Raw genomic sequence first — 70,255 nt, 5'->3', positions numbered from 1 at the left:
AAATAAAATGGGCATATATATATATGTATGTATACAGAAATGGGTCGTTCTCAATAAATGGCGAGGTCAATAGGTGTTAGTTAGGGGAGTAGATACATAGCATTATCTTGGGTCGGAGGTGGCAGCAAAGCAGCAAGCCCCCATTACTAATGTGAGAAACCGTTCACAACTGATTTTTACCCACTTGACATTTTTTGCGATATTGCCTCCCATCAACCAAAAGATAATTACACCTTCTTCAATTTTTAGGAATTGGGGAAGAAGAAGAGCAAAGAAAAATAGAATCTTAGCCTAAATTAAGATAATTCAGTAGCATTGAGGCTTATTGATAGAACAATTAATCGAGTCAATGTCTACTAAAATAGACATTTCAATGTAGTAAATTAAAATGATTTGATATATTAATTTTTATAATGGAAGCGTTAATTCATTTTCTTTGTTTTTGTAAAAGTAATTCTTAAAACTTTAGAGAATGATATGAAATAAAAATTAAATTTGAAAAAGTACCTTTCTAATTTTCATCCTAAAAAGCAGATTATATTTTAAATTTTTATAATAGAATATAATTATTTTATTAATTGAAATATTTTTATTTTTATTCATTATATTTATACTCATTTACATCCTTAATTGATCTCTCTTTTCATTATATTTTAGTATATTCTATCGAAATAATTTTATTATGGTTCCATTTCAAGTAAAATGACTTTGTTAGTAGAATCTAGTTTTTGTATTAATAAATAAAATATTTATTAAAAACCATTAAAAAATTAAAAAATAAAATAAAATATTTTTATTTTCAGATATGTAAAGTAAAAGAATATTATTGAATTATATATACTTAAAAATAAAAATTACTAAATTAGCCAAAAAAAATCTTGAAAGATAAATTAAATAATCAAATAACAAACCAAATTATATTAAAAGATTTTAATTTGGTTTGATTTATAATTTTTAATATGTCTAGTTTCTTTTAGTTTTATAAGATACTCTTAATTATTTAAATTTATATAAATCTTACGAATAAAATAAATAAAAAAATTAAAGAGTGTCCACCTTTATTTAGTGAATGATTTATCTTAGCTAGAAAGTTTAAAGAGATTACAAAATTATTTTTTTATATTTTTAATATATTTATATTTATATTTATATTAAAAAATTAATAATTTAAATATTTAATTACATAATTATGAATATTTGTAATAAAAAAGTGGTTACTACTATAATTTATGAATGACTTTAATGTTTGTTTTATTGAATTTTTAGGCATCAGTTATGTCCAGGAAAGTTGGAGAGATAATAGGTCGAGACATTGGCATTTTTCTCATTAGATATCTATTAACTAGGAAAGTTAGGCAGTAGGTAGGAAATTTTGTAGACAAAAACAAAAATCACACGGATACATTTTTCTATTCTTTTGTGGAGAAATTTATATGTTTATCAATCATTTTTCTTATTCAATTTGTTTCATTAGAAATTTATTTTCCAAAAAAAATAAAATAAAAAAAAAAACCAAATTATAACTTGTTATTATTTCTTTTACAGTACCTTCAACAGTAATTTTTTTTATACCAGAAATATAATTTTTTTCTTTTATTAATAATAAACAGGTTATTATAATAATATTTAGATTATATTGAATTTTTATCATTATGCCTATGAATAGATTTCTTTGCATGAATAGAACTTTATTTTTGTAATTCTTTACAACTATAAGTAGGTGTTACAATCAATGGGATGAAACACACAAAAATATAAACACATACATACACACATATATATATACAGAAAAATTACTTTCCTTTCTCTATTTATTTACTTTGTCCTTAATTTTTATTTTACAATATTTTTTATTCTTCTTCTTATTCTTTATTTCACAATACGTTATTAGCAAGATTGCTTAAAATAAAATTCAAGATAGAATTACTTTTTTTCTTTTTATATTTAAAAAATAAAATAAACTTATTATCCAACAGTGCTATACGAAGATAATGCTGCTTGTATTATCCAACTTAAAGGATGATATATTAAAAGAGATGGAACCAATTACATTTTTCCAAAGTTTTTTTTCACACGTGAACTTCAAAAGTAAGGAGTTTTAGATGTTCATCAAATTCGATCTATTGATAATCTGATAGATTTATTTACAAAAATGCTTCCTACAACAACATTTGAAAAGTTAGTGAATAAAATTAGCATGTGCCGAGTAAAAGATCTTTGTTAGAAGTTATGTTTTCATGAGAAGAGATATTGATGCATTGTACTTTTTTTTCTTAGCTTAGGTTTTGTCCCATTGGATTTTCCTAGTAAGGTTTTTAACGAGGCAGTGTGATGGTGCAAACTTCTAAATGAATAATGTACTCTTTTTCCTACACTAAAATTTTTCTCCATAAGATTTTTCTTAGTAAGATTTTAGTAAGGCATATTTATTATAATAAATATTCAAGAGGGAGTGTTATAATAATATTTGGATTATATTGGATATCTATCGTTATGCTATGAATATATATATTTTTTTGTATAAATAAAACTCTATCTTTGTAACCCTTTACACTTATAAATAGGTGTTACAATAAATGAAATAAAACATACAAAAATATAAACACATACATATACAAAAAAATTACTTTTCCTTGTCTCTGTATATACTTTATTCTTAATTTTTATTTTACAATACTCTTTATTCTTCTATTTATTCTTTATTTTACAGCACCCGCCATGCACGATTCTACACCGTTTCTTAATAAACCCAATACTAAGACTGTATTACTAATCTTTTGTTGTTAATTAGATAGATAGTAAAACTCCTCATACACGCAAACAAATAAATTCACATAACATATCAAGTTCATTTTCTTGTTTTTATTTCCAAAAGAAAGGAGAAAAGAAGAAACATTTCAAGTCTTAAGCAATAGTGCAGTCAAGGAAAAAAAAAGTACTATGAAATTGTGAAATACAATAGTCATAATATATTATATAATAATTAAGGTAAATCGCAATTTAAAACTCTTGAATTTTTTCAGTTTTATTTTATTGAATATATTTAATTTTTATTGTATTTCACTAAGCTTTTATATTTTTATTTTTATTTTGATTAAGAATATAATAATTTTTAGTGAAAGAAAAGGTGTAAAATAATTAAAAATCTTATGAAATGTGTATAAAAAAAAATTCTTAATTCAAACAAAAATAAATATATAAAAACTCAATAAAATAAAACAAAAATTTTAGAGATTCAATATAATGAAATTAACAAATTCAGAAATTTAATAATAAATATACCAATACTTAATATTCAATCTATGTATAATAATATAAAAATCTAGTCCTTATCAATAAGGCAGTTTAGTAGTTTTAATCATAAGAATCTAAATAACATCTAAATTTTGAATTTTCTTTTATTTATAAATGAAATATTAATTAAAACTTATCACCACCATTATGCACAGGGAGGGATAAGCGACCGTTACCTTATTATATAGCTACCGTCTAATAAAAATAATAAAAAAGAAAAAGAAAAAAGGGATTTACCATATGTTTTCTTGTCAAACCGCTAGACCTTTCCTACCATAAAATCCAAACAGATACAAACCTAACGAACTAAATTAGAAGGAAAAGAGAAAAACGGAAGAAAGAAAACGCGCGCCAGCAGCCACGCAACTAATATATTATAAATAAATAAATAAAAAAGGAAAATAGGAAATTCAACGGATGACGTAGCATTCAATAGAAGATGACGAAACACAGACCTCTGCTTTCTCTCTATATATACCTTCCATTTCTTGACTCTTTAAACCCCACCTCCACTCTCCCTCCTTCTCTCTCCTTCTTTCTTGAGTTAATTATTTCTTTTTGTTCTTAAATTTTCTTGTCTTGGACTATGGATTGCAGTGAAGCAATTGCTACCATTTCTGCTAATTCGTCTTCTCCTTCTCTTTCTAATTCTCCTACTTCTTCATCTTCTCCACCTTTGACTCCAGCCCCAGTAATTCTTAGCCCTTGTGCTGCTTGTAAAATATTGCGGCGACGGTGTGCTGATAAATGCGTCTTGGCGCCCTATTTTCCTCCTACCGAACCTGCTAAATTCACCATTGCTCATCGCGTTTTCGGTGCTAGCAATATCATTAAGTTCTTGCAGGTACGTACTCTTACCATTCGCATCATCTTTGTTACTCCTTAATATATAGTCATTATAGCATCTTAAACGAGTTATTGTTGAACTGGATTTAAATAGGGTTATATCACTAGAGTGAGTGGCCTGCATTATCCAAAAATAGGTATCAATCTTATTTGTGTTCCAAGTTTACAAAAGTAAACCTGCTAACACAGAGATATCTCGAGTCCGAACCCTTCTACTTGAAATCTAAATATTTGGACTAACTTGAGAAGAGTGACAAAAAAAAAAAAAAAAATCAAAACAGAGAAAAAAATTGGTACCCGATTTTCCTTTTGGTTTAAAGACACGGGTAGTGGAAAATTGGTTCAAAAAAGTCTGAAGGGCAGGTCAGGTTCCTGCCGTGGATAACAGGGTTAACCAAAAAGAAAATGACATTTCTAAAAATTAAATGTGTAAAGGGTTTAGCAGGGTTTTGCTCATATAGATCTCACCGCTTTTAAATTAGAAAGTCTGTCTAAATTGTGGACACACACCAAAATATACAGAATTTTCCTGAGAGAGCCTCAAAGTTTGAAAGAAAGGAAAAGAAAAGAAAAGAAAAACAAAACAGAAAATGAGGTGTCTATAGTGACTATACAGTAAAAATACAAACTTTTCTATAGTTTAAAGTAGGATTTTGGTTATGTTGACTTCTAGTATCCTTCATTTTCAAAGATTAATAACCCTAAGTGTCACTATCTATTCGGTATTTTTATATTTTCTAAATTAGATTGGTTCTAGAGTCATTTCTAAAACTTTAAGTTTCCATTTCAAACTCTAATAAGGATAGAGCGAATTAGTCAAAAATAATATTCTATACTAATCACTTAACTTTTGCTTTAGTATTCAGCGAAATTTTATTAATGAAAGAGCGATCAAAAATTTCAGGAACTACCAGAGTCACAAAGGGCTGATGCAGTGAGCAGCATGGTCTATGAAGCAAGTGCAAGAATCAGAGACCCAGTTTATGGCTGTGCAGGAGCAATTTGCCAGCTTCAGAAACAAGTTAATGAGCTACAAGCACAATTAGCAAAAGCACAAGCTGAAGTAGTCAATATGCAATGCCAGCAAGCTAATCTTATGGCCTTAATTTACATGGAAATGGCACAATCTCCTCAGCAATCATCAGAACAATCCATCGACGACTTCATCACCACTCCTCAAAGCTACCAGAGCAACCCCTGCTTCCTTGACGAGAGCAATTTAGGGACGATGTGGGAGCCTCTCTGGACATAATTTAATGATAAAATCACAGCTTAATTAGTAATTAGCAGTATCCTTAAAGGATAAAAAAAAAAAGAAATTAATGTTCCAATGAAGTTCTCCTAACCCTAAGGCAAGAAGATGGGAAGGAGAAGTCTAAGGTCATTAATTTTCTTTATTTTAATAAATTCTTAATTAACTTAATTATAATTGGATTATAGGTAATTAATAGTGTGTAATGAATCTGGGAGGGAAAAATTAAAAAATTTATGTAAGCTCTAAGATCTAATCTCTTTGTAAAAGCTGAGACAAAGCAGATTGGCCTTCTTTCTTTCTTTTTTTTTTTTTTTTTCTTTATCTTTTTCCTTCCATGTAATCTTTAATTTTATAAATTACTTAGGTAAAAAGAGATGCCTTTATTCTCAGTCTATTTGTACTGATTTACTAAATCTTAATTGAATAACTTTATGGTCACCTACTATCATTACTACTTAACATTGATATTTCAAAGAAATCCTTGTCAAAATAATCTTTTGACCATCTCTTGATTAATTATGCTTTAATATGATGACTTGGATAACTTTAAAGTTCTTCATCCAATCTTCAATATTATTAATCCATCGCTTAATAGTTGGATTAAGAGATAATTTTTCCTTTTTCTTTATTGAGTTTCAGTGGCTCCTCATCAAGTAACTAAGTTGCTAGAATTTTCTATTTCATTAACTCCACATATTCATAAAGAATTTTTGTTTGTCTTTTTTGGTAAAAGGGAAATTAGGGTTTTCCATTAAAGTGGATAACATCAAGTATAATGAAAAGTAGCAGGCAGTTGGGGGCTTTTGCTTTTACATAGAACATGGAAAATAATTATACAGTTAATCATATTGATTAAGATTTAGAATTGATCACTTAAATTAGTTAAATTGATGTAATTAGATTTATGAATGTTCGTAGTGTGGACTAGTTTGAACACCGGTTTGACCATTATAATTAAAGGCGTCAAGTATTCTGTATCAACTCCTCCACGGCAAATCTTTTTTCTTTTTTTTTTCTTTTTTACCCTAAAAAGAATCCCATAAATGGAGACATGAACGAGTGATGGGCTTCTCTCTACCAATACTAAAAAAGGCATATTCATACATTACCAGTTTCTCCGCCACCACCCACCCGACATTAATACAGAGCTTTGAGAATTGAATTCATAAGGCATGCACATCTTTTGACCAGAAGACCAAACAAGGGAAAATATCCCATCTTTGTTTTTTTTTTTTTAAATAATAAATTCTTATGAATGTTAATGAAAGGTGACAAAAACAACTCAAATTCCAGACCTTCCCAATTCTTACATCAGATTAATCTATAATAAACTTAATACTTTTTTTAAACTATCATTTTATTATTATTTTTATAAATATTTAATCAATAAAGAAGCTCGAATCCGATATTTTACTCATTATTAAAAAGTATTAAAAAGGAGAAATTAAATTACTACCAAAATGAAGTTCCCATCAAATTCTTTGGCACACAATTTCTTCCTTAGCTCCAGACAATGTGGATTTGCAACGAATTTGGCCTTTTGTTCCCTGTTAAATGTCACAAGTCCGTGGTTATATTTTACTCTTCTTTCTCCTTTTGTTTTGCACGTAAAATGACAAAACAATTGCAATGTTTTTTCATTTTCCGGGCGTAACAAGAAAACAAAAAATTGTTGTTTTATTTCTAAACATAAGAATAAACTTGCAGACAGGAATTCTAGAAATGAGATACTGAAAATATATATTGCGATCTTTACAACAATGATCGTTCAATTGACATTGCATGTGTCTGTCTAATTTCAAGTTCATATGTTTCGTTTTTGATGTAAACAAGTCGGTGATGTCTGTGTAGATATTTCTTGTACTTAGACTAGCAATACATGCATGTTTTATTTACCTCATATATTCAAACTATTGATTATGAAATTCAAATTTCACATAAATTACTCTATTCGAATATATATATCCGATGGTTTAAGTATTAAGATCTTACACTGTTTTTTCTTTTACAATTATTGACAATTCCGAATGTCTATTACACTTAGACTGAGTTATATGGTCTGAGTATAAGATTTCTAATCGAAAAATATTAAATCTTAATTTTATATCAATTTGTACAAATTCTTCTCCATTTAATTTGATATATAATATTTTTATAAAATTATTTTTTTAATAAAAAAATACTTTTAAAACATTAACGACAGTTCTATAAAAGTATTATATGGCATATAAATGGGTAAAGATTGGTATAAAACTATGTAATATACATATATATTAATTTTCAGATGGTTTAGGTTAAAATTTATTTCTTTTCGTTTTCTACTCTTTTGTTTATAATAGCTTTTTGTTTTGTCCCTTACATACTGTGCATGACTAAATGAGGTGAAGGGAAAGGGACGGGATTTTAACGAGAGGGACGGAATGAAGGGAGAATACTTTTATCTTTATTGTAGTTAGAGAATTAAATATAAACTAAAAATAGAAAAAAGAAAAACACAAATTCTCATTTTTCCAGTTTATATATATTTATGAGTTATTAACTAATAACTAATTAAGGTAAAAAAGAAAATACTCTTTACTAAATATATAGTCCAACAGTGTATAACTGAAATAATAACGATTTTTATAAATTAATTAAAATTATAAATTTAAATATTGAATATGCAATTATATTAAAATTTTTTAAAAAATAATTTTAATAATTATAAAAATTTAACCGGCACATTTTATATTAAATGTATATATACTAAAATGGTTTTCTACGTACATAATAAGAACGTAAAGATGTAAGGAATAATTACGGTTGAATTTCTATTTGTCTTAAAGATTTTAGCTGTGAAACATGAAAGAGACACTGGTTCCTTCATTCCTTCCTTCTCTAATCTCCAACCGTACACGGCTTTTGCCGGAATTACAGTTCAAAAGTCATAACGCAAGCCACGTGTTCCTAGTCGTTAACATGTTGTTACCTGTCGGCAACCGATTGATGGGTTCATTTCTTTTCTTTCTTGTTCTACTGCTTCATATTCCTCTTCTTGATTTAATATAACATTTGTCTGAATGAGACAAAAAAGATTATAAAATTTCTTGTACCAAACATGCCATTATTTTCCATGCCTAAACGGGAAGAACTCAGTATGCTTTTTATGACTCGATTGTGTTGGATTATATAGAGAAAGAGAGTCAATATATAGATGCTAATCTTGAGAGATTACAGAAAAGAATATTAGTAATACCGCCCGTTAACGGTAGCAAATCTTTGAACATGTACAAGAGAACCGATATTCTTTTCAATTAATTTGGGTATAATATTACAGCACATGTGCATTTGTATTAGTTTCTAATCATATGGAGTGATCAATGTGTCGGTATATATATATATATATATATATATATATCCAATTGATTTTGAAGCAGTTTTTTTATTTAATTACTTTATTATTTTATATTAATTGTCGTTTTTCTAATAGTCGACTCGGATTAAGAAAATATTTAATAGATTTAATTATAGAAGAAAAATAGATTAAATAATTCTTCTATAAATATTATAAAATTTATTACACATATTTTAATATAATAATAAAATAGAAATTAAAAAAAATAATGTGTCATTATATATATAAAAATGATAGATAATTGAAATTTTAAAAAATAGACAGTTAGTATGAAATAAAAAAAAAATATTTTGTTCTAGGTCTAATTTACTTAAATTTTTCTAATCGGAAGCTGGACTTTTCCTTCTTCGTTAATGTTAAATTAGTCCTAAACGACTCAACGTTGGTCTTTTTGATAACTTTTTTTAGATGATACGAGCGGTGTTTAGATCATTAAAATATTCTCTTTATTACGCGAGCTTCGTGTCAATGCAATTTCACTCTAATTTGACACTGATTGTCAACAAATTGAACCAAAAATAAAATAATTTTAGTGACTAACTTAAAAGGATATGACTTGAGTAAATGGGCCGAAATAAATTGAGGATCAAGAAGATCTTTAATATATATTTGTATTACCATAAGAATGCATGGAAAGCATGGTGAGAGATTTGAGGATCAAGGGGACCTTTAACATATACTTTAATTAATGCATGGAAAGCATAGTGATAATCTTAAGAAAAAAGATAGCGAACCTCTAATTCATAGCATGTCTGCTTTCATTTCTATTTTCTGTTTTTAGTTTTTGTTTTTCTTTAAATATTTATTTTTAAAAGCATGCCCAGTAAATCAGAAAAAACACTTTTTATAATTTTAAGAGTTGTAAAGACCCCCTTTTTTAAGAAATAGAAAATAAAAAGAATTACGTAAATGTTATAAGTTTAATATTGGAACAACCTTTCTGTCATAATTATAACTATTTACAAAGAAATTTTAATCGAAACATGAACATATTGCTTTAATTCCTTGCAGTTGTATGTTAAAACTTTCGTCAATCACAACAACAAAATTGGTCCATAACAATATTCCACAAAAGTTTAAATAAATATGGATTTTTCTCTTCTGACTCCTTATTAATTTCAATAAAAATAACTTCTTAAATACATTTCATATCTTTTTATTTTTTGATAGAATTTTGTAGAATGTAAACTTGTTTTCATAATTGAACTCATATAAAAATCAAGGGTCGATTTATAATTAAAAAATTATTAATGTATTCATGTTTAACCCAAAATCATAATATAAATGTATAATTTTTAAATTTATTATATAATTAATACATTAACTAATAAATTATTTCTTTAATTAAATAATTATTATAATCTTGAAGAATATATTTTTAATTATATTTTTAACATTATTTTAATTAATAAGTTAGTTTTTTAATTTTTTCATAATTATTAATTCCAAAAATTATATATCACATATATTTACAGTATTAATTTTATATATAATTAATAAATCAATCAATTGAAATTTTTAAAATAATTTTTGTGTTATGCATTAATAAAATCTTAAATAGTAAAAGACTTTGTTAAGGAAGATACTTAAAATATCTTAAATTATTATTATGCTATAAAATTTGATAAATAAGTATAAAATAATTAAAAATTGTTGAATATACCCATTTTACATTATAGTTTATAATTAAAATTATAATAATAGTCATCTTAATGCATGAGTAAGCGACATATTTTTAGTATTTAAATAAAAATTTATATTTATATTTATTATTTTTATTATTGATTAAAATATACTCTTATTTTTTATTAAATAAAAGAGATTCGTATTTTTAGAGAAAAACATGGGACATAAGCCCTCAACCTTAATTTATTAGTTTGCAAAAGATCATACAACATGCGAAACAAAAAAATAAATATTAAATAAAATATTACATATACATCTTCGGAATTGCACATGTTAGCACATGGGTTATTATAGAATATTGAATATATACATGCATGGATTTTTAATTTTTCTTATTATATATAAGAATTTTATTTTTTTAATTTAATAATTTATAATGTGCCGGACAATAATTTTTACGAATAGTAAAATATTAATTCAAGAGTTTTAATATAATTGCATATTTAATATTTGAATTCAAAATTTTAAATATATGGTAAAAAAATCTCATATATACATATTTGGATTAAAATCTTATCTTTTAGACTCTCGATGCTAAAGAAAAGAAAGAAGAAAGAAAAGAATTATTTTAGGCATGTGAATACCACCGTGTTTGGATGTGACATTCTGTCTATCTTTCGATACTCTAAGAGAATCAGTGTTGACCCATATGATGCATTATGTGCATGCTAACTTTATTTTTTATTTTTTGGTTTAATTATCTTCCTTGTCCTTATGACACTGATAGATAGGTTAGTTGGGTTGCAAATTGGTGAACTACCCAATTTGCCAACTCCTACTATAGAAGTTAAAAGGTAGGTAACAACTGCGATTCTGATGATCCATATGTGACTTAATTTACTTATGCAATCAAACATTTGGAAACTGCGATCCATGATATGAAATGAGAGGGCATGGATTTATTACCTCACATAATCACATGAAAGTATTTATTTATTTTTTATCTATAAAACATATGATAGATCGAAAACCATACAACAAAAAGTAATCATTTTTTTACACTTGTTATAAAAATAAAAAATTCATCTAGTGCGGACGTGATGATTTAAACTGAAGATCTTCACTTTTTAAGAGCAAAAACTCATGTCACTTAAACTAAGTGTATTTATGAAAAGGGTAATAACATTCTTTATTTATAAAGTCTTGTAACTAATTAAATTAATTTCTAAAATACTTGAAATAGAGAAAACTTCTATATATAACAACATCAAAACGACTTATGTATTGGTGATATATATTGCCAATGACATATATGATAGAGCACATGCCTATCTTGAGAAACATAAGCATGCTAGAGTATTGATGTCTTCATTATTCGTACGTACTAGATCTATCAAAATTTCACTTACTTTCTGGTTATATAGTAGTGTAAACAAAAACATTAATAAAGGAGTGCATAATTGTTGACCTATGTTAATTCGTGAAAAATTTCAATCACATTTCTTTTTTTGTTAATTTCTAATTAGTTTGCATTATCAGAAACTATGCACCGCAATCCCTGAAAAGACTTTTTAACAAAATAAAAATAAAAACTCAATTCCAGCAAATTCTTAAATCATCAAAAGATAGAGCATTCTATTTTAACAACAAATGTTTCTACCCTAAATTGAGATCTTGCTCTTCTTCTTCTTCTTCTTGTTCTTCATTATTATTATCCTGATGTTTAGTAAACAAAGATAGTTATTAATCACTCTTAATAATATATAGAATTAATTAGTTCACATATGTATGATGGTATTAGGTTGACACTTCATTATTTTAAGAGGTTACCTAACCAAAAATTAGGCGCAATAATATGAAGTATGATAGGACAATGTGTTTTGAATATATGGGAAAAGGAAATGAACAAAACAAAATTAATAAACTTTCATTTATTAATTACATTATCTTTTGAAATATATATAACCTAAGAACAACTACCCACATATATTCTTTTTCTTTTTTAAGAAAAAAAGGGTTCTAAATTTAGAATTTACTAATGGGAACCAAGACATTGTTTTTCTTTGAAAATTGTTGAGTAGAAACAGTATTAATTAATAATGAACGAGACTCCAAGTCTCCAACTACATCAACTTTTTGAATTTCTATATCTTTATATATGTCTCCTTTTGTGACCCTTTTTAAAGCTTTGTTATTACATTGGCTACTCAAATAAAACAAACATATGCATACATACGAGGGTGGCTCTGACTTTGATCTATATTTTGATGGTGCAAACAAGATTTATAAAACCATGCAAAGACCATATAATATTTTAATCTAATGCACTGTCATAACACATACGTACAAAATGAAAATTTTGATCACTTGCTCATCACTAGAGAAGGCAGCCTTAAGCCTTTATAGGGTTCTCACTTTAAAGTATACCAGATATTTTGGAGGGTAAAGTATAGAATTGACAATTCCCCTTATAAGGAAAAGTAGAATTGACATTATCATCACAAAATTATGTCAACTTGGCAAGTGGGTTCTTTTTCTTCAAAACTTAGTATTTTTATGAGCATCATTTAGCCATCAGTTTATGAGACATATCATCCAAAAAGTTGCTCATACACTTGTTCTTGTTCAACCCGGAAAATAATAATTTCTTTGTATATATATATATATGGTTGAATTTGTGATTAAAAACCATGCGACTAGCTTTGGACACTTCTCTTGTAATAAGAAGTGAGAACCCAGTTGGATTATGGTGTGTAGTGTTTCCTCTTTCATTGATGAATTGATATTTGGTAGGCCATATATACCTTTAGAACATGTCAATTTGGATAATGTATTAAATTTCTTTAGCTGCAGTGACCATTAATGCTGGTTTCCAACATCTTGTATCCATTTGGAATTTTTCTTGGAAAATATTTGAAGGTTTTACATGGAAAAAGCTCACTTTTCTTCTCTACATTTGTCATTCTTTTTCAATTATAGAATCATGAATTTTTAATTCATCGAGTAACATTTTTTCAAAAAAAGAATAAAATAATAGTAAAAGGTTATGGCTAATCTAATCCCTTTATTATACTTTCTTTTAGACTATTGAAGACATAATAATTATATAGCCTCGAATATAATTTAAAATGCTGTTAGACCACATTCACTTTGAGCTTAGATGAAACTAAATGGGTCAATCTATAGGGAGATGAAACTATAATATTTAAGATTTCTATGAAAATATAAAATTGGAAATCCATGAATTTCAAGGTGAGAATGAATTTATTCTTTTGAGTAAAAGGATAATTATTAGTTAAAAGGAATGGATCTATCTCCTACTGCCTCTTCAAGTGGGATTTTCGTAATAAAATATAAAACTTAGAAATTGCAAATGTAATTTACCTGATAATTATTACATAGGGAAAATTTCCAATCCCATTCCTTCAAATTTGATAGGTAAGCGATGGCTATTTATTTTTGTTCAGATTATTCTAATAACAATTCGTTTGATTTTGTTAATAATACCAACTTATGTAATTAACTACCCAATTCAAATTTAGGACAATCGATAGTGGACTTATGTCTTTTTTTAATTATAAATAAGTGATTTCGTTATTTATTTTTTAAATATCGACAGCTGACTATTTTCTTTCCGAATAATTTTAAAAATTTATTTTCCTATATTTATTTGATATATTTAGAAATAAATTCTTGAGGTACTCAAAAAATGATCAAACCCGTTTGATTAAGAAACATAGTACCCTCCGTTGTCCTTGATTTGTTATGCATCTTTTATTGCATATATACTTTCTTCTTGGTCTTTTACACCAGGGTCTAATACATCTAGAAGTACACTATAGGCTGTTTCTATTAGAGTCAATTTAAGGCAGTGTAATATTTCCATGGAAACAAAGTTCATTTATGAAGAAAATTAACATAAAATTATTAAAACAGGATTTGTATCAAACAAAAACAAACCCTAGTTTGTTACAATTCTAATGTTAAAGTCATAGTTGATGTTCTAGTAAAGTACTAGAGTTACTTAATAGTTTATCTCAAAGAATACAATAAAATCATGGCATTGGAGAATGGGTTGGGAATTGTGGGAGCTGGTGCATTGGAGAATGAAAATGAGATAAAGTTTAGTCATAATTTCTAGCTTTTTCCCCTCTAGGAAAAGATATCATTCTAGAAAAAAGAGAAAAAATACATGTGGGAAAACAAGATGCATGGTGATAGAAGTAATAAGAAATGTCAAAAATTAAGAGCTCATGGCATGAGAAATGTCAAAACAGTCAACTGGTCTGAACCTCTAAAGTAAAAAGCTTGCACGTGCATTTCAGAACTTGTAGTGCAAGGTCAGTTAGGCTACATGACAAAGGAACACAAGAAAATACAGCCACAAGTAAGTTGAACTGAAGCTTTGCTGCCTGCATCATTCTGATGAAAACATATAATTCTTTTCTTCTTCTTTTTTCCAACAAGTCTTATTTTATTTTTCTTGCTTCCCCCACTCTTCGAATTTGGTTTGCAATTTGTGCCGCTTTATGTATATGTATGTAATTAGCACTGAAGGATAATATATTACATATAGTAAGTTTAATTAATTTAGAACTTGTCGGGTCGGATTTTTTTTAGGGTGATTAACACTATTTCAAGTTTTAATACTGTTAATAGAATTAAAAAACTTCTTATTATTTTCTCTACACGCTTTTGGATAAAATAAAAAGAATAGTTAGTAGGATCTCATCCACAGTATAAAAAGATCCATAGTTCATAACATATTGCTCGAAATTTATTGTAGAAATCGATTTACTTCACTGGTTCGAACCCAATTCTTCACGAACTCCCCATACTTGGTGTGGAGTGGTAGATTAATATATTTTTACTATTAAAAAAAGAAATGAAATAACAATAAGAGATTATATTCTTGGGAGGAAAACAACAGAAAAAATCTGAAAAGATTTATAGAAATGTATAAAAAACAGAGCTTGCTAACTTTTATACCACTAGATTTAAAATCTTACAAAAATACGCTCATAACTAAAATAACTTACTTTTGCACAATCCATGAAAAACACGCCTACTCAACGGATCCAAAAAGTCAAAAAATTATAGTAATTTAATCTAACAAAATTACAACACCACATCTAAAAAAATCAATGAGAAATCTCGACAATAATCTGTGTTACATAACAAAAATAAGAGAACAAAAAGCTTCTTCAATATATATTCATCAAATTCGAATATAAAAACAAGTAATCCAATCTTATCCATCTATCTCTTTGATTTCTTGTTGTTTTGAAAAAAACACATTAAAAACCTTCAAAACAAATACATTATATTATTTACTTAAGAACTTAAATGTAGATCAACATGATTAAAGAATTTAAGTTCTTAAATCTAAAGATAAGTAAGTAATCAAAATTATTCTACATAAAACCAAAAAGTTTATATATACGAGTACACAGAACTATACTGCAAGTATATCTTTTGAAATTTTACAAAAATAGATTCAGACTCGCGTATTATTAATATATATTCTATAAAGTATTTATATATTGACTATTATATTGATATAAATAATAAAAATAAAGAATAAATTAATAATAAATTATAAAAAAGTTTAAGACAAAATATAAAATAAATTTTAAAAGTTACGGTAAAGAGTATATAATGAATATACAATAAATATATATTAGAAAAAAATAGTATACCATAAAAATATACTATGAGTATATAAAGGCATATAATAAGTACCTATTATAAAATTATAGAAAATTAATATTTAAATCATGTTTGATTAATATATATGTTGTATAAAATTTGTATATTAAGGATTAATGAGTATATGCAAATATATAATATATATAATAAGTATATAAAATATATTTAAAGTAAACAGTAAAAAGTATATAATGAGTATATAACTAGTATATTTTAAGTATATTATACTGTGACTATTAGTGATTTTGAAATAATCTTCAATATTTTTCTCTTATATACAAACATGGCAACAATACTTATTTTTCTTTACCACAATGGAGACTGGGAAGAAAATATCAAGTACAATGGCAATAATAAAGAAAATGAACCAAAATTCTTATGATTACTGTTTACATTACTATATAAAAGAAATGATGCTCATTGCGTATGAGTCAACAGTATATTCCGTTAGAAATGAAACACATGAAATATATCAGATGATACCAAAGAAATAGAAGTGTTTGCACCAGAAGGTAAAGTCAAATCAGGAAGACTAGAGAAAAGAAGAGCAAAGTCAGAATGAAAAAATAAGAACTAAATCAAATACGGGAGATGCAAACAAGTGAGGCACAATAAAAAGACATGCATAAATCAATCATGTATAAAAATTATAGAATATTAGAATATTTTTAGAGATTGTTAAAAAAACTTCTTTAAATATAGTACTAAAGACCATTTTAAAGATATTAGATTTTTTTTTTTTTATTTCTTAACAGTTAATAATATACTTTGAGTATATAAAGAGTATATCATGCGTATCAACTATTTGTTAAACCAATATATATTAAAGTAATAATTATTTATATTTTATGATTAAATATAATTAATAAGTGAAAAATAATTACTGTAAAAATACAACTCATATATGCATAAAAATATAGAATAAATATATAAAGGGAATGTAATAGTAAAATATATATTGTTGGGTATATTATAAGTATATAATGAGTCTATATTATTTTTTTCTCTTTTTTGAAATAATTACTTACTACTAATACGGGATATGCAGACAAGTGGGGCACGATAGAAATACATGCAGAAATCAACAATGTATAAAAATTATAGAATAATATAATATTTTTAGAGATTGTTAAAAAAAATTCTTTAAATATAGTAATAAAGACCATTTTAAATCAACAGTCCATATATATATATAAAAAAACAAAAGATTATTTTAAAAATCCGAGTTGAGAAAAAACATGAAAATCATAGTCTCATATACCTGAATTAACCTCGTTATATACTTAGTATATACTTTTCACTATATACTTAAACAATTATTTTATATTTTTTAGAAAAAATAATTATATCATATAATAATCAGTGTATAAGAATTTTATAAGTCATATATCAAGCACACATAATATAAACATAAATTTACTAAATTTTTAAAATATACACTTATGATATACCTATATATACTCGATATATAATATTCTCTGAGTTTTTTGCAAAATAGATCTAAGTACTTAGTTTTCTATAAATCTGAATTTTGAAATTCAATATTCATCTTCTATAACTTTGAACTATTTAATAAATCATGTAATGTAATAGTTTTTGAAGAATTTTAATAAAATAAAATTTAAACTAATATAAAATCAACTAAATATATGTTTGAAATTAGACTTAACTCTTATAAAATTGAAGAATTGATGAATTCATATCTTCAAAAAGTTTCTAATTTTTAGTTTTTCTGTTTGATGTGTATGTATTCGTGAATTACTAACAAGATTGTTAAAACAATCAACCAGAAGAAAAACAACCATCTTGCATGAACAACAAACCACCGATTTTCAAGAAATAGTGAAAAATTTCAGAAAAATAAGAAAAAATAAAGATTGAGAAAAAAAATCAGAATTAGAGAAAATAAAGAAAGAAAATCATAATCAAATAGAAGATTTAGTGCAAAAAATTGCTATAAGACAAAAAAGAAAACAATGAAAAGCATAAAAATAAAAATAGGAAACATAACGTGTAAAAGTAAAGAGCAAACGAAATTAACGAATGAGGTGTAATTTCCTCTAGGTTTTGTTAGTTTATAAAGAAAACTGCTTGGCAGAAGATTTAATTGAAAACATTAAGCTTGGGTTGGGCCTCAGGTAGCCCATGAATTACTAAACTGGTTGCTTGAACTTATCTGGCATCATAAAAGCCCATGACCAAGCCCAATCCTAATCAATGGCTGCATTTCTTCTGCTTATCATCAGTTTTTCACAATTCAAAAACTAGTTCAAGTACAAAACTGGGTCTGGTCTAAATCATATGGGCCTAGTCTAGATATGGGCAAGGCCCAAATTCAATGGATCCAAATAGACTTACAGTGGGTCCCGTCATAGTCATAGTTCAAGTAAAATACTTCTCAATGACGTCTCTCATCATCCCTATTCTCATGCGTTCCTTTTCTTTCAGCTATTGGTTGCGTTACATATGGCGACAACCACCACTTCAACAATAGACGATGATCTCCAGTCTCTTCTCTCCGAGCAACGTCGTGAACTCATGGCGGCGCAATCTCTTGATTCCGACTTAGACTTCGCTTTCCAACTCCAACTCCAAGAAGCCATCAACGCTTCCCTCTCCCTCCACCCTTCCTCTTCAACGTCGCGACAACCACAACAGCAACCACAATCCGCACCTTCATCCGACCAAAACGACACTGTTTCGTTACCTTCCCTCCTATCGGAAGAGATCACAAAACTTGAACAAGAAATAAACGACCGAAAACAATCCGAATTCGAAACACAAAAAATTAAAGAAGATCTCCACCGTCGGGTTCATGATCAGAAATTAGCGCGTGAGATTTTGAGAATTCCGGAGCCTGAGTGGCGCCAGTGGGGTGATAATTTTGAGAAACCTTATGGAGAGGGCAGCAGCAGCAGCAGCAGCAGCGGTGCTTCTAGAAGCGTTCAGAATAGTGATAGTGTGTTTAGATTGTATTTTAAGGGATTGATATGTGAAGAGAATGTGAGGGATAAAAAGGAGAATTTGGCTGGGATTGGAGTTGCAATTTGTGATCCTGTTGATAATTTAGTGTTTGAGATAAGGAAGCCTTTGGTTGGGAATGGAATGGGTAGACAAGTTGCTGAGACAAAGGCTTTAATTGAAGGGCTAAATGCTGCTCTTGCCTTGGAGCTTAAGAGGATTGTGATTTATTGTGATTATTATCCTCTTTATCAATTTGTAAGTTAATTTTAACTCGTAACCCCGAATTTAATTTATGCTTTGTGTAAAGTTTTGTGCCTTATTGTTTAAGGTATGCAAAAATTGATGCATAGACCACTTCAGTGAACTAATAGACACAAACTAAAAAATTGAGAATCTTTTTTCTTTCTCGTAGTGTTTGGGAAGTGCAGAATAGTAAGAATTTAGTTTAATTGAACTCTATTAGTAATTGTCTGGAAAGATCATAGTTGCTAGAATGCATTGAATTCCGTTTGATAGTAGAAGTTATGGAAGAAATGAACGCATGCCAAAAATCCCATGATTTTAAAGGAATTCAACTCTTGTATTCTTTGGTGAGAAGAATTGAGATGTTTAAGCTGGTGCAACTTGTGATAATTGATGAACAATAAGCAGCTTATTTGAAATCTTAGGATCACCATGCATATATGAGACAGTATCACTTCAATGCATATATTGATTGATGAACTATAAAAGTTTGGTTAGGATAAGCATTCAATGAGCCTCACACTCACCATGGGTAAAGGAGGTGTATGTTTTTTACTGAAACGATGCATAAACTTTTGATTCTGAATAAAATTTTAAAGTAAGTAAATTTCTTGAATGGACACCTACTTATGTTATTTCCTTTTCACACTCATAACTATAGATTCTTTGGTTATATTTTCTGTGTTTGTTGTTTTAGCTCTATACAGTCTACGAAGACCTCGTCTGGGCTCTTTAAAATTTTGAATTGTGTTCGACACTTCTCTTTTCTTTTTTTCATTTTCTTTTTCAAAAATAACCTTCAATCCTTTGCAATAGAATCATTTGAGTTTGTACCATGCCATACAGATTATTGGAAGATGGCCGCCAAAGCAGCGCAAGGTTGCAATGTTAGTCAATCAGGTGTCTTTTCTTCAAAAGAAATTCACATACTGCAGGACCACTCTTGTGCCACGTAGTAGTATCAAATATGCATTTAAACTTGCAAAAGATGCAATAGATTCTCAGGTCAGAAGGCCTGCAGATTCAAGTCGTGGCAAGACTCTTCAGGAGACTTGCGTTATTTGTTTGGAAGATACGGATGTCAAACGCATTTTTTCAGTTGATGGATGCCGGCATCGGTACTGCTTTTCGTGTATGAAACAGCACGTGGAAGTGAAGTTGCTTCATGTCATGTTGCCTAAATGTCCTCATGATGGCTGCAAGTCAGAGCTTACTGTTGACAGCTGTAGGAAATTCTTGACACCTAAGTTAATTGAGATAATGAGCCAGAGAATGAAAGAAGCTTCAATTCCTGCATCAGAGAGGATTTACTGCCCATACCCCAAGTGCTCAGCGTTAATGTCGAGAAATGAGGTTTCTGATGGTTCTGAACGTTCCGGTGCTCGGAAATGCTTGAAATGTCATGCCCTTTTCTGTATTAACTGCAAGGTCCCCTGGCACAGTAATATGACTTGTGGTATTTACAAACTGCTGAACCCTAACCCGCCTGGAGAAGATGGGAAACTGAAGTCTCTTGCTACAAAGAATCTATGGCGCCAGTGCGTGAAATGCAACCACATGATTGAGCTTGCCGAAGGTTGTTATCACATGACTTGCAGGTACCACACCCATCTTCCTTCCAACTTGATATTTCCTACAATAAGCAAATGCCCAAGTTTTGTTTGATTAATTAAGCGTTAGTTGAAGAAAAAGAAAATCTCTGTTGTGACTTCTTAATTGTTTCTTTTGATTCATGTTGGAAATGTTTTTGCAGATGTGGGTATGAGTTTTGCTATAATTGTGGAGCTGAGTGGAAGGACAAAAAGGCAACATGTTCTTGTCCAATCTGGGATGAAAACTATATATTGCATGATCAAAATGGATTAGACTCCGATGAAGAAGATGATGATCTCGAGTTTGATGATGACAATGATGATGAGTACGAGTTCTATCGCCATGATTATGACTCGGATTCTGATGATTATTTCTTGTAAATGTAAAAAATTTACACACCAACCTGCATCTTTCTCTTGTTTTGTCTGCGACAGTGTTCGTGTGTGTAAGGTCGCAATATATTTTAACTGTTTAAACACGTAGCTGGGATTCTTTGCACTTTTTAAGTGGTTGATGGACAAGGTTAGACTTGTTTTTTCTCTTTCTACTAATTCAATATTTTCCTTTTTGTTGAGACCTTTTAATAAAAAGGAGAGGAAAAAGGTGAAAAGAAACAAAATTAAGCAAGTTGAATTGGGAAAAGAAATATATATAATGCAATGAGTTTTCTTAGGCGGTCCTGCATATCTTCTGATCTACAGTCTCCTGAGATTGATGACACTCCGGGTAGAGGCAAATTGCTCTAGGACTAGTATGTATCTTAGATTTTAGCCATTGATATAAATTCTAATTTATTGACAAATTTTGTTTAACTTAATCCATTATTTAAATTGGAGAAAAATAAGAGAAAATAAAATAAAATAAGAAAATAGGAAAGGAAAGTAATTCTATATGTTTTCTCTCTATTTAAAAAAAAAATAACAAGTAAAGGATGGATTTTCTCTTTTATTTTTCATCCATTTAAATAAAAAAAATAAAAGAAAAAAATAAAATTTATTTTTTTCTTTTTAAAAAAATTTATCGTTTATCCGTGTATTGTACGGTTGTTATTATTATTTTAATTATACAATTCAATAAAATTTTTAACTTTTAATATTACTTTGTAAAATCTTTAAGAATAATAAAAAAATTAACTATTTTTAAATGTTCTTAATTTTTTTTTAAATTTTAAAATTTTGTTAATATAAAATATAAAGATTATTTATTAATTAATATTAATATTATAAATTAACATATCAATATAATTGATATTACTATTTTTTAGGATTAAAAATCTATTATATAATTAAAAATATAATATTAAAAATATAATTTAAGATGTTATTTTCTATATTAGAATTATTATCTAATTATAGAAATAGTTTATTAGTTAATATAATATTAAAATATAATTAATATATTATCTTTTAGGATAGAATACCATTATCTAATTAGAAAATTATTTATTAGTTATTATAATATTAAAATATAATTAATGTGTTACTATTTTTTAGGATAAAATTAATATTATTATTTACATAAAAAATTATTTATTAGTTAATATAATATTAAAATATAATTAATATTATATTCTTTAGGAATAAATTAATAGAGAAATTATAAAAATATACATTAGCTTAAATTTCATATTTTAAAAATAGTATACATGTCAAAATAAAATAAAAATTATGTATTAAAAATTAAGTACTTATATCAAAAATAAAGTAAAAAATTATATATATGTATATATAAACATAGGGTAAACGAATGCTAAATTGAATTATATGATATTTCAAATAAATTACATATGTAGCCAATTTGTCTCTAATTATCAGATAAAAAAAAAAAGATCGTCTCTAATTAAAAATATTAGATTTTTTTGATAATAATAATAAAAACTTTAGAGGCTTAGTGGCTCGGTTCCACTGCACTCAATAGCTAAAGCTTAGTCCCTATAACATGTAAAATACTCGATTTTCTTTTTTGTTGATCAATTCATATCCTGCTCTTATCTGTTTCTTCGCAATTCCCTATATCATAATCACACGATTCCATTTAAACAATCTGGCTAGAAAACGAAAGAGAGTCCGGCTCCCACAAGAAATCAAACAGCAAATGACGATCCTCATTCCGTCGACATTGTTCTCCCCCCAAAACGACGACGATTCTTTCGACTCCATACTTGAGGAGCAACGCCGTGAAATCGCAGAGGCCAAAACTTTACGCTCAGACATTGATTTAGCTTATAATCTACAAATGGAAGAAGCCATAACCGCTTTGTTGAAAGACAAACACAGAGAAAAGAAAGTAAAGTAGAAATGGCAACAGGAAGTAGGAAGAAAAAGAGTAACCTTTCTTCCCTAAGGAAGAAAGACCAATTCAATTTTTCCCAAAACAGAATTATACGTTGTATAAGACATGGGCAGCTTCTAGGATTGATTATTAGGGAACCGTTGCATATGTAAATATGTATAGACAACATTCTTTATCCCGTAATCTCAGAATTCATATATACAAAAATATTCATCATTAATTATTTTTCTACATGTTATTATAGCAAGTTTCAAGCCTATAACCGTCACAAACCTTCCTCTGTTTCAAAACAAATCAATCATATCTCAAAATGACATCACCAAATTAACCAATAGAGTGCTAAAAGGCAACCACAATTACTTCGAATGGTCAAGGTCTTTATATATTAGTCTAAGTGGCAGAAAAAAAATTAAAATTCATCACAGGAATCAGAAACAGACCCAGACCAATCAATCTAAAAGCCTCAATAGAGGAAGAAACAAAGAAAATCGAAGAATGGCAAGCGACAGACCATATGGTCATGCCCATGCTTACCAACACCACAGAACCCTAAATTTCCCGATTGTGCATGCTTCTTGGATCATCGAAAGCCATTTGGGAAAAAATGAAGAACCTATATGGTCATCAGCAAAATTTTGCTCACATTTTTAACCTAAAATAAGAATTATCCCAAATCAAGCAAGGCACCCGAAATAGCACAGACTATGCAACAGAAGTGCTGATCAGGCGGGAGGAATTGCAAAATTATCTCCCACCTACAACAAACCCATAAGAAACTCAAAGAAGGGCAGAACAAAACTTGGTATATACTTACCTGGAAGGATTAGACTCAAGCTATGAAGCTATGAGGTCGCAAATCCTCCTGTCCAGCAAGCTTCCGACGATCGATACTGTCATAGCTATCATTCAACAGGAAGAAACTCGACGAACCATGATGGGTACATCTTTCAGCCTCGAAACCACAAAAAATTGGGCATACTTCACCCGACACATTGACTCTCGCGAAACATCGGGAACGAGAGGATGTATCTCATAAGGTATCGTATCCAATTCAACGTTTCATCAATTATGAGTCAACATCAAGTCAATATCAAGCCTACCTAGAAAATCTCACGGCAAACAGTGAACCTACATTCTTTTATGAAGCCAACACTGATCCAAAGTGGTGCAAGGCTATAAAGGAAGAACTTCAAACCCTAAAAAATAATGATACTTGGAATACTATCCCTTTACCACCAAATGAAAAACCCGCAGAGAAGTGTTATGTGAAGATTAAGGAAAGTTCAAATTACTTGTATACAACCTATTTGCTTCTGTTGTGCTGTTCTGGGTATGCAATTGCCCGATGCCCTATCTTTAGTGAATAATTTGCTAAATGACCATGGAAATTACTATTTAACTCAATATTTTTTATAAATTTTAAATTTTTGTTTTATTTTATTTAACTTCTATATTTTTGTTTATTCTTTAATTAAGGATTCAATAATCTTTTCTGAAAGCAAAATAGAAATGGATTCAATAAAATAAATTAATATTTCATAAAATAGATGTAAGAAGTTTTTAATCTAAATATAAAATAAGAGTAAAAAGATTTAACAGAGTAAAATAAAGACTAAATAGTCTAAGAAAATTTAACTAAAAAGGTTAAGGATTTAATAATTAGTTTTGCGTTACTTTTATTTGAAGTCTAACCGCAATCAGGTTAGGAGAAAACATGTTGAATCGGATCGAAGGCCCAAACCCATTTAAGCATGGAGCAAAATCTAAAAAAAGAAAATGTTTTCGGAATTGCCAAAAACAGATTCATTCTCATTCTTTGTGAGAGCGTCGAATCAAATTGATAAGAGTGAACGAGCGAAAGAAAGGAACAGCAGAGAAAGAGAACGACGATGAGTGGAATAGTGAAGAAAGTAACAGATGTGGCATTCAAGGCATCTAAGAACATAGATTGGGATGGAATGGCTAAGCTTATTGTCTCCGATGAAGCTCGCAAAGAGTTCGCTTCTCTCCGTCGCGCTTTTAATGAAGTCAACTCACAGCTCGAAACCAAGTTTAGCCAGGTCCCTTATTTTAAAAGATAATTATATTAATAAAATCGCATATCTTAGTGTTTGATTAACTAATGATAATAACTGAAAATGGCTCTATATATGTTTGCTCTTTAGTTAGGGTTTTCTTGTGTGTGTTAATTCTCATAACTTTAATGTGATTTTCATTGTATAAGAAAAGGGTGGGATTGCACATAAACAAACTAATCAATTAAATTCCTGCAAAAATTCAATTCTGTTTAGTCAATTCTCATGTTTGGAAAGTCCATATATGCTAGAAATTTTCTTTCAACTTAAAATAAAAAAAAAAAAAAAAATTGAATCAAGAAAATTATGCCAAAATTAACAGGTTTTGCAAGAATGTTTGCACATGATTTATTCCAAACAGGGCCTGCATGTTGATCAAGTACTAGGTTGGGTTTGTTCATTTCTAATTGAACTAGTGAATGTCCTTAGAATTTAAATGGCATTGCACATATTAATTTGTAATCTTTCACCAAATTTGACATCTCGTGATTTTTGGTGTAATTAATGCAGGAACCTGAACCAGTAGATTGGGAATATTATAGAAAGCAAATTGGTTCTCGCTTGGTTGATGTGTACAAGGAAGCATACGACAGTATGATTTTTCATGGCTATCATTCTATATATTGTTGGGATACTCTTCCTTCTCCAATATTCTTTGTACTTCTATAGGTGCATCCTATACAACTGGAAATCTGTAAAGTAGAAGGTTTCTTAAATGCTGTTCTCTTTCTTGGCTGTTGGAGACTACTTTTCACCTAAATCGTTGTCAAATTAAAGACCTTTGGATGCTCCTCGAATTAATAATTCTAGTCTACTGGGTCTTCTCTTTAAACTGAACTTCCTTAGGTGTTGCAGGATATCTGTAATAAAACCCTTTCTAAAAATGTTAAATTCAAAGGTAGTTAAAGCTGTGATTTTTGAAGTTTAGGACTAGGAAGCAAGTGTTGCATTCTATCCCTTCCGCATTTATGCACTGGGCATTCTAAATTGTAGTAAATAATTTTGGAGATAACTGATTGATACTTTTATGATACTTATCTTGCCCCCTGACACTGTTGTTGTTTGTTGCTTTGCAGGCATTGAGATCCCAAAGTATGTAGACACTGTCACTCCTCAATACAAACCAAAGTTTGATTCTCTGGTAAGGATCAGAATTAATATTATTTTGTAATTCCTATGATGCCACTATACCTCCCTATTTCCTACTTTTGCCTGTTTGAGATTTTCATGAGGCTGAACTGCTGAAGGATCTGTTACTTCTGCATGCCTTCTCTTTGTAATTTGCCAGAAGAAATTCTGAAGATGATCTTATGTGGTTTAGCAGTTTCAAAACTTGAATGCAGATATTTAATAGAAATGGTTTATTTGTGCTTGTCAAATTATATTCTAGTAATATTCAAGGAACATTTTGCATAGTGTAAGGTCCATCTCCGGAAGCTATCTAATGATGTGAAATATTTTAACACAGTTGGTGGAACTCAAAGAAGCAGAACAGAAATCCCTTAAGGAGTCTGAAAGACTTGAAAAGGAGATTGCAGAAGTTCAAGAGTTGAAGGTGATGGAGATATTGCTATACTTATCCTCTCTCTTCTTTCACGGATTCAATCGATCTATTTTCTCATGGGATTTTATTTTATTTCTTTTGCATAATGAACAGAAAAAGCTCAGTACCATGACTGCTGATGAATACTTTGAGAAGCACCCTGAGTTAAAGAAGAAGTTTGATGATGAAATCCGCAACGATTACTGGGGTTATTGATTTTGGGTCTGTGCATCAGTCATTCGGTATTTTTGAAAAGGATGTTCAGGTTGTCCAAAATACCATGGTCACAGAATTGAAAATTCAGAAGTGATTTGTATCTTCTTAGAATTAGCAAGTACAAGATACTTGTGTTTTGACTCAACATGAAGCAGTGATGACGATGATAATCTCATGTCAAATGAGAATCATGAACTCATATATTATCGACTTGTTCGGTTAATTTGTTTTATGAGGCTTATCATGTAAGTAATCCATTAAATTTCCAGGATCTACTTGCTTTCAAGTAACTAGAGTCATATTTTCTAATTGCCTTGCGTTTCCCTTTTTATGGATACGATTAAATTGATGAGTAGGGCCATTGAGGTTGCATGATGAATGAGCAGCACTATTGAAGAAGGATGCAAAATATGGAAGCAATGGGGAAACTTGCTTGCCATACTGTACTTTTTATCTTTGTCTATCATGTATAGTTGTAGTTGTAATAATTTGTACTTATCTGCATATTATACCATGAATTAATGGATTAACCAGCAAGCGACCACAAGTTTGGGGCCATTATTGTGGCCTTCTTTGGTGATACTGATAACTAAGCTGAGCTAAATGATTGATATGAAAGGGCAACTTATGCCCTAAATTCTTCATACCTGTGCCTTAATCCTCAACCATGCATTATTATGGGCACTAATTGTGCTGAGCTGGAGAAATCTTTTGAAGGGGTGATTCTAGCAACCTGTGTTGTGTCAATCAATTGTGCAATAGGACCAGTGAAAAACAATGGAGGGAGCCATGTGCTCCAGTTCAAAAGCTAAGGCATCTTGTACTCAACTTTAGGATTTTCTTTTAGGTCCCCTTTTTTCTGACCAATACTACAGTAAATACTAGTAGGTATGTTTGGGATTGCTGATAGGTGTTAAAAAACAGGTTTAGAATTTTTTTATTTAATATTATTTATTTCTTTAATTATTTATAAAACAGATTTGAGAAAAGCATCAATTTATTTGCCTTTTTTTTCTCAAGTAGGTTTCAAATTTTAAAAAATATAATAAAATAAAAATTAAGGTTTTAGCATCACCAATGCTTTTGGCATAAAATTTTCTGAAAAAGGTCTAATTATCTAAAAAAAATTCAACTTTTAGTATTTTAACAATTTTAATTAATTCTAACAATTTTTTAAGAGAAAGCATCAAATTTTTAATTCTTTTTAATATATAATCCAACCTAATAAACGCCAATTTTGCTGATTGAGTTTCTTTTCATTTGAAAAAAAAAGAAAAAAGAAAATGAGTCAGCAATTATTGCTAATCCATCCAAGAAGCTAAAAACATCATTTCAATGGCTTGGTAAAAAAGAAATTGGAACCCTAAAATTGACCAGTTCTTGATTGAGATGGATTTTTAGATCGATACAATATTGGCCAAAAACTTGTAAACCTTCATTCCAACTTTTGCACATCATTTTATAGTTAAATCAGTAAAATTAGGCAATTCTTTGTGATCGCAAGCAAACCATTGTTAGAAATCGCAGGACATCCATAAATATCAAGCTTCTCCAGCATGCAACAAGCTTTAGCAATCTCAAATATACCTTCATTATTGACAGAAGGTAAATTACACATGGAAGGAGCCCTAAGGGAAGGACAGCTACAGGCAATTGCCCTTAGGCCTATAACTATATCTCCACAACTAGAATTGCTTCCACGAATAGAAAGCTTGCATATAAACCTCCTTGAGTAGCTACCCTAACAACAAATGCTGCAAGTCTAATATCAACGGCCTTCTTTCCCTCTAAGCTCCCAAAGAGGTAAGGATCGCTCAATCTCTTGTGCCTTAGATTTCAACTTAACATTTTTCTTTAGCTGATTCATCCAATAAATGGGTAGTTTTCTTGCTATAATGTTCATCCTTGGACAAATTGCTCAGAAAATGTCTGTACTCTGTATATTCCTCTTGGAAATTGTCTGAAGATTTCAAAAAAATACTCATGTGCTAGAACTTTAATAAATGCCTGCTTTTTCTGCTCAAACCTCTTTCCATTGAAAACAAATGGAGCATTAATGCGAGACCTCTTGCGGGAAGGAGAATACACATCCACCTGATGATCAGGCTCGACTTCTGGGGGTTTGTGCATATTCCCTGGCCAAAAATCATCATCATTCTTTAGCTTCTTGTACGGTTCAGCAACAGCAACAATTACTGACTCATTTTCTTTTTCTTTTTTTCTTCAAATGAAATATCCAACTAGCATAAATTATTACGTTTTATAGCAGGATTATTTTTAAAAAAATTAAAAATTTAATACTTTCTTTGAAAAAGTTATTAAAAATAATTAAAATTGTTAAAATGCTAAAAGTTAATTTTTTTTAAATAATTAAGCTGAAAAATTATGATATTTATCCTGACTCTCTCTTTTGTTATTTGAGCATGAAAATTAAAAAAAATAAAAATATAAAGATTCGATGTATATTTATACTTCTAAATTTTAATTATTTAGTCAATTTAACACTTTAATTTTTGATATAATTTAATAAATATTTAAATTCTTTTATTATATTGTAACACTTTTTTGATATGTATTTTCATTTAATATGTTTATATATTAAATTAAAATTAACAGTTACATTTATTTCAAAAAAAAAACAGTTCCATACTTTTAAATATTTTAAAAATAAAATTTAAATATTTATTATATCAACATTAAAATATTAAATAAACTTATAGATTGAAGGTATAAATATGAATTTAGCCAGAAATAAAAGATAATTTGCAAAAGAGATGCAAGGAAAGAGCAGAAATTTGGCAGGGTGCAGATTCTGTGTGCGCAATAATGCTGACGGGCAGAGGACGCAAAGGGACTGCAGTCACTGTACACACAACATAACCTGCACCACAAAAGGCTGCATTTTGTCAGTAGCATTACCATTTTACCAATTAAGCGCACACACAGTACAACCCAACCCCACTGCTGTGCACGTCCCACCTAGCTAACAGCCACCGCCACATTCCCTCTTCTGACAACTTATATACCGACGTGGCACAATCACAGCCATTCATATATTTGTCACATTTTCTTGATCATGGTCTCCAATCATCAATTACCACCACACTCCTCCTTCCACTCTACCAAACTGATCCACCATAGAAGATTTCATCATATGCATAGATGAAAGTTTTAAGAGATAGAAAGTTAGAGGAGAGGTTAATAAAGTGACTGTAATATATAGTCCGAGTCATTATCTACAGACCAAAACAGGCAACAAACTACTTTTGCCCTTTTTCCCATTTTCTTTTGTCATCTTTTCTGTGCACATAATTCAGATCCCAAAAATTCTTTCATCCTATCCTCTTTATCAAACTTTCCCATTTTTCCAACCAACTTTTTGGCTTTTATCTTTTTACTAGACATTTTCCTTGAAATTGCTTCAAGTGACAGCTTCTAGACCTATTAGCCATTTTCACCCATTTTTCTTATTCAAGCCTCGTTCTTGAAAAGTCCTTTTGTCAATCTTGCTTACCCATTTTATCATTTTTGTTAAAGCTCATTACTTTTGTAAAAAGAGTCAATCTTTTTCTATTGTTTCTTTATTAAGCAAGTAATGGATACAGATCAAGATGAGTATCCGACATTTGCAGAGGGAAGGGAAACGAGGTACTCTCATGCTACAAATGGTGCTCGAAAAGGGTATGTCGTTTATCAAGAAATGGGTTTTCAAGACCAAGTTAAGGAGTTCTTGAAAGGAGCAGCTGAAATGAGTGTGCAATGTGCTAAAGGGTGTAGGGATATAGTGGTGCAGAATTTAGGGAGAGAGGATTCTTTTATTGTTAAGAATTTTGGGAGAAGCTCTTATATAGGGAAGAAAGTTGGATTTGGGTATGATAGGATTTGTAAGAAATTGAAGAAGTTTAATGAGTATCTGCCTGAGGATAAGGATCCAATTCATGCTTGGTCAGTGATATGCGCAGTGTTTGTTCTTGCTTTTGCAGGTAAAATTATGGTATTGATATTTCATTTTTTTTTTCCTTAACATTTGTTTGTTGTTTGGTTGGTGAGGAAATGAAGTGCATTTTCTTTTCTTATGGAATGAATTTATTATGTCATTGATCCATTTTGCTTAAGAGAGAAGACATAACATGGGTTATTGGCTATTGAGTTCATTGACATTTCTATTCCTTTTTCTGTTAACATTTTTGTTCTACTCATTCGGTACAGTTTAGATTTATAGATAAGAGAAGTGATTATTTCTCCCTTGAACTTAGGCACAACAAATGATGTATGACCTTAGCTTGACTTTCAAGCTTCTGATTTGATGTACCTTCTAATAGATATAGCAAATATTCAGGTAGGCAAAAATCCATCTTTACACACATTTATCTTTTTGTATTATGGAGATTTGGAGTCCACAGACAGCTTTTGGTTAGTCTAGGAGTGATGCAATAGATGTGCCATTGCCACAGGATGAAGATAAGTATTACTATCCTAGCAAAAATGATTCCACTGTAAGTGAAGAGAATCTGGTTAGATGGTATCTAAATCCACCTTTGGACTCTGGCTTGGACAATTCTGTGGACAAATGACTTTTAAGTATTAAGTTCACTATTCCTCATAATAATCATTGTTTTCCTGTTCACTACAAAGATATCACCCTAGTGTTTTTACCTTGAAAATATGATGTTAACCTCCAGCACTTGTGATCTGTGACTGTGCAAAGGTCTAAAAACTAATTGTTATTTGTTTTTTAGTGAGAGGTAAATAAATAGGACAAATGAGCTAATTAATTCACTCTTTCTGTCTGCTTCAGTTGTTACTTAATAACTTTGCTGCTTTTTTTCCCGACAATATAGCTGTTTGAATCATGCTGACGTGGTTTAATAATCTGCAGTCTTGAGTGTAAGTACTGAACGAGATACCTCTACCACATTGATAAAGAAGGTGTTTATACATCCTCCCAGTGCTGACCGGATATTGCTTCCAGACGGTCGATACATGGCATACAGAGAGCAAGGTGTACCGGCTGACAGTGCTAGATTTTCAATGATAGCTCCACATACTTTTCTTTCATCTCGGCTTGCAGGTTGGAAACTCTGTTAATAGTATCTAACTGTCCTAGAGGACTGTTAATTATGCATATTTGGTATTCGCTAGTTTTCAATCTTATTTTGCTATTGATTTTTATTTTTGTTTCTTTTTATTTATTTATTTATTTATTTATTTTAAAAACCTCCTAGGAATACCTGGACTTAAGGCCTCAATCTTGGAACAGTTTGGCATATACTTGTTAACATATGATCTTCCCGGTTTTGGGGAGAGTGATGCTCACCCAAACAGAAACCTCGAGTCATCATCCTTAGATATGTTATTCCTAGTTCGTGCTCTGGGTATTAAGGACAAGTTCTGGGTGGTCGGCTACTCAAGTGGGAGTCTTCATGCTTGGGCAGCACTTAGATACATTCCTGATAAACTTGCAGGTGGAAATTTCTTCTCATTTCTAGTATTTGTTTTATGTATTATCTGTATATGCAATACATCATGCTTGCGTTTTCTTTTAAACTGGTTTAGCTTAGCTATCAGTATAAACTGAAATTTTAAATTCTGGTGTTGTTCTGAAGCTTAGTGAAGATTGTTTCCTTCATTAATGTTCTACATGCGTAAAGGAACTAATGTGCACAGTTCCTGTTTTATGGACGAAAAACACAAAAACAGGCACATTGAATGTTACAGGAGCTGTATCCTTAGTTGATGAATATCTCTCCTTTCAAGAAAGGACAAAATGAAATGGTGACTTGTGACAATTTAATAAATTATTTGGTATTTTTCATGTTAGCTTAACATGTGATATATTCAAGTTTACATTCTTGAAAATCTTTTACTGCACATAACTTCCCTTAGAAAATGAAGAAAAAAGTTCTACAGATTCGAAGCTGGTCAAAAGATTTTTAAAGATAATGAGAAACCCAAAGAAAATAAAATTGATATCCACAGATAATACGTGATTTATGCGCTCTATCAAGTTTCAATTTGATGGAGAACAATAGTCAAAAGTCTCTTTGTGTTGCTAATCCTTAGTAATTTTACTACTGTACTATTCTTGATCATGGTTCTGAAGTACCAAATCTTATAGCAGAAAACAATGGGCCTGCTCATCTCTGAAGATGTCCTTTGACTTCCATACCAGAAATTCTAAAACTTCTATGTTTATTCTTCTGATATACATTTCACAATGCAAGTCTGCCATTCACATTATCTTGTTATGTATTGAAGTATTTTTTTTGTCATTCACTTGAATGACTCAAGAAAAATCAAGTATTAATTCTGCTAGTATTAGCAATTTTAATTGATCCATCATGGCTGACTTGCAGGTGCGGCCATGCTTGCTCCGATGGTCAATCCATATGATTCACTAATGACCAAGGATGAGAGACGTGGAATATGGGAAAAGTGGACTCGGAAAAGGAAATTTATGTACTTCTTGGCTCGGAGGTTTCCTATGTTTCTTTCCTACTTCTACCACCGGAGCTTCTTGTCCGGAAAGCATGATCAGATTGATACTTGGCTCTCATTGTCGCTAGGAAAGAGGGTGAGTGGATTCTATCATCATATGTACACAGGGTTACACCAATTGTTTTTTTGAGCTTATGGCTTTGTACGTATTTATCCCATTTACCCATTTATAGGGAGGGTTTTTAGATTTAGAATGCAGCCTTTTATTTTTGAGATATTGGAAGGAATCTAATGATTAATGAATTTTTAGCATGTGCCTATGGCACTTCTGAAAACCTTTTGGATGTCATTGTGCGACACAGAATTGGTTCATGAAAAATAAAAGAAATGATAAGTCAGTGCTATTGAGCAATCTAAATCTCATTCTCATGTATGTACATAGCCATGCAAATAGTCCTTGGCAATTTTATGCAACAATTTCAAATTTTCTATGTTTATCAAAGTCCAAAAAGCAAGAAAAATGAAAAATAATGATAAGAAATAGGTAAAATTCTGTTTCCAGTATCATGTAAGCAGACATGTTATTAAAGATATTGATCGTCTTTCTAGGACAAAGCTTTGATAGAGGATCCAATCCATGAAGACTTTTGGCAAAGAGATGTGGAAGAGTCGATCCGACAAGGAAATGCAAAACCCTTCATAGAGGAAGCTGTTCTGCAAGTTTCAAATTGGGGTTTCAGCCTTGCTGACATCAAATTGCAGAAGAAGAAGCAGGGGAAAGGTGTTCTCAATTGGCTGAAACTTGTACTTGTTGGGTCTGAGGAGGAGTATACAGGTTTCCTTGGCCCCATACACATTTGGCAGGTAATGACATTGTTCTCCTTTTCTTTATTTTCAGCTGTTTCAACTTCAAGCTTCACTTCTATGGTGCTTCAAAAATTTCTTGAAGTTTCCTAGTGTCATCTTATCGAGGTGCATCAATTATTTCTTTAGATGCTCTCAGTCTGTTCTACAAGGCTGTGTTCACTCTTCCCCTTAATGCTATGACAACTTGAAAACCATATACTGAATTACCTATGAACAGATGCAGTGGATTATTTGCTTCTTCCTATAGTGCATGTTGATAAAAAACTTTTTTAATTACTCTAAATTCAAAGGAACGGTTTCTACTAGAATGATGCGATGCTGGTCATACTCTTCAAAGAATTACCGGCATTGTACTTGTTCTTTACTTGCAACCTAAAAGCTTATAACTGAAGTTTAAGTTAGGCAAGTTTTAAGTTTTAGCTCAGGTGATTTTAGCGATTGGTTTGGTTAATGATTACCTTATTTTTTCCTTATTTAGATGGTCTGTGGTTATAAATATTCATAACCAGAATAACTAAATCGTCACTGATTTTGATTTTTTAAAAGACTTTGCATAGTTGTGCAGGGGATGGATGATAAGGTCGTTCCACCATTGATGACGGATTTTGTTCATCGGGTTCTACCAGGCGCCGCAGTGCACAAGCTCCCATACGAGGGCCACTTCACATATTTCTATTTTTGTGATGAATGCCATCAACAGATATTCACTACACTTTTTGGGACCCCACAAGGTCCACTAAAAAAAACGGCAGAAGTAAAACAAACTCCATATGAAGATAGTATGAATGTTCAGGAGGTAGATGATGAGAATGAGGCACTTGTAAGTGCAAAAGAGATACAGTTAGATCAAGAGGAACAGGTACATCAAACACTAGTAGAGGTTGATATTGAAGTGGAGGAAGAAGTAATCCATACCAAAGAATAAGATAAGGCTTCTCAATTATCATCTAGAAACTTACCAATGTATATAACATAGGTTTGCCATGATACTTGTGGGGCAAAAGAAAACCCATATCACATTTTTTGTTTTTGGCTTTTAAATCATCTGGGGAAGTTGATGGCTCTGGAATTAGGTTTGCTGCGAACGATTGGGGGATATTGATTGGCAACAGACAAAAACATACAACTAGGTAAGTTGTTCTGTTCTGAGAATTTGTTTAGCTTGGAAACTCATGTTACATATAAATGTTTCTTTTCAGTTTACTCTTTGTACTGAATTTTCATTTTGATCTGAAGTGTATTTAATCAAAAACCTGACAGAAAATGCATCTTGACAGAATTGGAAGAGTATGGAAGTACTGTTTGAATTAGTAATTCAGCGTGTGTGCCTGCCTGCTTGCCGTTTGAAAACCACTGGAAAACGTAGTCTACCTTCATTATGTGTCTTCATTTTTTGCTTTTTTTTTTTTTTTTTAATTATTTCTGAGGCAATCGGATGATTATAAAACTAAGGCAATCGGATGAAACTATAATAAATGAAAAAGCAAAGGCTTTTTGGCTGTTAAGAAATGATTACATGTTCTACTGATAACCAAATAAGAAAAAATGAAGAAAAAGAGAGTAAATCAACTCTTTCCATCTATTCTGAGGTCTAAAAAAATTAAAATTAATAAATAATAGTTAATTATTTATTAATTTATTATATATATATATATAAAATTTTAGAATTCAAAATATTAATTTGATTAAATTTAAAAAAGTAACATATACTTTGAAAGAAATTACATTTAATTTCTAGTTAGTAAAAAGATGTGTTTATTTATTTATGATAATCAAGATTCATCCTCTAAGGACTGCTTACGCTTAAAATAAAACTAAAAAAGAAAAGAAAAGAAACGTTGGTCTAAATTAGAAATAATCATCTTATATCAAAAAAAATAAAAAGACCACAATTTCAATTTGTATTTTCTAAGAATTTTATAACATTATTTTTATTTCAGATATCAAATAAAAAATAAAATAAAAATTCCACTCATCAAGTAAGCCCCACCACTGGAAAACTACTTATCATCTTTTACTTTACCTCTGTCATCTCTCTTAATATCAAACATTATTAAAAGACTGATTTGTTTACATTAAATAAATAAAAAAATGTGGCGATTCACTTAGAATGCATGTACTTTCTCTTCAATAGCAACCTTTTTCTTTTTATGTGGTTTGGCAATAACCAATCATAAATGAACACTTGAGGTTTGACTGGTCTTCTTTGTACATCTACTTGAGGAAAATTTCTTTTGCTTAGCTAATTACTGATGACTTAGATTTGTATTATTTACCTGGTTAACGCCATAGGCTGCCCGGAATTGCTAATCCACAGGATAGCTCCTATTTATGAAGCCTAGCCCATATCAGCATTGGAGCAAAATGAAGGAAAATTCTTCTGAAAGCTCGACTGCCAATAGGTAATTAACTACTATTACTGGTTGTTTTTTTAACTAATTAGTAATGGGGATGGTTGTCATTGTTTATTTGATTGAGAGTTTGTATTAATTTTCATGCAGACTTGAAGGTAAGGTAGCTTTGATAACTGGTGGAGCTAGTGGTATAGGGGCAGGCACTGCAAAGCTGTTTGTTAAAAATGGTGCCAAAGTAGTGGTTGCAGATGTTCAAGATGAGCTTGGCCGCTCTCTTTGCCAACAACTTGGCTCTGAAACTGAAGATATTATCTCTTACGTTCACTGCGATGTCTCATCTGATTCTGACATGCGAGAAGCTGTGGATTTGGCCGTGTCCAAGTATGGAAAGCTTGACATCATGTTCAGCAACGCTGCTATTTCAGGTGGCTTGGATAACACAATATTAGGCACGGATAATGATGATTTCAACAGGGTGTTCGAAGTCAATGTGTTTGGTGGTTTCTTGGCTGCTAAACATGCTGCCAGAGTCATGATTCCAGCTAAGAAAGGCTCTATCCTTTTCACTTCCAGTAATGCTGCTGCAACCTGCGTGTGTTCTCCTCATCCTTATGTCACATCAAAGCATGCAGTTAATGGTTTAGCCCAGAACTTGTGTGCAGAGCTGGGGAGATATGGGATAAGAGTAAACTGTGCATCTCCATTCGGAGTGGTGACTCCATTTTTACTGCAATACTATGGGTTAACAGAGGCCAATGATACGATGACGAACAAGATTCAGCAAGCCATTTCTTCTGCTGCTATCTTGAAAGGAGAGATACTGGAAGTGAAAGATATTGCAGAAGCAGCGGTTTATTTGGCAAGTGACGAGTCCAAGTTTGTGAGCGGCATCAATCTTGTTGTTGATGGAGGTTATAGTGTTGCTAATCCTGCCATTGCCAATGCCCTCAAAAGCTTATCTTCTTCTTGAGCTTGTGTCATGAACAATTTTATATGAATATATATGGATCAAATATATTTGCAAACAATAAATCTGATTATCATAAATAAAATCGTAATGTTTTGTTTGATTCTTTCTCTACATGATTAATTGACTGTGATCAAAGAGATTAAGTTATCAATTAATAATTTGATTAGTTTGATGCACTTCACCTCATAGTAGTTGTATATTTTAGTTTAAACTACAGCTTAAAGAAATTATTGAAATTTATTTTATTTTATTATTAGTACATAAAATCAATTGTATTTTCACATAAAACATTATTTATAAAGTAAAATACAAAAACTACTTTATAGTTTAACGCTTTTACATTTAAGAGATAAAGATGTATTATGAATCAAAAGAATAACATATGTTTTAATTTTTTTAACATTTTCTAGGTGCATATTATTTTTGTTTTATTTTTTAGATTATAAATGTTAATATAAATATATATTTTTTAGAATATAATTTTTTAGTAATTTAAAATTTGACTAGATATTTTGTGATTATAATAAATTATTAGAATATATATTTTTGATTTTAATTAAATATAAAAATATTTTTAATTAAAATTTAATACATTTATATAAATTTATATGATATATTTAGATGTCATATTACTTATAAAATTATAATTGACTGTTCAAGTTAAATACATATAAAATTAAATAATAAAAGAATAAAAATAAAAATATTTACCTAAAAAAGCTAAGAAAATAAAACATGGTATTCTTTTAATACCAAAAAAATATTTTTGTTCTTCGGGTATAAAATTATTAAACCATATAATAATTTATTAAATTTTACTTTATTTATATTAGATGAGTTATTTTTAACCATTAACTATTATAATTAAAAAATAAGGAAAAGTAAAATATGTAACTCTATAGTTCGAGTTTTTGACATAAATGGTCATATGTGGTTTTTTTTTTATAATATATTTTAGTACTTGAAAGTCAAGCCATTAGCAATTTATATTCAAATTCACTAACACTATGAACAGTTTTGACCATTAAATTTCAAACAAAGTTTGTTTCTGCAAAATCGATTTATTTTGATAGATAGATTTTTTTAATTTTATAAGATTATTTAAAACTCTTTATAATTGATTAGAACTAAAGAAAAATCGACTCATTATACTATTTTTCTCTTCAAACTTTTTTAAACTTCATAAGAATTTAATATAGTTAATTTTGAATCAAAATTAAGTTAGAAATAAGTGATGAAATCAAAACAATTGATACCAAATGAATAACTATAACTATTAAATTATCAATATTAATAAATGTAAATATAAATTACCAACAGCATAATTTAGAATACTAAAATATATATATATATATATATATATATATATAAAGGAACCCACACCACCATTTGTGTAGAAAGTGAAAATCAAATTTATACTTTTCTCTACGGAATCATGAACATGAAATTTAAAAGGATAGACTATAAAGCGGGACCTACAATATTAGTTCGTTATTTAGTGGGACCCGCACTCATTTTTTTCTTTTAGTAGCAGATGGTTCACCATCGGCACAGTCAGTCAAAAGCACCGGTGTGAAAAGAAAAGAAGTTTAGTTGGGAGTTTGTATGGATAAGACCGTAAACGAATCAAATTTATCGCGAGCTATTTGAAATTTAGGTTAATAAAAAATTGATTTGAATTTATTTATTAATTTAAACAAGTTAAGCTCTAACTCAATTTTAAACTCAAAAATTTTATCGAATCAAATTCGAATTCAGACAAAGTTTGATTCATTAGCTCGTGAACGTGTTTCTTTACTAGCTCGCTAATAAGTTTGAATTTGACTCGTTTATAGAATATGTAAACATATTCATTTATAAGCTCGATAAACATCCTCAAACTTAAATTGAAATTAATAATAATAATAATAACAACATTAATAATATTATTATAATAACTATAACATTTAAGTAAAACTATTACTATTAGTAAAAATAATAAATAATAAGTAAATAAATTTTATAACAATTTAATAAATGAGTATATTTTGAAATAAATAAAATAAAATAGACCGATTATTATAATTTTTATTCTACTAAATATATTCACTAATTATATTAATTTAATAAAAAATTATTTATTATTAAAACATTAATTAATATATAATAAGTAATAAATAACTAGGTACTAGTTTGAAAGGAAAAAAAAATTAAACATTGTGTCTAAAATGAATATAGTCAGTTGTATTATTATTATTGTAAAATCTTATATATATCTTAACCTTAATATAAAATATTTTATTGTCGATCTCGCACTCTTCATTTTTTTTAGATATTTCGTATTTGTTCAACCCAAATATTATAGTCAATAGAGTCAAGTGTCATTATTGGACCATATAGATTCTTTAGCAATATATATATATATATATATATATATATATATATATATATATATATATATATATATATTACTGTCTTTATTATAATAAATAAATTGCTAGTTCATTAATGTTTCTATATTTAAGAAACAACTTTGACTAATTAATCACTTAACTTCATCATTTTGTTTCCCAATTTATTAACATTTTTAACTTATAATTATGTATTGATAATATGACATTAATCACACACACACACACACATATATATATATATATATATATATATATTATAATCATATTTATTAAATAATTTTTATAAGAGAAGTATCTTTTAACTAATAAAACATTGGCTCATTAATCATCGAATCGCTAACGGTTTATTCATATAGTACACCCAACATATTAATTTTATTAATTTATAATTATATAGTGCTAATATGACATTAACTATATGTATTGAATAATATTAATTAATTTTATATCTCTTAACTAATTAATATTATATTATTATATAAAATAATTCTATAACATATTATTGTATAGTAGAATTTAAATTTAAATTTTAAATTTTAATTACTAAATATCACTTTATCTTAATTATTAATAAGTGTGTGTATATATATATATATATATATATATATATATATATATATATATATGTTATTATATTTAGAAATATGAGATAATTTTTTAAAATTTATATATATTATATATTTTAATTTTAATTTTTATAATATCAAAACTCAATATTTATAAAAATAAAAATAAAAATATCACTGTATGGAATAACATAATCAAGTCATACACTGCACCTAAATCTCTTTGCATTATGTCTCGTGCTAACTTCTTATCTTATACCACTTATAATTTCTTTTTCTTTTTTCATTCTTTATGGTCGCAAAGGCATAGAACACAAAGACATTAAGCTACCATACGAGTAGGGTCCTATTCTGCTTAACTGCCTTTCTTTCATATACAAACCCATATGCACGTGTCCTTTGATTTTCTTATTTTAAGAAACCAGAATAAAATTATTGGTAGTAAGAAAATTTTGCCTCATGTAATTATGCCTCAGGTACAAATAATTTCATTTTTAGTTTAACTTCTCAATAGTTATATAATTCTTCAATAAACTTGTTAATTGATATTTGCAGAGAAGGCAACAGTGGAAACCGAAGCCAAGTCAGGATGGGGAAACCTCTAATTCCAGTCAGAGTTCGTCGACTATGGCGGCCGTTACTAATAGAATAGGAGGTTTAAGTATAGGTGAAACTGTTGAGCAGAGTGATGGTCAAAAGCTTATATGGAAACCTAGGTCTTATGGAACAGTGAGTGGAGCAGTGGAAGTTGAAAATGTGGTTCCAAAAAGCAATGTGAATTTGAGTCAGCTATTTAAGGGTAATTTATTGGAAAATTTTACAGTTGATAATTCCACCTATGCACAAGCTCAAATTAGAGCTACTTTTTATCCTAAGTTTGAAAATGAGAAGTCTGATCAGGAGGTATGTGCTATTTCTACTTGTATGGTAAACTTTCACACTATTTCTCCATGTCTTTTATTGCTCTTATCTAGTTGATTATTTCTGTTAGTTGATGGTTGTTTCTAATTATGCCTACAGATTAGGATCAGAATGATAGAGATGGTGTCTAAAGACCTGGCTACTGTGGAGGTAAATGACTTTTATAGAAGCTGTGTTATCAAATACTAATGTAGTTTGCTCTTCTTGTTTTTGGTCCTATTTTATTCTCAGTAATGTAATTGTTTATGCCAGGAAAATATTCATGCTAGATAATAGGTGCATACATTTAGGGGATGTTTGATAACCCAACTTATCACTTAAAATTTAAAATTTTCAATTCATAATATGGATCAAACCTTAAAGTTTCAATCTATGAAGCACGGACGGTCAGCCTGCGCTACAAATATTTGCTAGCTCAGATAACCAAACTTCGGGGTTAGTTAAGTCCGAATTCAAGCCAGATGCAGGTATTTCTTTAGCTATATCCTTTGCTGATCAACAAGGTTCATGCCGCCTACTTATGCTTCCACTCTATCCAAGTCAAGGCAGATTGTCTGGTTCCGCCATAAAGGAAGAGAGAACCCGCTTCTATGGTACTTCATCAAAGATAGCGACTAAAATTTAGATCGCTAGTGTCTATTCAATTCATAATATGGAACAAACCTTAAATTTTCAATCTATGAAGCACAGACTCGGATACGGACACAGGTACAGGTATGAGACACGACATTTTTTTTAAAAGTGAGATATAGATACGGGGGGACACGATGAATTTAATATATATATATATATATATATATATATATATATATATATATATATATATATATAAGATGATAATTATTGTAATGCAAACTTAAATAAATAACATTCATAAAAACTAAACTACAAGTCTAAAACATTTTTCAACTCTTTATTTTCTTCCACTTCATCTACAAACAACAATGACCCAAATTTTGGTCCATCGAAGGGGAAAGAGAAGTATTGAATGGCTAGAGTTTTGTGGCTTGGGATTTATGTTTTATGCTTTTATAATTTGACTCGTTAGATTTAAAGTTATGTTAGATTTAAAGTTATGTTTAAAAATTATCCATCAAGCTTGCCCCATAATTTTGCAAATTTTAATATTTTCCGTCTCCCCGACGTGTCCTCGCCTGAAATTAGAAAAAATAATAAAATTAAGGACACGTTTTTTGGCGTGTCCCATATGTGTCCCTGGCGCTTCCCTGTGTCTAGGTGTCCCCGGAGTGTCCGACACCCATACGGCAACCCCCTAGGAGTATCGGTGCTTCATAGGTTTCAATCAAGTTAACTTAAAATGGTATACTAATGCCAAGTTATTGATTTCTTAATATTTTTTTGTGGTGTGACTATTGTACCCTTTAATGTATTTTTAAATTATCACTAACAAACCAAAATATATTTATTTGAATTTTATGTCCTTAATATATTCTTAAATTGTTATTAACTTTTATGCTTTTGTTTTTATATATACATGAAAAAAATATTTTCATTATATGATTGTCATTTTCAATTTTTTTTTTTTAATTTTAGTATAATTTCGAATATATATTTGATGGTTAAATCTTAAAAATTAATGTTTATAATGTTCTATATGTCCAACCAAGAATTATATATTTGATGGTTAAATCTTAAAAATTAATGTTTATAATGTTCTATATGTCCAACCAAGAATTTTAGTCATTTTCAGTAGTTATAGTTATAAAACATATTGATTAGATTCAGTACTTAAAAATCTCAGTATTTATTATATTCAACATTTAAATTTTCTCCATTTAATTTTCAGTTTTACCAAATGCCACCTTATTCATATCACATATAGTTGCCGTTGTTACTTCCAGGAATTAGTCTTATTTTTTTGGCATTTACTACTTCTGATAGATTGGTTTTCGTAGTGTTTGGATAGTCTTAATTGCAAGAATTCAATTCTCATGTTTGGAAATCTCATGGTTAGTGGAATTTAAATCTTTCAACTTAGAGAAAGAAAGGAACTTTGTAGGCATTTTCAGAAAATGAAATTACACCCACAAATGTCATGAATTGGCAAGGGTTCCATTCAACTGACTTCTTACATATGATATTTATTTCAAACAATTAAGTTTTGTTTTTTAAATACTCTTGATTAGTTGGTTTTGTTGGCATTCACATTTTGAACAGGTCACACTTAAACATTCTGGGTCTCTTTTTATGTATGCCGGTCACAAGGGTGGAGCATATGCAAAAAATAGCTTTGGAAATATGTAAGCTCTTAATATCCTTTACTTCCTTTTCTTTTTTTTATTATCCTTTTTGACTTAATTCTTTGGTTCTTTATTTTTGTTGTTTGGGACTTTTTAACTTCTCAGTTTATTCTTTGGTATTAAACTAATTGTTGGCCACATGTTTGATTGCTGCCTTGATCACCAAGAGTTGCTTTTTAATGATTGCATCAAGTGAATATAGTTTTTCCACTGTAGATACACTGCTGTTGGTGTCTTTGTTCTTGGACGGATGTTTCGTGAGGCATGGGGAGCTGCAGCTGCAAGAAAGCAAGCAGAGTTCAATGAGTTTCTTGAGGTAACCTCTGAATAGTGTTTTTGATGAATGAAAGTAGAACTAAATCTTAAGAGGTCCTGTTTTAACTTGCTCCATTTTTCTTTGTCAATTCAATTTTGATTGATCGTGTAATTTTGCTCTCTCTCTCCCTAGTCCAGTATCTTCTATGTTTAATCTTTGAACAAGATTCAAATCATGAAGTTCTGTATATGTATAATGCCCATTATCTTTATTAAGGCTTGACTTTCTCTGAGTTGAAATTGATCTAAATTCTATTACGTTTCTAGCTAGGTTATCATTTAGTCTCTGAAGAAATCTGTAACTGTAGGGGCATAATTGCTATAATCTTATCATTAACCTTTTAGTGTTGTTTCTTCTTTCAGAGAAATCGGATGTGCATATCAATGGAACTGGTGACCGCCGTTCTAGGAGACCATGGGCAACGTCCTTGAGAGGATTATGGTAGTATTTTTTCAAAATATTTTATCTTTTAATTTTCAACTAACAACTTATAATATCTATGGAGGACTTTCAAGTGGATGGGTTCTTGTCACACAGTCTAATTTTTAAAATATACTTGCACAATGTCTGCTTTTGTCTGAATGGAATGATTTGGATTAGATATTGTGATTTAGGGTAATAAGTAAAGGATTGGGTTGGTGCATGCACATGCATAAGTTTTTGGTGGCAGTATAACAGTTGATGAACTATAACATGGAAGCTATAAGTTATTTGTGGTTATGGTGGTTGTAGTTATTGGATTGGCTTCTTGATGTTTGCTTTACATCATAGGATAAATCAGTCCTTTGCAACTGCCATATTTAAATTTTTTCTTGTTATTCATATGCTTGAAAGATTGTGCAAACACATATTGCTGCATGAAGCAGATCATTAGGTTATTGTCTTGCCATGTTGAAGGCGTTGGGTTTTGTACCATCAGGATCTCTCGTCAGTATTGGAATTTTGAAATTTTAGATGAGTGACAAATATTCATTAGTTTTAAATAATTTGAGTATATATAAAATTATTCAGTGCTAAATTGTAAAACATTCATAACATAATTGAGTATACGTGTTACTCACCTATCTGTTACGATGTATATAACTAGTGCAGACAAGAATTACCCATAACATAAATTAGTTTTCAAAAGTGTTAGAAGTTGTATTTGTCTCACATCAGTAAGTTACTGGGCTGTTATAGTGTATATGTGTGGATTGGGCACCCTCTTCCTTTGAGCTAGTTTTTGAGAATTAGTTCTATCGTAAGCCCATTTATCATGGTATTAGAGCTGGATTTTTGTCTGCTATGATGGATTTGGATCCGACCCATTTGCATGTCACACTAAGCGTGAAAGAGGTTGTTAGAAGTTGTATTTGTCCCACATCGCTAAGTTACTGGTCTGTTATGGTGTATATGTGTGGATTGAGCACCTTTTTTCTTTGAGCTAGCTTTGGGAATGAGTTCTACCAAGCCCATTTATCAAGAAGGAAATAGATTACGGCCGACTCTAATATAGTGAACATAATTTCATGCATTTATTATATTGCTTGGGAACAAACTTTTACTGTTCTCTATCTGTGTGCAAATATTGTCATTTGGTTTGTCCAGTCTATTGGATCCCCTTCAATTGCCTTGCTAATGCTTTCATGACCTATTATTTATTACAGTGGTGGTGACAGCAGTCACAGAATTGGGCAATGGAAAGCCAAAGTTCTACTCAACTCCTGAGGTGATTGCCTTTTGTCGGAAATGGCGTCTTCCCACAAATCATGTTTGGTTGTTTTCAACAAGGTGATAATAAAAAAATATGCATACTCAGTGAGTTATAAGAATTAGGATAGTTAATTAAGATGCTATACGATAGAGTTTCAAGTCATTGTTTCTAACTATGAACTTGTGTGTTAATGAAGGAAATCGGTGACATCTTTTTTTGCCGCTTATGATGCATTATGTGAAGAAGGAACTGCAACCACTGTTTGTAGTGCTCTCGATGAAGTTGCTGTTATTTCTGTTCCAGGTGCTTCGCTTAAATTATCTTTGATGATTTTTTATCATTCAATTGGTTGTTGGTCCAATTATAGTTTTTTAATCAAAAGTGTCTTAGCCTTTTATAATATCACTGAACTATTCATTAGGGTAATTGTCATAAATAAAGCTGTTTTGACTTCAGTTTTCAGAATTTACTGGCAAACCATCCTGGCAACAACCTTATAAGTTAGGGCATAAAACAGCAGGATAGTCTGCAAACATTTTGGGAACGATCCAAGCTATACTTCTAAACATGCACACAACTACATATGTTTCCAGGTGATGTAGGTTGTAAACATAGAACTTCTGAGATAATAATGAAAATGAGAAGATGCACGGTGTAACTGTACGCTTCTGAAATGATGGTGCCTGATAGTAATTCCATTTTTTCATTTCTCTGCTACCATCTTAGCGTTTTATAATCAAAGCCTGAGAAATGCTGCTGTTGCGCCATTGGGGATACTCATATCTTCTACCACCGAGTTGACTTGTGTCAATCTGTGCTTTAAATGAATTATTAACACGAACGGTCTTGTATCCTTGGTGGGATTAGTAAAACCATTATAAGCTACCACTTTTGTTTGTATTTAAATGAGTTGATTTGTTGTATTTAATTAAAATTTCATGGATATGCAGGTTCAAAAGACCATATAAAGGTGCAGGGTGAAATCTTAGAGGGTCTTGTGGCTCGTATCGTAAGTCATGATAGCTCAAAACACATGAATGAAGTTTTGAGAGAATATCCTCCTCCACCAGCTGAAGGAGGTATGGTTCTTTGCCCTGCGGGTGAAGATTATTTCTGCTTTGTGTGAACTTGACGTTTTAGGCAACTGATTGTCCGAATGTTGCATTCTCAATATTTCCTGCCTTTCTTTTTTTAAATAAAAGGAATTTTGAAAGGGTATTGACAATTAGAAGGCGTCTAGGTAAGACTGACGAGTATATCACTAGTAGTTGTATTTGTTAGCTTCATGTAAGATTGAGGTATACACAATTCATGCAGAAGAAATTTATTAAAAACACATTCAGCTTTCTCAATTTTGCACCGAAAATAAAGTTAAATTTCCTCTCTTTGTCTCTCCTGATCAAAATGGAGGTTTTGGGGGTTGATGTCCCTATTTAATCTTGGAAAAAAAATGCCAGGTGTTTATTTCAGTTTTAGAGCACATATATAGTGGGTTTCACCTTGAATACGGTCTTAAAACTCCCATGAAAATAAATCAAGGTAGACCTACATGGAAGTTTGCTACTAGATGAAATTAAGTTTAAAGAGAATATTTGGAACTGGATCCATATTGTCTTGTTTGGGTAAGTTGCTATACTTTTGTTGTCTTGGTGAAGTTGAAAATAAGTTTGTAATAATAGGCAGCATAGCAAGAGGATAAACTATTGGAATATTCAACTGTTTGGACTCTGATGATATGGGCAGTCATAGGTTATCTGTCAAGTTACATTCTGCTGAGAAATGTTTGAGTAAAGTAGAAATTTGAAATCACTTTTCCCTCCATCATTTAAGCTAGGTTTCCGGAATTCATGATAAGACTAAAGTACATTAAAGTGAATGTGCAGCATAGTGGAGAAAAAGTACGGAAATAAGGTTGAAAATAGTAACCAATGGATACATTCTCTTAAAGAATGAATAGAAGGAGCTCCTGTGCCTAAGAATCATTCACTGTTGAGCTAATCAGGGTTTGACTGGATCTAGTTCTGTCTGTTTTCACCCTCCTGCTATGCCCTGTTATGAATAATTAATTATTCTGTTCCTTACAATTGCTTCTGCAGATACTTCTTTTCTGAATCTCCGCTAAAATTATTGGTCCTATCTAACACCCTGTGTAATTAGTTTCCTGGTTCCAATTTATTTAGCTCATTTTCATCAACGTGCATGAGCCATTGTATGCATTACCCTTTCCCATCTTGTCCTCCAGTAATCATTAAATGAATTTGTTTAAGATTATCTTGATTGTTTGGAATTGTATCCAAGTAGATGAATATTATCTGCTAGATTCCCAATTGTCTTTCATATTTCATAACTTAATACACCTGTTTAATGAGCCTACTTTTGTCTGGTCTTCTAATTTTGCTTTACACTTCAGCTGAACTTGATTTGGGACCAAGTCTAAGAGAAATCTGTGCTGCAAATAGGACAGATGAAAAACAGGTACTTGGTAATATTTTTTAATGTGAAGTAGTGTATTAGATTTTCTTAGAAATGTAGGTTGTGATGGTATAAATTGGAGTATTTTCAAAAGTATCTGATGAAATATAATTTTTTCCGTTGTCAAAATACTATTGCAGCAAATAAAAGCACTACTTCAGAGTGTTGGCTCTTCCTTTTGCCCTGACCATACTGACTGGTTTGGGATTGATGGTGGTGATACCCATTCAAGAAATGCAGCCAGATATGTTGTTACAAAATTTTTACAAGCTCATCCTGCTGATTTTTCAACTACCAAGTTCAGGTTCATCTATTTTGCTTGCTTCCCCCCACCCTAAAGTTTTGCTCTCCCTCTTTCCCTTGTAACAGTAGCCTAATGAAAAATGGCAATAGCCGTTGCTTTTAGGTTTTGTTCTAGCTGCTTGATTATGGTTTGTGCATTGTCCACGATTTTGCTAAGATAGGTGCTTTTTGTCTCTCTTAAAATGATTTTGCTTCTTCATTGAACTAAACCAGGAGATGATACGTTTGCTGAGAGAAAGACGCTTCCCTATTGCTTTTAAATGCTACCATAACTTCCACAAGATTGATTCTGTATCGAGTGACAGCCTTTTCTACAAGATGGTTATTCATGTCCATAGTGACTCCGGATTTCGGCGATACCAAAAGGAGATGAGGTTTTGTTTGATCATACACTCTAATTTCTCAATTTGCGAGGATCTTTATGATAAATAATGCTAGTTCTCTCTTCATTATCCATGTTATGCTTTTTTTATTGGAAACCTAACTAAAGCCTCGCTATTTGTAGGCACAAGCCATGTTTATGGCCATTATATCGAGGTATAAATGTTTGTCCTAACCTTTAGCTTTAATACCAAAAGTAAAAGCAAGTGTGTCTTGGCTTATTTCCCCCTTCTTTCATGAAGGGGTAAAATGTACATGCAATATATTTAATAATCTTTTAGGTTAACTAGGGTACATGATTCATTTCTATTTATTTCTATCATTTCCTTAAGTTGGTTGGTGATAGAGATAGGAGGAAAAGAGGTTAGGGAAAGGGTTGGGAAGTAGCAGGAGGTGGGACAATGGAGCATAATGAATTATTTGGAATTTGATTCTGACACCTATATATTTACTCAGGTTTTTTTGTTGATATTAATTTATTCAAGGCCAATAAGGAGGGAGCTCTGAAATTGCAAAACACGACAAAAACATAGGGGAAAGTGTAAATCACAGTGATTCCATACTTCCAAAGGATGGTTTAGCTGATGAGGATGCAAATTTAATGATAAAATTAAAAATTCTTACATATAAGGTATGTGCATATCAACAATTTCCCCTTGATTTATATTTATAAAATGAAGTATCAGTCTACTTGATGCCGGAAGGTCAGTAAATTTTATGTAATAACACATTCATTGTTTTTTCGAAACACATAGATGCATGAGGTTCATTGAGGAGGATTAAATAGAACCCTTTTAGTGGCGAAACTTTGAGGAATGTTCGCTACCATTTTCCTATAAAGTTAGTTGAAGCTTAAACTCAAGTTTAGAAAAATATATTCCCAGTTGTCCTTGATCACTTTGGCTTTTAAAACTGTGACTTTGTTCACTTGTTTTTTCTACTTGTTAGAAATTGTATTTATCCCACATCGCTTGGTTATTGAGCACTTATAGTGTATATAAGTGGATTGGGCATCCTCTTCCTTTGAGCTAGCTTTCGGGAATGAGTTCTATCCAAGCCCATTTATGCTGGTATCAAAGCTAGCTTTTTGTCTGCGATGATTTGGACCCGGCCCATTTGAATGTTACGCTGAGCGTGAGGGAGAGTGTTAGAAGCTGTATTTATCCCACATCGCTCGGTTATTGGGCACTTATAGTGTATATAAGTGGAATGGGTACCCTCTTTCTTTGAGCTAGTTTTTGGAAATGAGTTCTACCCAAGCCCATTTATCACTACTCAAATTTGAGCGATGTGGTGGAGTTCTGGTAGTCCAAGACTGGCTGACTAGAATTGAATTATCAACCATTATTCCGGAACATCCAGTAATTCTATATGTTTGGCGATAACAATTGTGGGTTTGAATTTTGAATTTATACAAGCAACACCTGAGAAATAGTCTAGAGAGGGAGATAGTGGTTTGCTTGGCTGCTTTGAGGATTTTAGAGAAGTGCCTTTGACTTCTATTCAGCATAACTTATGGGTGCTTCTTTCTTTTTGTTTTTCCTTTTCCTCTTTTTCTCTTTGTTATTTTGGGTTTTGGACGATGCATTTTCCTATCTGTCTTATTGTCCTTCTTCTTAGAAAAGAAGTCTCAGGAGAGATTTTGTCACTTGAGGAGGAGGGTCCAAAATTGACTTTTGGTTTTTGTATTTTGTTTTACATCTAAACTTCATCTGTGATCGGCATATTAAATCTTCTTTTCCACCGTAGAGATCATTAGTTCTACATTTGGACTGCTTATTCTATTCTAAATGGATTGAACGAGACATGTGACTAAATTTTTTATATAGTTAAGGACCTTTTTGATCCGCAATGGTCTGTCAATTCTAAGCAAGGATGGTCCATCTGCCTACAAAGCCTACTACCTGAGGTAAGTTTTTATTTCTTGTTTTTAGTAATTTGCATAAAAAACAAAAAAGCATGCCACTTTGTTAGTGATATCAGGCAATTTTCTTGGTGTTTCATATGCGCATGATTCGTGGTGAATTTTTCTTGAATACTTCCTATAGAGATATAGGATGTTTTATTTTCATTGATTTGCTTTCGAAAAAAGTAACATCAGTAGATACCAAGTATCGATTAAGATAAGGACAATAACAACAATATCCTTTCTGAAGACGAGAATAACCAAGAAAGACACACTTAAGAGACTTAGGATCTAATTTTGTAACATGAGGACAGACATCTCTGACAAAACATGTACACCCAAAGATTCGTGGTTCGATAGGAAATAAAGGTTTATTAGGAAACAAAATACTATAAGGAGGCTTACCATGAAGGACAGAAGATGGCATACGATTGATTAAGAAACAAGCGGTTGAAACCGCATCAGCCCAGAATGATTTAGGAACTTGCATCTGAAATAGAAGAGCTCTAGCTGTTTCAAGGAGGTGCCTATTTTTCCTTTCAGCTACACCATTCTGAGAAGGTGTATCAACACAAGAAGTTTGATGAAGAATACCATTTTGAGTCATGTAAGTTTGAAAAGAGTGGGATAAGTATTCTTTTGCATTGTCACTTCTTAAGTTAAGCACAGAAAGATTAAATTGTGTTTTAATTTCAGCACAAAAATTAGAAAAATGTGAAAATAACTCAAAACGATTTTTCATTAAATAAAGCCAAGTAACATGAGAATAATCATCTATAAAAGTGACAAAATAACGAAATCCAGTTTTAGACACTACAGAACAAGGACCCCAAATGTCAGAATGAACTAACTCAAAAGGACTACTAGCCCGTTTATTGACTTTTGGATCTGAAAACACACGATGATGTTTGGCAAACTGACAAGACTCACAATTTAAAGTAGATATACTAGAAAACTGAGGATATAACTGTTTAAGTAGCGGAAGTGATGGATGACCCAATCGACAGTGAATATCGAACGGACTGAGGGCACTGGAACATGCAATGGGTTTAGGCACTTGAGTATCCAATATGTATAGTCCTCCTGACTCATGTCCTCTACCAATAGTCTTCTTCATCATAAGATCATGAAAAAGACAATAGTCAAGAAAAAATGAGATACAACAATTTAATGCTCGAGTAAGTTTGCTAACAGAGATTAAGTTGAAGGAAAATTGTGGAAGATGTAAGACAGATGATAAAGAAAGGGATGAAGTTCCATTAATAGTGCCTGAGCCAATAACACGTGAGGGCGATCCATCTGCTAAACTAACAGTGCTAGAAGAGGAATGTGGTTGAAAAGAGGAAAATAGATTGGACTTATCTATCATATGATCTGTAGCACCAGAATCAATGACCCATTTTGATGAAGAGGAAAGAAGACATTGAATTGGATTACCTGAGTCGGCAATAGCAGTGATAGGCTGCGAGGGAGACCTTAATGTCTCTTGATATTGAGAGAATTTAGCATATTCATCTGCAGAAACCATGATTGTCTTATCAGTTGGTTGAGGAGAAGGAGTTGTAGTAGCTGCAATATGCGCAGACAGATTCCTTTGAAGCCTATTTTGCAATTTCTTGCAAGTTCGTTTTGTGTGTCCGAGCTCATGACAATAGTAGCCGACAACTCCCCCTTGTTTTGGAACCCGATTACTTGAACTTCCCCCTTTATTAATGTTCCTGCTGAATCGCCTGTAATCAGATTTCAATCACGAGGGCATTAGTCGGCTGAGATGGAGCAACTAATGGGGTTGATTCATTGCGGACAACCCTACTAAAAGTCTCCTGCAACGCTGGAATTTGGGGACTGGAAAGAATTTGAGATTTTACCGACCCAAATTCAGGACGAAGACCAGCAAAAAACTCATTACAGCTATTTGTTCTCGTTGAGCTTGTTGGACTGTCACGTTAGGACTTAAGGGCAATAAAACATTAAGCTCCTCATAAGTACGCTTAAAGTTCATAAAATAAGCACTGAGAGATTGATCTTGCTGTTCAGTACGATGAAAGCTCCGGCACACATCATAAATACGAGAGATATTGCCTTTACCCGAATACATAAAATCCAGATAATCCATTAATTCTTTAACATACTCACAGTGATCAATGAGAGGAAGTATTTCACCGTCAATTGAGTTCCTCAGCTGTAAGAATATGCAGACATCATCTGTTAACCAAGCTTCCTTGGTATTGTCATCCGGAGGATTATCTGTTAGGTGATAAGCCTTATTGATGCTTCGTAAATACACACGTACAGTCTTGCTCCATCCATGAAAATTGGACCAATTTAATTTTTGATCCGTAATTTTCGTCATTGCCGGAATGATATCAGTAGTGACAGAAACTGATTTGGTACCACTCATGATTACAACAGTAGGCAGCAGAGAACAAAATGGATAATAGCAGTGTCCAAATAACAAAGACACAGGCAACAAAGAAAGAAACACCACAAGAATCTCATAGTGCTGCTCACTAGGGCAGAAAATTATTTTTAACAAATGATTGCTCACTTGGGCAATCTGAAGCAAAGGAGGATCAGATAATCAGATTAGGCTCTGATACCATGTAAAAGTAGAAAATAAATCTGAAATTGTTGTGTTGTCTATTGATCATGGAAGTATATATATATATATATATACAATTGGAGAAGTTATTATTCTAGAATATTCTAATCTCTAGAATTATCTCTAATTAATTATACTCTATCTTCTATTAATTACTCCATATTCTATAATATTCTAGATTATTCTACAACACAGGCAAATGAAAATATGGGGTACCTCAGCAGGAAAGCAGAGAGAACTCAGCAAGATGCTTGATGAGTGGTAGTGTAATTGTGCTTCTTTATTTGCAGCTTGAGTTCCTTTAATTTTTTATTTCAGTGCGGTTGGTTAGAAAGGAAACTTTTATTTTCACATTAATAATTAGGGCCGCATACATCAGAAGAAAATATGGAAAGAAACAACTGTCATCCTCGACATACCTGAGTGAAGTTGAGCCTTTCCTTGAACAGTTTGCAAGTAGAAATCCAGAGAATCAGGCTCTGATAGGATCTGCTGGAAGTTTAGTCAGGGCTGAAGATGTCTTGGCCATTATAGGAGGCAGGGAGGAAGAGGGTGATCTTGAGACAGAGCGGGAGGCGGGACCTCCAAGCCCTATTTCCTTGGTGAAGGACACTGTTCAAAAGAATGAGGGTTTAATAGTATTCTTTCCAGGTAAAACTACCAGCTAATTGGTTATTAGAAAAGTTTTTGTTTAAACTCATGAGCTGCTTGTTTACTCAAGAGGAGATTAATTGCATTTTATTATTTTGTATTATCTGAACATTTTGTTGATTTATCATTTTAATTTATAGATATTCAAGGAATGGATAAGGCTTCATGTTGCTCTTTTTTCTCTTGGTATATCCATGCTTAGCTTTTTTCTCTCATTATTTTGGCAACTAAGCACTGCGTTTCAGCATGTAAGAACACATTCTTACTGAAAAGAATCCAATTATTGGGCAAACTTTGGAGTGAATGTTTTAGATATTTCATAAAATATATTTTATAGTCCCTTCATCCTATAGGTTCGTCATGATACTTACCTCCAAATTGCATTATTCAGGAATACCTGGTTGTGCTAAGTCTACGCTGTGCAAGGAGTTACTAAATGCTCCTGGAGGACTTGGAGATGATCGGCCAATCCATAGTTTGATGGGGGACCTTGTCAAAGGTATGAGATATTAATGAGCAAGAATGCTAGCCACTCTGATCAGTGTGGTTCTGGGTTATGGCTGTTTAAAGACAACTTGAATTTTGCATATTGAGAGGCTATAGAATTCTTGCTTTGACAAATAACTCGATTTATGTTTTTGTATCTCGTACGCAGTTGTGTGTACTTATATTAAAGTTGTTGATAATCATCACCATTGGTTTATGGCTAGTTTATTGTGCATTAAGTACTAGGTACTGCCAAATAATTATTACATTATGTCTTCTCAGAAACTTATGCAACAACTCATATGACTTGCACAAAAGTTTTGTGGTGTTAGCAGTGTTCGTTCTTGATGAATAATCTTCATCATATTAAACTATTGCCGGATGAGTAGCTTACCGTTATCCTTTTTTCCATAGAGAAACAGAAACCATGATTCAGAATTTCATTCATTCATTGTTGATTTGAGATATGGCAACTGGGAAAGTGAACATTCAAAACATGTGCTGCTTACTGTCATGCATATAGATTTTCATGTTCCAATTGGATGGAAGAGTCTTTGGCTCTGGTCTGGATTTCATATCACAGGATTTCTATAACCAGTTTCTCTGAAGTCTGCTTTTGCGCATGGCTAAAAGTTACTTGTTCTGTTAGTCAATAATATACTCTTGATTGATAATATGATATGCAACACATCTAACAGAGTCTTGATTCTTTTATTTTTTTATTTGACAGGACGGTACTGGCAGAAGGTTGCTGATGAGTGCAGGAGAAAACCATATTCTATAATGCTTGCTGACAAAAATGCACCAAATGAAGAAGTTTGGAGACAGGTAATTTGGCTGTCATTGAACTAGTTAAGTAAACCACAATGCTCTGAGCACCCAAGGAAGACATGGATAAATGAAAGGGGTCTGATTGTTGCTGACCCCTGCTTTACCAGCATACTACTTCTCTGGCTGCGAGTCATAACTGCAGATTTTCTTTAAAAGCAGCTTTTTGTATAATCCAAGATAGTCATTTCAACTAGAGGCTTGAAACCTAGATCGATGCAGATTACTTTGAATTTATTTTTTCTTCAGCATGTGGTTTTCTTTTAAAGTTGGTCTGCTTGGTTCAAGTGCAAGACATCTGGAATAAAGGATATAGTTGATTCTAGTCTTCTGGATTTGCTCTTCAAGACCCGTATTTTATGATAGCTTTTCCTGTTGGATGTAGATTGAAGATATGTGCCGCAGAACTCAAGCCTCAGCTGTTCCTGTTGTACCTGATTCTGAAGGTTATCATCTCCTGCTATCAAGTTGCTAACTTGTAATGTTTGATGTTATGATATATAATTAAGAACTTGCAATGCCAATTTTGGTCATTACTCATGTGGCTGTTTTAGTGATGCTGTATGTGTAGTTCACTGTTATGATTTTTGTCACTTGGAACTTGTTTTCAAATTCCTTCTTGTCTCGTATTGTGAGATTGCAATGCACACTGGAAATTAGTTTTACTTCCTTTTAGAAGTCATTCTTAACTTTCCACCTTCTAAAGGCATCTTTTGCTTTGCAGACAGATTATAACTTCTATGATTTTGGGACATCATACTGACTACATGATAGGATAGAAAAATGCAACTGACTGCTATAAATGCCTATTGACTATTTTTCCTTTTCTTATTTGTTTTCCCTGATCGGTTGCTTCATCTGCTTCATCAGGTTGACCTACAGTCTTTATCAGAATAATAAATGAATAAAATCCACACTAATTGTTTCTAATTACTTCTGCTTCTTCAGTATGCCATATGTTTCTATTTTCTGGTAACTGCAATTATTGGTGCTCCTTTGATAACTATGTGGATGCTTCGTAAGGACATAAATGTATTTGTACATGTTCTTTTGGTCATTTATGATCACTCTTAATTTTGGATGATAAAGGACATAAACACCGCATTAATTTCCACCTTGGTGCTCCTAGTAACCTGAAACAAACTTGAGTTCTGCTTGCTTTTCCATACACGGCTGGGTGTTTTGTTTCAATTTTACTCAATTCAGTTTATGCCAGCCTTCACTTTTTAGTGTTTTTTGCTGATTAGTCTTTTGATTTTCATGGTTATCTTTTTCTAGTTTCTTATTTAACATTGATATTGGATGTTACATTCAGGAACGGATATAAATCCATTTTCTCTTGACGCATTATCTGTTTTCATTTTCCGTGTTCTTCAACGAGTCAATCACCCGGTACTCATCTTTGCTTCTTCCTTATCAAAGCTTTCTAAATAATTGCAAAACAAATTCTGGTTATTTCTCCAATGCCCTTCTTCATTTCGAACTTTTTAGGGCAATCTGGACAAAGCATCTCCAAACGCTGGATATGTCCTGCTAATGTTTTATCATCTTTATGATGGCAAGGTATCTTATTTACTGTTGTATCATGTCTCTCTGCCTATCTTCTAGAAATTATTGACCTGCTCCTCGTGTTTTCCAGAGTCGAAAAGAGTTTGAGAGTGAATTAATTGAGCGCTTTGGATCTCTAGTGAAGATGCCATTGCTGAAATCCAATAGGTAAAAATAAAGTGAACCTAAGACATTCTCAAATTCTTTTACTAGCGGCTAATGTTTTTATGATCCTAGTTCTCAAGGAGAGCTGGTGCCTTGTTGATGGAGAGTTTTGCATGCTTCTTTGTTTCTTTTTCATTTCCATTCATTCAATTGATTTCTTGCACCCTCTTTGCTTGTGCAGGAGCCCTCTGCCTGATCCTGTGAGATCAATTTTGGAAGAGGGAATAAATCTTTACAGGCTGCACACCAACAGACATGGCAGGTGTGTGTTGTTAATATGATATCTACTCTGATTTCTCTTTTTTGGCTTTGCATTTTTCTGATATGATTTAGTCAGAATAGAATCATATCGGCATTAAGCATGTTGCTTTTCATGTAGAATGTATAATACTGCTGATTATGAAGGTCTTTATGCTGGTAGAAATTCTTAAGAAAGCTAAAGGGTTTAGATTTAAGCATTAAAGTTGGCTGATTTGCTACCTTCATGGGTGTTCACAGTTGTTCATTCTTTTTCCAAGTTCCTTTTGTTTCTGGAAAAAGATAAAAAGTATTAACAAATTTGATTTTTATATTTAACATACTCAAGACTCCAATATAAAGATACCATGGAAAGCTAACATTTTGGCATTTTAAATTTTTTGAATAACATAGAACACTTTCTCGTCATATAAAGTCTATATTTGCTCCAGAGTATCTATGTTTCCACCATTGACCAACATCCCATTCAATCATGTCTGTTATGGGATGCGATTCAAGCTATTCTTGTGGTGCCACTTGTATCGTTGTGACTTACACCCCATCTAATGGGCATGTTTTACTGGTTATCTTTACTATGTGCTTAGATTGGAGTCCACCAAGGGGTCATATGCAAAGGAGTGGGCAAGTTGGGAGAAACGATTGCGAGAGGTTTTACTTGGCAATACTGAGCATCTGAGTTCCATACTGAGCATCTTATATCTTGTCTGCTCAGAAGTGCACCTGTGGGTGGAGGGAGAGTGCTAGGTCATTTCTACTTTTGATGCCTAGTGAAATATCTGTACAGACTAATTTCAAAATGCTTGAATGCTCAAGCCCCTGACCCCAAACTTTTCTCCCCTCCCTCCCTGCCCCATCTCCCCTTCTTCCCTATTTTCTTAGTGATGATGAATTCGTTCCTGACATGTATGCACACAGGTTCCATTTGACTCTGCAGTTAAGCAAGTTTTGGATCAGCTAAAGAATATTGCTAAAGGTGAATACATAACACCAATTACCGAAAAGAGGAAACTCGGAACAATTGTTTTTGCTGCTGTCAGTTTGCCTGTTAGGGAAATCTCCAGTTTCCTCAACAATGTAAGCAATAGCTTTTCCTTTCTTATTTTCTTCAAATTGGATCTGCAATGAAGTTTTCCTCAAGTTATATGTAGATTTAGCATTATAATGTTTTCCCTAAGGCAAGAATCTTCTTGGCTGACCTATCTGGTAAATCAAAGGTAGTCAATATGTAATATCCTCATGTGAGGAGTTCTCCTTTTTACCTTTGTGTTGTTTCTAGTCAAGACTCTACTTTTATGTACAGATTTTATGTCTTGATTTAATGGATCAAAAAGATATATTCTTGCACAATACTAATGATCGCATTCCTTGTGCAGCTGGCTCAGGAGAACTCTAAGGTTCAAGCCTTTCTCCAGGACAAGGACATTGAACACAACCTTAAGAAGGCTCACGTGACCCTTGCCCACAAAAGAAGCCACGGTGTTACATCAGTAGCAAGTTATGGATTGTTCCTCCACCAAAAGGTACCAGTGCAATTGACTGCACTTCTCTTCACAGACAAAATGGCTGCACTGGACGCAGAACTTGGGTCTGTAGACGGTGAAAATATAGTTTCAAAAAATGAGTGGCCCCATGTTACCATATGGACTGGAGAGGGATTAGCAGCCAAGGAGGCCAACATGCTGCCGCAATTGCTCGCTGAGGGGAAAGCTACTCGTGTTGAAATTGAATCACCTATAACCATATTCGGCACGCTGGAATTTTATTGAGTTCATTTGTTACTTGTCCCAAAATTGGTTGATCAGGAATTGATTGGAAACCTGTATGTTTTTAGAGTACAATCTGTTACAAAATTTTGCAGGTAGATAAGAGTTTCTTTAGTTGTTGAGAAATTGTGTATAGGCGGAAGTGAAGCAAATATAATTTTCCACTGCCCCTGAAAAAAACAGCCTGAATTTCTCTCCAGTTTGATTTTCGTTGACCTGCTTGTCTTCCTTCTTGTCTGTCTCGATTCTTTTTCTGCGGCTCTTGCAGATTTACTCATTCTGACAAGTGTCGGGACCGTGGTCGTCCGTCTCAAGTTTGCCACAAGTTCAAAGACACAAGCATCAAGGCGAGCATACTCTATTTGTTCATATGTAACATTCCATTCACTCTCCCTTGGTTTGGGGATTACTTGCTGCAGAAATCGACGCACTGAAGCCTTTAATCCCATCCTTCGAATATCCCTATCATGATAAACTTTTGAAGCCCAGTAAGCTACATCCTTAAACAAGCAGCATGGTTTTTCTAAGTTTTATCAAATTGATCAGGTGAAATTACTTTTAAGTTGAGATTTACATTTCGGCTTAAATAAAAGACAACATATTTTCGTAATAGATCAGCAATAAAAGCAGAGAACAATAAAGAGTAAGAATCTAATTGTGAAGAGAAGTGTTGGGTGATAGTATTTGTTGTTGGCTCCTCAAAGCTCGAAGGCGATGGATCCACTGATCCTGAGGAACCCGACCCGCCCAATCAGGAGTGTAATCGGAGAAGGAAATCCCACGCATGGCCTCGATAACACGAGTAGCATTCTCTTGAGACAACGGAGCATTCCTTCGATTCTCATCCTCTCTAAATGCTCGCAAAATAGCCGATTCAGACGCTTCTCTCACTCTCTCCTCTTCCTCATCCTCTTCTTCCTCGCTGCTGCTGCTGCTGCTCTGCTGCTCTACGTCGCCGTTTAGATGAAGACAGCGGATTCCGTTCTCCGCCCTAGAATCTTCATCGGAGTTGGCTTGTTCGGGATCGGAGTCATCGTCAGCAAGTGGTGAGATCGGCTGGTAGTATTCAGGTGCTACATCGGTATTCGTGTCGCAATCGCTTTCAGGATCATTGTTGTCTGCAATACACATCGGTGTAGTATTTATGGATCGAACAAAGAAATATTCGTGAAAATAAAAATTATACAGAAAAAATGAAACCAAAATGATAAAATAAACATAAATAACCTTCAATGAAGTTCGTTGTAGCGTTCATTGCTGGAAATATAAGATAGGTTGAGGAAGGGCGAGAGTGCTTATGAAAGACAAATTAAAGTTAGGGCCGAACCGAGAAGTTTATGACCCGACCCAGTAAATTATGTTAGCGTCATGGGTTAATCAACTTGGGTCAAGCTCATGGACTTCTGAGATCGGGCTATGTAATGTAAATGGGTTGGGTCAAAATTCAGTTTTGGTGTAAACAAAATGTAATAATTTATTAGGAGCTTTTCATAAATATTTTAAAACTAATAAAAACTATTATTTTTATTGTATAATTTTTTTTTTTTTTTAAATATCTTTTAACTGTTTTTTTGAAAATATGATATCGTTATTTTTTAATAAAAGAAAATAAAAAACTACTAATACCATATTCTTTTAAAAATAAAAAATTATCTTTTTTATATTTTTATATAGTAAAAATAAAAAAATATCTACACCATATTTTTAATGAAAAATAAAAAAAAATATAGATATTTTTCTAATTAATTTGATGTTAAAATTTCATAAATAAATATAATCTTACTAGAAAAACTATTATAAATCTTTTAGACTTACTCAATTATTGGTTTTATCACTATTATTATTATAGTTCTTATTAATTAATTGATTAAGGTTAAGTATACTTAATTAGTTTGTTAATTGGGTCTTGATTTATGTAGTGCCAAATAAGAGCTATGGCCAATCACATTCTTCCTCCGATTTTTAATATTGATAGGTTTATATTATATATATAATTAAGGCATTTTAGTAATTTATTTGTATGTTTTATATATATAATATGTAGAAATATATACTTATTACCTTATTTTATTTTTATTGTTTAATTTTAGGTGACAATAGCTAGAGAGAGAATATGAGCAAAAAATATATAAATGAGTTTTAATTGGACTGCGGCTGTAAAAAGCTGGGAATAAAGACACGTGGACTACCAAAATTGCAAGCCCAATCGAATTTATCAAAGTCCACAAAGAGAAAATTAATTAGTTATAATGTAATTAACAATAATTATTTTTTAAGTTGTTTATTTTGTTCAATGTAGTTAAGAGAATAACTATAGCGGTGTTATATTAAGAGAAAAACTCTGAAAAAGAAATCTCTAAAAAAAAAGTAGAGATCCTTAAACAAAAGAAGAGAATCGACCTACTATTCTTTTTTTTTTTCTGCAAATTTTCTGCAATTCTTTTTCTACAACACTTAGTTAGTTTTGCATTATTCTTTCAATGATCAAAGAAGATGATCAATCTTCTTCATCCCTTAAAGAACTTTTGAATTATGAAAAAACTTTAATTTTCTGTTTTATATTGGATTAAATATGTTAGGCTAAATTCCATAATTTAATTTGGCTTTTTACTTATATACAAACCTTATATATTATAAATTTAATGAATGATTTCTTTACATTCATACATGTATTAGTTTCATCTATTATTATTGATTGACCATCATATCAATTTAATAGTAATATTTATTATAAAAAAATTTAGGTTAAAAATATTAGGAACGCCATCTTTACTTTAACCTATGCTAGTATAAGCAATCTAGGTTGCATCATTACCTTGAGTGACTGAGAAAAATGCATATCATTATCTCATTCATTAGATTTGAACTTAAAGTTAGATAAGATGCCTACTAAATATAAACTGAACTAAATGCTATTTTATCATATAGTTTTCATTAATAATTCCAATTGCATATTTATTTTCTGATTTATTTCATCTCTTTTATAAATTTTAAAACTATCTTCAAATATTGAATTAGAAAATAAATGAACGTAGCACATCAATCACAATCCAATATGATGAAAACTCAGATAATTGGCAGTTCTTCTACTTCTCTAAAGATGCTCATTTACACAAAGAATTAGAATTCTTTTGGTAGTGTATGAGTGTGAAGCCAGGGAAATTAATTAACAGAAGAAAAGAAGGGGAGAAAATGGAGAGAGAAGAGGAGGCAAGGCCCTTTATAAGTTCACCCTTGATTCAAACATCAGCAAGAGAAGAAGATCAAGAAGAAGAAGATGATAATAAGATAAGGAGGTGGAAGGAGATAGTAAAGGAAGTGAAGAAACAGATGGGGTTAGCAGGGCCTCTAGTATTAGTAAGTGTGTTGCAGTTCTTTCTGCAAATGATATCAGTTATGTTTGTGGGTCATCTTGGTGAGTTAAGCCTTACTGGTGCTTCCATGGCCACCTCTTTTGCTACCGTCACCGGTTTTAGCTTGCTTGTAAGTTCTCTCTCTCCTATGGTATCTATATCTCCCTCGTCTGTTGTTACCATGTTAGTATATTAGCGTCTTAAAGTAAAGGATAAACCATCACCTTTGAAGAGAAGAAGAAGGAGAGATCTCAAATTCGACACCTCGGACACTAATGGCAACCAGGCTGATATTGAGTAACCTTTGAACTCTTTTTCTGTTTTCTTTTACTTGAAATGAACAGTTAGGAATGGCAAGTGCACTTGATACACTGTGTGGGCAATCCTATGGAGCAAGGCAGTATTATATGATGGGCATACACATGTAGAGAGGAATGTTTGTTGGTATCCTTGTTAGCATACCACTTGCTACGGTATGGGCTAACACACTACCCATTCTCATTGCCTGCGGCCAAGATAAAGCCATCTCAATGGAAGCTGGAACATACGCCCGTTTCATGATCCCCAGCCTTTTTGCATATGCCCTACTTCAATGCCTTAACAAGTTCCTACAAACTCAAAACAATGTCACTCCAATGATGATAACCTCAGGTAACATTATGTTCAATGTTTCTATTTTCTAAATATTTACCTCTTTGTTTTTATTAATTCAGCTCCGACTAGAGTTTTTACTAAGATTTCATAGTCTAGAGTTTTTACTAAGAGCTTCACCTAATTAGTATTTACTTTTAAAAAATTGGAAATGTTTTATTTCTAAAAAGAACATCCAAAACAAACCAACTAACCAATCATCGATTTTCTCAGGAATTACAGCTTTACTTCACATCCTTGTATGTTGGATTATGGTATTCAAATTTGGCCTTGGAAGTAAAGGAGCTGCTTTAGCAAATTCCATATCTTATTGCATCAATGTATTGCTGTTGGCAATTTATGTCAAGTTATCTCCTTCTTGTTCAAAACTTGGGCAGGCTTCTCAATGGAGGCCTTGCATAATATCCTCAATTATGTGAGGCTTGCTATCCCCTCAGCTTTTATGGTTTGGTAATACTTCTCAAATTTTCTTTTCTATTTGTTTCTTCATGTTGCTAAATAGTTGAAACTAATTATAATAAGTATAAAAACCTATCCAACCATCAAATAGGTGTATATAACATGAAAAACATTTACTTTTCCAACATGAAAAACAGCCTTGTTTTAATTTCTTTTATTTTTTAATTAGTTCATTCTTACTGGGGTTCAAACTCGAAACTTCACAGTTTTAGAACCAACTTCAGTATCAATAGAGCTACGTCCAATTGATTTTTAGCTTCTTTTCTTAATTAATTATGTAAGAATACTTTATTATGAAATCTTAAATTCAAGAACACATACCAAAGGAAAATTCAAATTACAATATGTAATCAGTTCTTTTATTACCTTGACTTTGAACAGCCTGGAAATGTGGTCATTCGAAATGATGGTTCTTTTATCGGGTCTTCTTCCAAATCCAAAACTGGAAACATCAGTGCTCTCAATTAGGTCAGTTCAAAATCTTGCATAAATACTTGTTGAGTACTTTAAAATAAAATATTACTCTTAAAATTCATATTTCTATATAATTTGCTTACATTTACTTAGTTACATACCCAATACTTAATCTCCAGTCTCAATATATCTTCAACACTTTGGATGATTCCCTACGGACTTAGTGGCGCTGTAAGGTGAGTTTCGCTTGTTTCTTCAGTTTAACGACACCTCTTATGGCTATAAATTACAGAAATTATAGAGTAGGATCCCTATATGAGTTAGTACTTTCATACCTCTTTTGGATCAAAGGATTGTAAAATTTATAAATTGTAAAAATTCAATTATTTGGATTAGACATAAAAACAATTGATTGATAGTTCAAATCTTATTTCTTATTTAAAGTTAACTATAATTTTAGAATAATATAAATTTATTAATAATAATGTTCCGAGAGTTAAACCGTTAACAATTTGCATCCAAATTCATTAATATTGTTTCTTCAACAGTTGTAGCTCATCCATTCGGTGTCAATTGCTAACGATTCCACCACCATTTCACTCCTTACCAATTTAACTTTCATCCAAAACTATCTATTTTCATAAAATTTAGAGAGAAAAATTGAATAGAGAGAAAATAGTCTCATAATTCGATTTTTCTTTAATTTTAGTCAATTTTAGCGAGTTTTGAATGATCTAACAAAATTAGAGAACTCTACACTTAGCTATCTATCCGACAAGTCCTTAATCTATTTTCCAAAACTACATAGTTGGACACTTCCTTGAAGATATAATATCCGAGGGTTAGAAGTGAATGAAGAAGGGCTAAATAAACTTTCTATGCACATTAAAAAATACTCTTCAATAAACCCTTTAACTTCTTAGATTCATATGTTTTGCTTTTATTTTCTTTGTTTACTAATTGCTACTTCAGAGATTAATTTTTTCCTACTAAAATATCAATATTTACTTTAGGCAAGGAAGGCTACTGAGAGAGTCTACAATGCCATCCTCCATGAGGATATAGCATCTTGAAGAAGTCTTTCTCAGTTTGGAAGTTTTCAATCAATTGTGGCCAAGACAAATCTTTCTTCGTCTTCACAGGATTTTCCAACTTTAACTTCAACCCATCCTTGATCAAGAAACTCAATTAGTTGAAATTAGGAGATGAATCATTTCTACTTTCTGTAAATTGGTTGTAACTAATAATATTAGTTGCAAAGAAAAATATTTTGATTATATAAAAGCTTAATGGTCAAATTAAGCAGGACATTTACAAATTCTCTCAATTTTGATAATATCTTTTGATTTGTATAAAACAGTTGTAAATTGCCAAATTAGATGCTTCTTTTACCGATTGAATATCTTTATTAAAATTAAATAGAGTAGTTGGGTGCTTCTGATAACTAAAAAGTATGATCCAATGGAAAAACTGGATCGAAGAAAGAATTAAAAAAAAAAAAAGGATTGTAGTTGTAAGATATCTAATGAAATCACTGCCAGAATTGACATATCAAAAGTTGCAGTGTCTTCCACACTTAACTAGCAGAACAAAGTAATATAGTTGCAATTGGGGTAGATTTCGTTATAGTTCATAAACTTCAATTTGTATCATAAAACTCTTTCAATTTTAGTTTGGTAATAATAAAAATCCTATTCACTTTGACATAGATTTAATATATGTTTGAGTTTTAAAAAATCATGTAGTATGATATCATATTATATTAGCAGGATTTTTCTCATAATTAAACTAAATGGATTTTAGTGTTGCTTAAAAATAAATATAGGAAGTTTGTAATACAAATTGAAATTTAAGGACTTCAATAAGAAACATGCTTAAAGTCATCAGAGGCTGTAGATGAGATTTACCCTTGGAGCTGTGAATGAAACTTGACTCATCGGGTATATAGATAAAAGATTAATGTAGGTATGCTTTTAATATGGAGTAGCCCAACTTCAACAAACTCTAGCAACTGCAGAGCAGATTACCACTTCTCTATTAGTCTATCTAGCAAACTCTAGCAACTGCAGAGCAGATTACCACTTCTCCATTAGTCTGTCTAGCAGTGCAAGAGATCTGAAATTCAACTCTTTAATACCTCTATTTGCTTATAGAATATCCATAGTACTATCAAGAAATAAACAAGCATCAATAGTGAACTACAGTCTACAGGCATTTTAACAAAGAAAGTCGACAGCTCAGTTTACTGAATAGGAATTGATCAAACAACAGTGTGTTAATTTATGGATCACCTGTCACTAGCAATAATTCGCGTATTAACAGTAGCTTGTTTCAGTCCACAACCTTCTCCACAGCTAGATTTGGTAAGATTGCCATGGCCTCACCATCAAGAACAAGAAGCTCGCCATTCTTAAAGCATTTTGTTGAGAATTTTACTCTGAGTAACACAACCATAACACCTTTATCATAAATCAGTATCATAACATAGCTTCACTTCCAACAATTTAAAACTAAACGGGTAATGTCATTTTGTTGAGAATTTTACTCGAGTAATACAACCATAACACCTTTATCATAAATCAGTGTCATAACATAGCTTCACTTCCAACAATTTAAAACTAATAGGGTAATGTCATTAAGGTAACTTACATGTATCTCTTCTTGTTTTCCCTTATACTAACAGCTTGTACTTCGCCAACAATCTCATCCCCAATGTACACAGGACTTCTAAAATGCAAGCCTTGAGAAACATATACAGCTCCAGGCTACAAAGCGTATATACATTTAGAGGACTTGGATATTATTAAGTTTTTTCAGGACAATTCAATATGTTTTATTTTAAATTGTTCAAATATCTATTCAAGGGAAACAAACCTTGGTCCATTCATTAGTGGAGAATGAAAATAAAAAAAGTGAAAGTGAAGAGTGTTAATGGAAGAGACTTACGAAGTGGGAAGCAATGATCCTAGGAAACAATGCAGCAACAAGCATTCCATGTACAATCCGATCCTCAAATCCAGCATTCCTTGCAAATTCATCATCAAAATGAAGAGGGTTTAAGTCATTACTCACTTTTGAGTACTCTGTAACATCTTGATTTGAAAATACTCTTGTTTGCCTTATAACATCTCCAGTTTTAAGCACAGTTGGAGCTGTCCAAGAAAATCGTCTTGCATAAGGGACAGTCCTTGATACTAAACTCTTGACGAACATTATCGCAAAAAAGGGTCTCTAAAAAGATAGAACAAGAAAATATTGAGTATACAACTTTTCTTTTAGGCATTTGAACAAGCGGTTGAAGAGCAAACCTTTAATATCCTGATCTGCAGTGAAAAGAATAAATATTTCATGGGAAACGAAGGTCATAATAAACCATCAAGAATTCGGGCTGGTTCTGGGTTCTGTTCGGGCTGCCAAGCCCGCTTAAAGCCCAGCCTTTTGAACTGTTGTATTTAATAGAAGTTCTAGTTTCTGAATTTGGCGGGAATAAGGCAAAGAAGAGAAGAGAAAGAAATGGCAAATATAAGCAGTAGAAAAAGTAACTGCTACATAAAAATGTTAGCCAGTGAAATAGGAAAAAGAGTAATGAAAGCATCAAGAAACAGAGAACAAAGATGGTATAATCCTCACATGGCAGCTGCCTCTAGTGCTATTGCAGAACGAATCTCATTAGTTGATTTCGTAATTGAAGTTAGAGATGCTAGAGTAAGTTGTGTAACGCTTCTCTGTTAACTGCCAAGCGTTTGATAAAATGTCTCAATGACGTCAATGCTTCTTTTTATATAGATTCCTTTGTCTTCAGAGTGTCAGCTTTTGACTAATCACTCGGATTCCTCTCGCCGAATTATAGTTATGAACAAAATGGACCTTGCTAATCGCTTGCAACTCAAGGTCAGAGGCTTTAACTTGAATATCTTCTTAAAGATAAACAAGAAAAAAGAATGGGATTAGAGGCATTGGTTCTAGTATCAAATCTTTTCGATTGTGTTGATGAATTTTCTTGTCATGCCTTTATTTATTGATAGGATTGGATCAAGTATTTTAAGCAAAGAGGTTTTGTTTCTTATGCAATCAATTCTCACAATAAAGACAATGTAAAAGAGGTAACCTTTTATTTTTGCACAATGCATTCTTAAAATTGATCTTGCATCAGATAATATGAATTTGTTTATTTATCTCATGGTCCAAAAATGCGCGGGTAGGTTCATATTGACATGTCTGTGAGATAGAAAACTCATGGTTTCACTAAATAGATTCTGCAGCTGCAACATAATTGTGTGTTTAAGTGTGCATATGCCTCCTTTTGGTCAAAATGACTGCTTATTGCTTTTCTTTATCTAAATTCAACCTCAGACGCAACTTATCTGAGCAGTTTATGTGTTTTGCCTTCCTTTTCATTGGAACTTGTTTGGGATTTGCTATCTGTAGTTCCTCAACTTTTTACAAGGCCAAGTCAGAGGACTGAAGAACATTGACCATTCTGGTTGTACCATAACAATGATGATGGTTGGGATTCCTAATGTTGGCAAGTCAGCCCTTGCCAAATCTTTGCATCACATTGGAAGGATTAGTGCTGCAGGTAATTCTTATCTTTCTCTCTCTCTCTCTCTCTCTCTCCCTAGTAAATATTCAATCTAACTTTCTAACTATGGGTTCTCTTAATTAGAGAAAGGAAAGTTGAAGCACGCAAAAGTCACTCCACATCCAGGAGAGACAAAAGACATCAGCAGCTTGAAGGCATGTAGCCTTTCCTTAATTGTTATAGTTCTTTGCACCCAGGAAATGAAGGAGAAAGAAATTATATTTTTCATTTTGTAATTCCTTCTCTACCTCCTGCTGTATATTGTTATATTATTAATGAAGTTTACATTTTACTTTCCAGATTGGTAGCCATCCCAATATCTATGTGCTAGACACCCCAGGTGTTTTACCTCCTCAAATCTTTGATGCTGAGGTCTGCTTCAAGCTAGCTCTGACAGGTGCAGTTATGCCAGCAATTTGGACTGTAATATATTAGAATGAGTGGCTAGAATTAACTGTATATTTCTTCTTCTCCATCTTTCATATCAGGAACATTTAGAGATGGCTTGATTGGAGAAAGAGAACTTGCTCAATATTTTCTAGCTATTCTCAACCTAAGCGATGAATATAAGAAATGGGCAAAGTTGTCTGCCCGTGAAAAAGAGAAGTCATTCACAGACAACAAAGCAGAGTGTTTAAGGGACAAACAACTGGATACAGAAGGGAAAAAGGAACACCTTACAGATCATACACAGGTAAAGAAAGCAGCAAGTTTTTCTTAATTTGAGCTTATCATGAGTACCAAACAATTCTGACAACTGAAAATATAGTTTATTTTTACAGTCTGAGAATGGTAGTCATTGTCTCTCATGTAGGATTTCATAGTGCATTGTGCCCGGCGAAAGCTTTTTGAGACTGTTTCATCTTTTGATGGTGATGTGCAAAATGAAGTGGATTTGCAGAAGCTTATTGAATTGCAGGTTGCAGCCTTGACAGAAACATTTCACTTGCCTCTGGATTTAGAAGATGATGCTTGTAGTAAGGTTGCTACTAAGTTACTCAATTTGTATCGTACTGGGAGACTTGGACATTACACTTTAGACCCTTTGGTATTGTAACATTAACAATATAGGAATTACCTATAAGAAGAGCAAGTTATTAAAAGAAGGCTTAATTGCAAAAAAGTTCTCGACCTTTGGCGTTTTTCTCAATTTAATCACGTGTTTTTAATTGTAACAATGTCATGTGCGACATTATAAATTGTGTCAAATCGATACAGAAATGAAATTTCTGGTGAAGTTTATTCCACGTGGCTGCCGGCGCTCTGGTAACTTAAACATGTAGAAACGGTGCGTTTTAAAGCAAAAGCAGAAATGTTGCGTTTTGCCCTATAGAAACGGTGCGTTTTTATAGTTTTAATAAGGAACAAAAAAAAAGAACGAAATGATGACATATATGGTGTAAGAAATCCTTAAATCCCCAAAATTGAAATAGCCGTTATTTCTTACCGTTTGTGATTACTGAAACCATTTGAAGAATAGAGTGAAAGTAAAAGAGAGTGAAAGTGAAGCCGCTTTGAAGAATCAAACACGTTGTGGTCCCTTCAACTAGCAAAGACAGCAGCAGCCATCAAACATTGTGGTCCCTTGAAGTACCGACCACTGG

The 70,255-nt window shown here is 31.5% G+C and overlaps 8 protein-coding genes and 2 pseudogenes across 16 annotated transcripts; 8 read left to right on the top strand and 2 right to left on the bottom strand.

The window, feature by feature from the left end:
* The first annotated feature begins 3,291 nt into the window (after positions 1-3,291).
* On the top strand, positions 3,292-5,833 carry LOC8285998 (LOB domain-containing protein 1). The gene is made up of 2 exons (XM_002526294.4): positions 3,292-4,138; positions 5,045-5,833. The coding sequence occupies exons 1-2, from the start codon at positions 3,881-3,883 to the stop codon at positions 5,390-5,392; spliced, it is 606 nt and encodes a 201-aa protein (XP_002526340.1). The 5' UTR covers positions 3,292-3,880; the 3' UTR covers positions 5,393-5,833.
* Positions 5,834-18,529: 12,696 nt separating this feature from the next.
* Positions 18,530-21,492, top strand: LOC8285999 (E3 ubiquitin-protein ligase RSL1). The gene is made up of 3 exons (XM_002526295.4): positions 18,530-19,343; positions 20,178-20,929; positions 21,085-21,492. The coding sequence occupies exons 1-3, from the start codon at positions 18,591-18,593 to the stop codon at positions 21,302-21,304; spliced, it is 1,725 nt and encodes a 574-aa protein (XP_002526341.2). The 5' UTR covers positions 18,530-18,590; the 3' UTR covers positions 21,305-21,492.
* Positions 21,493-24,951: 3,459 nt separating this feature from the next.
* Positions 24,952-27,359, top strand: LOC8286000 (ATP synthase subunit d, mitochondrial). The gene is made up of 5 exons (XM_002526296.4): positions 24,952-25,276; positions 25,802-25,883; positions 26,368-26,432; positions 26,760-26,846; positions 26,949-27,359. The coding sequence occupies exons 1-5, from the start codon at positions 25,106-25,108 to the stop codon at positions 27,048-27,050; spliced, it is 507 nt and encodes a 168-aa protein (XP_002526342.1). The 5' UTR covers positions 24,952-25,105; the 3' UTR covers positions 27,051-27,359.
* A 2,726-nt stretch (positions 27,360-30,085) lies between these two features.
* Positions 30,086-35,673, top strand: LOC8286002. 3 transcript variants are annotated; one of them, XM_048377849.1, is made up of 6 exons: positions 30,086-31,033; positions 31,930-32,121; positions 32,276-32,515; positions 33,407-33,624; positions 34,098-34,352; positions 34,902-35,120. In XM_048377849.1, the coding sequence occupies exons 1-6, from the start codon at positions 30,646-30,648 to the stop codon at positions 34,929-34,931; spliced, it is 1,323 nt and encodes a 440-aa protein (XP_048233806.1). In that variant the 5' UTR covers positions 30,086-30,645; the 3' UTR covers positions 34,932-35,120. The 3 variants fall into 3 exon arrangements, with proteins under 3 accessions (XP_048233806.1, XP_048233805.1, XP_002526344.1); XM_002526298.4 differs by having other exon boundaries at positions 30,132-31,033; positions 34,921-35,673; XM_048377848.1 differs by lacking the exon at positions 32,276-32,515 and having other exon boundaries at positions 30,110-31,033; positions 34,921-35,673.
* LOC8286003 (short chain aldehyde dehydrogenase 1) lies at positions 35,352-37,779 on the top strand. Of its 2 annotated transcripts, none has more exons than XM_048377850.1 (3): positions 35,352-35,485; positions 36,648-36,757; positions 36,857-37,779. In XM_048377850.1, exons 2-3 carry the CDS (start codon positions 36,687-36,689, stop codon positions 37,677-37,679), a joined length of 894 nt encoding a protein of 297 aa, XP_048233807.1. In that variant the 5' UTR covers positions 35,352-35,485; positions 36,648-36,686; the 3' UTR covers positions 37,680-37,779. The 2 variants fall into 2 exon arrangements, with proteins under 2 accessions (XP_048233807.1, XP_002526345.2); XM_002526299.4 differs by having other exon boundaries at positions 35,357-35,485; positions 36,673-36,757.
* A 3,129-nt stretch (positions 37,780-40,908) lies between these two features.
* On the top strand, positions 40,909-59,391 carry LOC8286004 (annotated as a pseudogene).
* A 329-nt stretch (positions 59,392-59,720) lies between these two features.
* LOC8286005 lies at positions 59,721-60,697 on the bottom strand. The gene is made up of 2 exons (XM_002526301.4): positions 60,420-60,697; positions 59,721-60,310 (listed from the first exon to the last, which is right to left on the bottom strand). Exons 1-2 carry the CDS (start codon positions 60,445-60,447, stop codon positions 59,844-59,846), a joined length of 495 nt encoding a protein of 164 aa, XP_002526347.1. The 5' UTR covers positions 60,448-60,697; the 3' UTR covers positions 59,721-59,843.
* Positions 60,698-62,155: 1,458 nt separating this feature from the next.
* On the top strand, positions 62,156-64,229 carry LOC8286006 (annotated as a pseudogene).
* LOC8286007 ((R)-specific enoyl-CoA hydratase) lies at positions 62,839-67,518 on the bottom strand. 5 transcript variants are annotated; one of them, XR_007217137.1, is made up of 7 exons: positions 67,378-67,518; positions 67,016-67,300; positions 66,719-66,834; positions 66,361-66,506; positions 64,231-64,348; positions 64,022-64,097; positions 62,839-63,153 (listed from the first exon to the last, which is right to left on the bottom strand). XR_007217137.1 is itself a non-coding variant. In XM_048378631.1 (5 exons), the coding sequence occupies exons 1-4, from the start codon at positions 67,417-67,419 to the stop codon at positions 66,401-66,403; spliced, it is 549 nt and encodes a 182-aa protein (XP_048234588.1). In that variant the 5' UTR covers positions 67,420-67,518; the 3' UTR covers positions 65,986-66,235; positions 66,361-66,400. The 5 variants fall into 5 exon arrangements, 3 of the variants coding, with proteins under 3 accessions (XP_048234588.1, XP_015579167.1, XP_015579168.1); XR_001535737.3 differs by lacking the exon at positions 64,231-64,348; XM_048378631.1 differs by lacking the exons at positions 62,839-63,153; positions 64,022-64,097; positions 64,231-64,348 and adding an exon at positions 65,986-66,235.
* Positions 67,519-67,554: 36 nt separating this feature from the next.
* On the top strand, positions 67,555-69,782 carry LOC8286008 (DAR GTPase 2, mitochondrial). Of its 2 annotated transcripts, none has more exons than XM_015723680.2 (8): positions 67,555-67,774; positions 67,856-67,960; positions 68,095-68,172; positions 68,498-68,648; positions 68,736-68,806; positions 68,952-69,048; positions 69,140-69,345; positions 69,466-69,782. In XM_015723680.2, the coding sequence occupies exons 1-8, from the start codon at positions 67,583-67,585 to the stop codon at positions 69,706-69,708; spliced, it is 1,143 nt and encodes a 380-aa protein (XP_015579166.1). In that variant the 5' UTR covers positions 67,555-67,582; the 3' UTR covers positions 69,709-69,782. The 2 variants fall into 2 exon arrangements, with proteins under 2 accessions (XP_015579166.1, XP_025014406.1); XM_025158638.2 differs by having other exon boundaries at positions 69,434-69,607.
* Positions 69,783-70,255: the final 473 nt, after the last annotated feature.

Source organism: Ricinus communis, chromosome 8 (assembly GCF_019578655.1).
Source record: "Ricinus communis isolate WT05 ecotype wild-type chromosome 8, ASM1957865v1, whole genome shotgun sequence".
In the NCBI taxonomy this organism is placed as follows: Eukaryota; Viridiplantae; Streptophyta; class Magnoliopsida; order Malpighiales; family Euphorbiaceae; genus Ricinus; species Ricinus communis.
Note: the sequence above shows the minus strand (reverse complement) of the source record. Positions and strands in the feature narration are given on the sequence as shown.

Bases quoted from the DNA above. Each gene is read 5' to 3' on its own strand.
- LOC8285998 (XM_002526294.4), top strand. From the start codon at position 3,881: ATGGATTGCAGTGAAGCAATTGCTACCATTTCTGCTAATTCGTCTTCT. The intron at 4,139-5,044 runs GTACGTACTCTT...CAAAAATTTCAG, and splicing joins ATATCATTAAGTTCTTGCAG to GAACTACCAGAGTCACAAAG.
- LOC8285999 (XM_002526295.4), top strand. From the start codon at position 18,591: ATGGCGACAACCACCACTTCAACAATAGACGATGATCTCCAGTCTCTT. The intron at 19,344-20,177 runs GTAAGTTAATTT...CATGCCATACAG, and splicing joins ATTATCCTCTTTATCAATTT to ATTATTGGAAGATGGCCGCC. The intron at 20,930-21,084 runs GTACCACACCCA...ATGTTTTTGCAG, and splicing joins TGTTATCACATGACTTGCAG to ATGTGGGTATGAGTTTTGCT.
- LOC8286000 (XM_002526296.4), top strand. From the start codon at position 25,106: ATGAGTGGAATAGTGAAGAAAGTAACAGATGTGGCATTCAAGGCATCT. The intron at 25,884-26,367 runs GTATGATTTTTC...GTTGCTTTGCAG, and splicing joins GTACAAGGAAGCATACGACA to GCATTGAGATCCCAAAGTAT. The intron at 26,847-26,948 runs GTGATGGAGATA...CATAATGAACAG, and splicing joins CAGAAGTTCAAGAGTTGAAG to AAAAAGCTCAGTACCATGAC.
- LOC8286002 (XM_002526298.4), top strand. From the start codon at position 30,646: ATGGATACAGATCAAGATGAGTATCCGACATTTGCAGAGGGAAGGGAA. The intron at 31,034-31,929 runs GTAAAATTATGG...AATAATCTGCAG, and splicing joins GTTTGTTCTTGCTTTTGCAG to TCTTGAGTGTAAGTACTGAA. The intron at 32,122-32,275 runs GTTGGAAACTCT...AAAACCTCCTAG, and splicing joins TCTTTCATCTCGGCTTGCAG to GAATACCTGGACTTAAGGCC.
- LOC8286003 (XM_048377850.1), top strand. From the start codon at position 36,687: ATGAAGCCTAGCCCATATCAGCATTGGAGCAAAATGAAGGAAAATTCT. The intron at 36,758-36,856 runs GTAATTAACTAC...ATTTTCATGCAG, and splicing joins GAAAGCTCGACTGCCAATAG to ACTTGAAGGTAAGGTAGCTT.
- LOC8286005 (XM_002526301.4), bottom strand. From the start codon at position 60,447: ATGAACGCTACAACGAACTTCATTGAAG. The intron at 60,311-60,419 runs GTTATTTATGTT...TGTGTATTGCAG, and splicing joins TACAACGAACTTCATTGAAG to ACAACAATGATCCTGAAAGC.
- LOC8286007 (XM_015723681.2), bottom strand. From the start codon at position 67,419: ATGAAATATTTATTCTTTTCACTGCAGATCAGGATATTAAAG. The intron at 66,835-67,015 runs GTAAGTCTCTTC...TACGCTTTGTAG, and splicing joins GGATCATTGCTTCCCACTTC to CCTGGAGCTGTATATGTTTC. The intron at 66,507-66,718 runs GTAAGTTACCTT...TGTGTTACTCAG, and splicing joins GAAAACAAGAAGAGATACAT to AGTAAAATTCTCAACAAAAT.
- LOC8286008 (XM_015723680.2), top strand. From the start codon at position 67,583: ATGGCAAATATAAGCAGTAGAAAAAGTAACTGCTACATAAAAATGTTA. The intron at 67,775-67,855 runs GTAAGTTGTGTA...CTTTTTATATAG, and splicing joins TTGAAGTTAGAGATGCTAGA to ATTCCTTTGTCTTCAGAGTG. The intron at 69,346-69,465 runs GTAAAGAAAGCA...TCTCTCATGTAG, and splicing joins ACCTTACAGATCATACACAG to GATTTCATAGTGCATTGTGC.